General features: G+C 32.4%; 4 protein-coding genes, 1 long non-coding RNA gene, 1 other non-coding gene and 1 pseudogene across 8 annotated transcripts; 3 read left to right on the forward strand and 4 right to left on the reverse strand.

Annotated features, from left to right (window-relative positions):
• Positions 1–1,395: 1,395 nt before the first annotated feature.
• On the reverse strand, positions 1,396–2,198 carry LOC110705313. Of its 2 annotated transcripts, none has more exons than XR_002508063.1 (2): positions 1,722–2,198; positions 1,396–1,629 (listed from the first exon to the last, which is right to left on the reverse strand). It is a non-coding gene; the product is annotated as an uncharacterized LOC110705313 (long non-coding RNA). The 2 variants fall into 2 exon arrangements; XR_002508064.1 differs by having other exon boundaries at positions 1,717–2,198.
• Positions 2,199–9,423: 7,225 nt separating this feature from the next.
• On the forward strand, positions 9,424–15,570 carry LOC110705555 (probably inactive leucine-rich repeat receptor-like protein kinase At2g25790). The gene is made up of 3 exons (XM_021883444.1): positions 9,424–9,951; positions 10,925–13,523; positions 14,933–15,570. The coding sequence occupies exons 2-3, from the start codon at positions 11,036–11,038 to the stop codon at positions 15,286–15,288; spliced, it is 2,844 nt and encodes a 947-aa protein (XP_021739136.1). The 5' UTR covers positions 9,424–9,951; positions 10,925–11,035; the 3' UTR covers positions 15,289–15,570.
• Positions 15,571–24,365: 8,795 nt separating this feature from the next.
• LOC110705556 (homeobox-leucine zipper protein ATHB-8-like) lies at positions 24,366–31,452 on the reverse strand. 2 transcript variants are annotated; one of them, XM_021883445.1, is made up of 18 exons: positions 31,013–31,452; positions 29,344–29,597; positions 29,078–29,237; positions 28,392–28,495; positions 28,211–28,301; positions 27,801–28,010; positions 27,623–27,706; positions 27,381–27,536; positions 27,217–27,291; positions 27,006–27,112; positions 26,727–26,919; positions 26,301–26,486; positions 26,129–26,209; positions 25,895–26,029; positions 25,456–25,778; positions 25,249–25,354; positions 24,878–25,027; positions 24,366–24,739 (listed from the first exon to the last, which is right to left on the reverse strand). In XM_021883445.1, exons 2-18 carry the CDS (start codon positions 29,559–29,561, stop codon positions 24,593–24,595), a joined length of 2,526 nt encoding a protein of 841 aa, XP_021739137.1. In that variant the 5' UTR covers positions 29,562–29,597; positions 31,013–31,452; the 3' UTR covers positions 24,366–24,592. The 2 variants fall into 2 exon arrangements, with proteins under 2 accessions (XP_021739137.1, XP_021739138.1); XM_021883446.1 differs by lacking the exon at positions 31,013–31,452 and adding an exon at positions 30,662–30,679.
• Positions 31,453–47,983: 16,531 nt separating this feature from the next.
• Positions 47,984–48,057, reverse strand: TRNAR-UCG. The gene has a single exon. It is a non-coding gene; the product is annotated as a tRNA-Arg (tRNA).
• Positions 48,058–54,406: 6,349 nt separating this feature from the next.
• On the forward strand, positions 54,407–55,213 carry LOC110705848. The gene has a single exon (XM_021883780.1). The coding sequence runs from the start codon at positions 54,407–54,409 to the stop codon at positions 55,211–55,213; it is 807 nt and encodes a 268-aa protein (XP_021739472.1).
• Positions 55,214–55,339: 126 nt separating this feature from the next.
• On the forward strand, positions 55,340–59,950 carry LOC110705557 (annotated as a pseudogene).
• Positions 59,951–60,025: 75 nt separating this feature from the next.
• On the reverse strand, positions 60,026–68,494 carry LOC110705558 (thioredoxin-related transmembrane protein 2 homolog). The gene is made up of 10 exons (XM_021883448.1): positions 68,185–68,494; positions 68,035–68,079; positions 67,865–67,921; positions 65,999–66,068; positions 64,268–64,309; positions 64,076–64,149; positions 62,282–62,352; positions 62,013–62,098; positions 61,777–61,883; positions 60,026–60,472 (listed from the first exon to the last, which is right to left on the reverse strand). The coding sequence occupies exons 1-10, from the start codon at positions 68,332–68,334 to the stop codon at positions 60,410–60,412; spliced, it is 765 nt and encodes a 254-aa protein (XP_021739140.1). The 5' UTR covers positions 68,335–68,494; the 3' UTR covers positions 60,026–60,409.
• Between the last annotated feature and the right edge of the window lie 3,595 nt (positions 68,495–72,089).

Consider the following 72,089-nt stretch of genomic DNA (forward strand, 5'->3'; position numbering starts at 1 on the left):
TCTAGTTACGGAGTATACACACAATTGAGGAAAATAATTCTCACAACAAAAAAAACGGGTATTTTTTGTTCGTCGTTGAAAATAGATATTTTAATATTGCTATTGTATAAAACATATTCCTGAGCCTCAACCATTAACTTAAGTTTTTGGTTAACTTGGTCCTTTAACATGGTATCAGAGCCAACGTGACAAAAAGGTTATTGGTTCGAATCTCATCCGCCCCTTCTTCAAAATGGAATTAATTTTGTAAGGGGGGGTGATAGAGTATAAAACTTATTCCTAGGCCTTAACTATCAGTTTAAGCTTTTGGCTGAGTTGGTCAGTTGGTCCACTACCAGTTTTAATGCATTCATACACTCATAGTAAGGCCTTGTTTAGTTCACCTTATTTTTACTTATTTCAGAAAAAATAAGTTCAGATCAGATCAGATCAGAAAAAATAAGTTCAGATCAGGAAAAATAAGTTCAGATCAGAAAAAATAAGTTCAGATCATATCATATCAGAAAAAATAAGTTCAGATCAGATCAGATCAGATAATTTCAAATTAAATACAAATTATTATTATTATTATTATTATTATTATTATTATTATTATTATTATTATTATTATTATTATTTGTTATAAAATAGGGAGAAATATAAGAGAGATTGATAGAGAATATATCAGTGTATTTTTATTCCATATAATGGGTATATATATACAATATAATTAGGGTTTTCTTAAATAAATATATAAATCCTAGTTCTATCTAGAATATTCTGGAATGATACAAGGAGTATAATGGGCATCCACACAATATTTCATAACATTATTATTATTATTATTATTATTATTATTATTATTATTATTATTATTATTATTATTATTATTATTATTATTATTACTGTTCAAACAATAAACGATAATAATTAAATTTTCATTATAAGCTTCAAATCATAAATGTTTACAAATATAATTTCCATCATAAGAAGTTCCAAATTTCCACTACTACAAAAAAGGCCAAAGAGACCCGTTAGAAATAGCATAAGAGACCTGTTTAGAGGAGGTCTCTAGCTCACAGGTCTCTTTGCTAAAGAAACCTGTTCAACTGAACAGGTCTCTTTGTTATCAATAAGAGACCTGTTATGTAAGGTAACAGGTCTCTTCGCATGTATATACATCATATATTTACGAAGGGGAAGAGACCTGTTATTTCATACAACAGGTCTCTTTGATAGCCATAAAGAGACCTGTTTTGTCAGGTAACGGGTCTCTTTATAATTTTTCTTTTTTAAAAAAAAATTATAAATTGACGATATATATTTATTATTTTGTAATTATTCTACTAAAATTGAAAATTACAAAACCAAAAAATTAGATAAATTTACATAAACTTATATAATTATGGAATTTACTAGTAGTAACATTTACAAGTATATACGAACAATAATTTACATGTATAAGAGAATTTATGGAACAAGTAAATAATAACTAATGGAAATAATAATTTACAATAAGTTATCAAAACTAACAACATTCCCACCAATTTTATACGGCAAGTGAATCCAACCATCTCTTTGGTAATTTCTTTAGCCCTCCATATATCAGCTAAGCAAGTTTCTTGAATTGGTCATCTGGCCTCTAAAAACCTGTATACCATTAAGAGAATCAATAAAAAAAAGCTTCAAGGGTTATAATTCAGGTTAAAAACTAGACATCAACAACATAAACACAACCTTACACGATTTAAACATCAATAACAAAATTAAGGGGATAAAATCATATATTATCCCATATGCAATCTTCACCATATAAATCAACTCTTGGGCACCTAAATCATCTGTTATACAAAATAAACCCAGAAAAATCATCAATATTAAAGTAATCAATTGACCTAAACTGCAAACTGCAAAGGAAATAATATACTTAATTTAACATTAAAAAAAAAACCCAAGAAAATACCATCAATAACAAACCCCTATAAACCAACCCTAAGCCTTAACCTCTAACAAACCGCCCACACCCCCGTGAAAACCACCCCAACCCCCGTATAAACTACACTCACCCCCGTGAAAACCATCCCGGCCTCGTAATAAACCGACCCAACCTCGTCATAAACCGACCCAACCCCGTGAAAAACCAACCCCTTGTGAAAAAACCCCAATCCCGTAAGACACTAGCCACCAACGAAAAAACCAAAAACTACCCAATCTAAACTATAGCAACCTATTTTTTTAAAAAAGAAACAAACAAACCATAAACCATTGCCATAGAAACACCTTGTCAACAACCCAAAAACTTTTCAAAATTAAATTGATATGGAAACATACCTTTTTAAGACTAATTCAATTGTAGAATTATTTAGGCAAATTTGACCAAGACTCTAGATCTGGAGTATTTATGGTCATAATAGACGTTGAAAGCCTCAAACTTTGAGTTAAAAGAAGAAGGCAACGCCGGTGTTGAAGGAAGATGCAGCGTCGTTAATGAGGAGGAGTTAATTGCTTCGTGAGAAATAAAAATGAGAAATGAGATGAGACAAGTGATGAGGTGAAAGAGAAAGAGACGTATAAAGGGGAACAAGAAAAGAGATTCATATGAACATGACTAATAATGAGCTGTATAAATGAATAAGAATTAAAAAGGGAATTTTTTTTTCTTAAAAAAAAAACAAAGAAAAGGCGAGAGTACGCTAGTTGTGGTGGGTCCTTAATCCTTATGCGCATATATAAGAGACCCGTTCAGCAAACCAATAGGTCTCTTATTTTCGTCCCAAAATCTCATGTGGGTCCTTTGACATTTTAGAGACCTGTTATCTCTAATATTAGGTCTCTTATATCAAAGAGACCTGCTGTATTAACCAACAGGTCTCTTATTATAGGTCTCTTTTGCCATTTTTGTAGTAGTGTTCCTTCTCTATATTAAGTTTTACTTCGTTCATTACAGCCTTACGATTCTCGTTAAACAAATCACAATCTGCTCTTGGTTCGATATCTATACCACTATCAATGGGTTCCAACTCATGTAATCGAATAAAATTGTGAAGTGTGAATGCAACAACCATAATCGCCAATTGATGTTTAGTGCCCATATTTGGCATCATTGTGAGTATTTTCCATTGAGATTTGAATTGTCCAAAACATCTCAAATCATTCCAATGATTTGTTACTAGTTTGATATTGAATTGTTTTTCAATTTTACGATCAAAGTACTAACTATTCTATCCCAATTCAGCTTTAAATATCCAAATTCTTTCATCTCCAAGCATATGTCCAACAATATCTCCGTACATTCTTCAGACCATGCTATCCTACCAGCCATTACACTATGATAAAGAGCACTTTGGAATCAATATTTCATGCATAAATTATAGACATTAATGTTGAATTGGCACCAGGATTATAATCAAAAGGATTCTTTTGAAATAAATGAACTGAAGATAAAATAATAATTGTGCTTTATATTTTCATCGATATTACTTGCATTAGGTTAAATGTAAAATTCATGAAATCAAATAAATGTATATTTTCCTACATTATCAAAAAAAAACAATGGACAAATGATAAAATTAATAACATAGAGTATTGAAGTATTTACCTATGATGGAGATAAAAGACAAATAACCTATTGAACAAATGAATAGAAAAATACTTTAGGAGATTGATTTAGAGTGTGAAAATTATGACACTAAGATATTGTTTTATATAGGAAAATAGAGGTGTTACCCATAGTTGTTCGGAATATTGAAATATGAAATGATAATTTTCAATTCAATTTAGTCAACCATTTTACATTACCAAAAAATTTGTAAAATTCCCTATAAAGCTATGACAAATTTAATCTGCAATTTAGGTTTTTTAGGATCCCATTTTAATACTTTCTTATAAACAAATTCATTTATGATGTTGGATATTGTAAATAATAAAATTATCAAATATTACAAGTATATTACCTTGTACTATCTGATAATATTAATACTTTTAGGTTTCTTTTAAAATATTTGTAAGGGATCTAAAATATTTTATAATAATAATAATAATTTTCCTAACAATAATAATAATAATAATAATAATAATAATAATAAAACATTAATATGTTTTAAAAAAAACATTAATATTGATTAAAATAAAAGTAGAATATTGAAATAATTAAAATAAGTTCAGATTAGAAAAAATAAGTTCAGATCAGCTCAGATCAGAAAAGATAAGTTCAGATCAGATCAGATCAGATCAGAAAAAATAAGTTCAGTTCATATCAGATCAGAAAAAATAAGTTCAAATCAGATCAGATCAGAAAATATAAGTTCAGATCAGATAAGATAAGATAAGATAAGATAAGATAAGATAAGATAAGATCAGACCAGACCAGATCAGCTAAAATCAGGTGAACTAAACAGAGCCTAAGTCAACATGTTAATTTTGTAATAGTAGGAGAGTTGTAATAGATAAAACAAACAAGAGCACAAATTCTAAGAGCGTCTACCTAGTATAATAGTTAATCCAGACCAAATCTATTTTAATTCATACATTAGGCCAATTTAGGGCAGTTGTATCTTTTCTTCATACAAAAATCTGGGGTTACTTTGGGTTTGGGTGCTTAATTTGTGCAATTGGGCTTTTCTGGGCCTTGTGTCTTCACACTGTTGGCTGATTGGTTTCACGTAATTATGCTTTTGATCGAGGTAACAACGATCTATAAGTGCAATAGGACACTAACAAATAGCGATACCTCCCACTTGATAAATGAGTCCATGTTTCAGTATAATAACTTTTTTTTTTTGGGTCAAACTATTAGGGCTCCATTACAAGGGCCAGACAATAAAATCCATTCAATTGACCCGATTTGTGATCCGCCCAATTTAGAATGAGAAAACATACTTCGTATAACCGATCAGGTTTATGATTTTATGTAGGAGGTCCAGATTTTTCAAATCGTATTCCTATCATCTTATATAATTTTGGATACCTTCGAGTTTTTAATTGTAAAGTAAATAATTTTTATTTTAGTAAAACCTCATTCAAATTTTTGAATACTAACTTTAAATACTTCATACATTATATTTAGAGTTTTTCGTAAAGAAATCCGTGTTTTCTAGATTGAAATAATATTTTTATCTTATCTTAACAATTTTCAAATATTTGAACTTTCTAATCAAACCGAATCTCCGGCTTGACCAACCCGGTCATTTGTATTACCTATTTACCTCTATTGAAAAACAACTTATTTTTAATTTTTTGTTATTGAGTAGAATGCAATGGAATGAAAAGCTAATTACATTTAAGTAATGTTCAGTTGATTATTATTTGCTATAATAAATATTTTAAGTCTCACAAATAATACATCTTTGTTGTAAGAAATATGAAACGATACATTTATTATCCTATTAGCATGAACTAATAGTTATGTAATATGCGTTAATAGACCTTAATTATTAGCACTTGTTAACTTATCTTATATTATCATAATTGATCAACTTTTATATATCTTTGATTCTTTTCTAAACTTCCCTATATTTATATACCTGAAATATTTGAATATAAGGTGAGGAGAACAAAGTCTTACTCCCTAATGTTTAGTTTTGCTTATTACACGTCAAATTGACAATCTTTTGATTAAAAAATTATTCAATCTTAATTCTATAAAAAAAAAAAAAAAAAAAATGAGTAGGCATTCAAATAATTAGGACTACCGAGTATAAAACCTCTAAATACCAAGCTAATTACTTTAGCTAATCAGTGTTACATTGATATTCCTTGTCACAAGCTAAGATCTATCTAAGTGCATGATGACACAAGCTAAGCTATAATGAATGCATAATCCATCTTAGTTAAACAATACTACTTAGACCTAAAAAAAAGTACACTTTGTCTTTGTTATGCTAATAATCATAATTATTAATTAGTTAAAGTATTAAACATAAAGTTTAGTGGTCTTAAATTCCAAAAGGAAGGCCTTATATTGGAGATCACTAAAGAAGATAATGGTGGAGATCCAAGATATGGTGTTAAACCCTAGACAATGGCAAAGCATGCTGTGGTGTTTGACAAAGACACTTCACTGTATATTCCTTCGAGAAAAAAGAATATGGTAGGCTCTTTTTTTACCAACGCACGAGCATTTTTCTATTACTACATTAATCAAAAGCCAAATAATGTGGGAAATCTGTAATAATTTCTTGTTCTTTTATTAGTTTACCTTTTACATTATTCACATTATTTATTACTATCATTATCGTTGATTTATCTCGATACAACTTTCAAAAATTCCAACAATTTATATATGTGAGAATTCATACTTATATGAGAATTAATTTAAAATTTAGAACATGTGAGTTAAATTTTAGAACATGCGAGCTAAAATTTAGAACATGTGACTTAAATTAAAATTTTGAACATATGAGTAATAATTTAGAACATTTATGTGAGTAATATGTTTAAGAATTAACAAGTGATTAAAAATTTATAAAATTTGCTTTATGAAATTTTAAACATATGAGTAAAACTTAGACATCTGATTTGAGATTATGAACATCTGAATAAAAATTTAGAACAAACTGATATAGAATATAGAAAGTGTGAGTAAAGAATTTAGAACATACGAGTAAAAAAATAGAACATACGCTTTAAAATCTGGAAGATATAATTGAAAATCTTAAAACACACGTTTTAAAATTTTGAACATATAAGTTAAAATTTTGGAACAAGTTATTTAAAATTTATGACATCAAACTTAACTAATTTATGATTAGAACATGTGTGTATTAAATTAGAATATTTGATTTAATTTAGAACACTTAAGGAAAAGTTTAGAACATCAGATATAAAATTTAGAACATACGAGTAAAAATTTAGAATATAAAGAGTTTAAGAAAATTTAGAACTAAATTATAATAGATTATAGATGATTTACCTAGTTGGATTAAACATGTCAAATCAAAATGAAACAATAAATAAAACAAGTAGAGAGTATAAACAAAGAAGTATACACAAAAGGAGTAAAAGACATTTTACTTTCCCTTTTTATTCCTTTGCTTTTTCTTACTTTGCTATCAACTTTATCTAGTGTACACAAACAATTACATGACATCTACATCCTCTTTTGCCTCTCCATCTATCTCAGTAGACACCTTTTTGTATGATTGTATTTGTACACTCTGCAAATTCTCGTCTTTTTTCAGAGTTATGTATGGTGGAAGAATTGTACTGAAAGGAACCATTTTTGACAGATTTTCTACAGTTATGCATGAAGTTTGCTGTATAGTGTATACGTACGAAGTGTTTTTTGGATTTTTCTTACATTACTTGGCCCTACAAATTCATTATAAAAATTGCATTTGTACCTTGGAGTTCAAAAAAAAAAAAAAAAAAACAAAAAAAAAAAAAAAACATAAATTTTTTTTAAAAAAAATAAATAAATAGGTCGGGTCATAAAGTCAATGTGTCTTTAAATTCATAATAATCAACTAATGATTTTATTTTCTACGATAAATTTAGATGAGTTAATTGTGTTATTGAAGGTTAAGTTGTCTAGCTCAATCACTACATACAATTGCATAGGATAAAATATTCCATTACTTATTTTTAAGATTTTAAAAGTTAAAGGTGTGCATAAGATGTTGATATGTAGTAGTACTATATAAAACGCAAATGTGACTAATTTTAAGGGAGGAAATACTACGCATACGAAAGTAATAAGAATACAAATTCATAGGGGCATTTATTATGCTTTCCATCATTTCGATCAGCTAGGTAGTGAGCTTCATAAGTTGAACAACCATACAGTATTTATCTAGATTTAATACTGCTACTAATTAAGTTTAAGTCGTTAATGATGACGGACGGCTAATTAAAGAAAACTGATACAGTATTATCAATGATAATGCATCTGACTAACTGACTTTAGTCTATCTTAATATTGTAATGTTTTAATTAATTAATCAAATACGTAATTTTAGTGGCGACCCAGATAGAGTTGCATGTTTCAATTAGGTGATTTGACCAAAAGAAAGATTATAAAGTTAATATTGGTGAAACTCTTGGGACAAAGTGTCTTAGTTTGGAATTTAGGGCATGTTCTCATTATTGAATGAACTCAGCTGAATTGCGCTGAACTGAACTGAATTGAACTCAGCTGAACTGAACTGAACCAAAATAAATATTTTATAAGAGAAGGAAATTAGGAGCTGAACTGAACTGAACTGAACTGAAAATAAACGTATGAGAATAGGCCCTTACTCTGATCCTTGGATGTTTCTACTATAGTCATCCTTAAAATGACTACCATTATAGTTAATTTTCATTGGATGATTTTGATTATTTTTTTTGTTGGTAAATCTTATTTAAAATGATTTTATTTTTTTAAAAGATCAATTTTTCAGAATTTAATCAAAAAAGATTCTTGAAAATTTAGAAAAATAAAAATAAGAAAATTCATTTTTTATAAGTTTGCCCATCAAATGACAAATCAAAATTTCAATGAAAATCAAATATTGGCATTTAAAAGATGACTACGATAGAATTTTCACGTTCTTACTATTCTTAATGTTGTGAATAGGTGGCTAAAGATCCTAATCCGTTATTAGTCTTAAAAAGAGAAAACTGCTCATTGATTTGAAAAATACAAGATGTGAAAATTTTGAATTATAATTTAAACACAAACCTCAAGAAAATTGATTACAAAGAAAGAGCAATAAGTTTTGATAAGGACAATATGTTTCATGTAAAAATTTCATAAAAGTCTAGCTAGAGTCTTGCAACTTTTATGTTGTGACATACATACCCTCATTGCAAGACAAGGATAGACTCACATGTGAAGGCCGCAAGTTTAATAAATAAACTCACAAATGAGTTCATTGGCATAAATATATTCTAGGAGTATTATGGAGTACACAATAGAGAATCTATCGATTAACTCATATAACGTACTACATAGCACATCGGTGTTTGTATTGTCTTCGATTCATCTACCAAAGTGTAGCCTAATTTATTTAGTGGCTTTGTGTAGGTCTAATAAGTAGTATTAGAGCCTATATTTCATTCTGAATAAATGCAAAAGTACCGAGCTCCATAGAGTGAGTTGGCCTAATGCTATAGCACATGGATTTTGACCATATACATAAGCATGCTCCATTTGCAAGCAAGGAGACTCAAGAACATATTCATGTTGGTTCCAAGCACACACGAATCGAAGGCGAGGGCAAAGGCATATTACATTCAATGTGGTTAAGTATGCATGCTTATAATCTTAAAGAAGAGTGTGATTTATAGACATTAATACACAATTACTATAATCAAAGTCTCAATAACAAATATATTTCTTGTAATTAAGTTATTTTTATTAGAACTCATGATTTGTGTTGATTATAGAAGGATGATTTAAAGGAAGTGTAGGGAAAAGGTTACAGTCTTGCACACATGCATGCATGATGCTTTTAATTGCTACTTTTACGATTACATAATGTCAAGTACAAGATGGAAGCTAACCAAGTATACTCATCATTACTTCCCAAAACTTTGAATTCCTTTTCAACGGTTAAAAGCATTCCCTAAATTTAAATAAAAAAACCAAAATAAATATCATTTTATAAAGTTGTTAATCAATTATCATCACCATTTTGATCAAAAGTGAGTCAAAGGGAGGATTTTGATCAAATCTCAGTCCGACAAATTCAATTGAGGGCTTTTCCAAACATCTGTCCCCTTTCAACCGTTGTATATTTTGCATTCAAACTACACACACAAAAAAAAAGAAATTAAAAAATAAAAGATAAGGCCAAATTTTTATAATTATCTTTCAATTTATTGCCCTATTTGTTGATCTATATTCTTTCTATTTAAAGTTCTTAATCACTCACTCTTTGCTTCACTCTTTCCTCTCAACAAGTGTTATCATACATACAAAGTCGTACCTCTCTCTCTTAAATTATGCAAAAGTTTCTCTCAAGTTCTTTGGTGCTAATACTAGCTTACAAGGTAATTGAATATCATAAGCAAGTAGACTAAGCTTCCAATTTTACACTATTTGCTATAGTATCTTAGATGTGATGCATGTTTTGTGTTGTTAGTTTAAGGTTATTAGGTTTGTCTATTTCATTGTTTATATATTGCACAATAATGCATATGAAGCCTCGGTAAGAAATTGTCTTCAATTAAAATGAGTTGTCACATCTATAGTGTATTTTTAACTAATAAATTGTATGTAACAACTATCTCTTTAGAGAATAGTATTTTGCGTATATAGTCGGTAGATAGAAAATTGCTTGTGCATGTTTTCTGATGCTCAAATTTTGTTGTATGTGTCGTGTCTTTTTGTGATCTGCATAAAAGTCTATTGATGTTCTTAAATTTTATAGATTTACACGTCGCACTATACATTATAATTACCTTCTATGGTCAATTTGCAAGTTAATTACATATACATTTAATTCTGATTAGAAATCACTTAAGTATACTCATTTCTAGCATTAAATTTTAGTATCAATAATATAAGTAACCGCGTTTTACTTATAAATAAAGTGAAAAACTGCAACATTATTGTATGTTTAAAATGAAATATATGTGACTATATAAGAGAAATTATACGTTCTAAAAATTAGTAGTTCATATGTGTTATTTCAATTAAACACACCCTATATTTTCTCATGAAAAGATTACAATAATACTACCACCCCTTTTTTCTTGATAATTCAATCTAGTCAAATTTGGCTCATTCATTCCCGCCATTACCTTGGGATGAGAAAAGGCCCATAAATCCCACTATCAAAAGAACAATAACAAAACAAAACAAAAATAAAGACATACCCCTTTAACTCAAAACTAGTGCATGTATAGCTAATGTATGAAGAACTTAAACATTAGTATAAACTCATTATTTCATAACCTTTTACTTTTGTGTTTTATACCAAACTTTATGTCTGATTTTATAATTTTATGTGCTTTTGATCAGATCCAAGGCATAAAAAGGATGATCACACTAATCACTTCACTCAACTAAATCATCTCCTCTGTTTCCTCTGACTCTAAATCCTCACTTATTCTCTCCAAAAAGTCCAAAAAGATGAGAAAATCATCAGAAATCACCAAAATTCTCTTCTTCTTTATGTTCATTGCATTTGATTTCTCCAAAGGCAATGAAATGGACCATCTTTTATCCTTCAAAGCTTCAATAAAAGACCCAACTCGATCGCTTTCGAGTTGGGATCATTCATCCTCACCCTGCAATTGGAGTGGCATTACATGTTCACCCAACAACGCCCATGTCATTACCATAAACTTGTCTAGCAAGAACATCTCCGGCGAGCTTTCGCCTTCGTTGTTTCGCCTTCCCTTTGTTGTTACCATTGATCTTTCAGTAAACCAACTTCATGGGAATATCCCTGAAGGTGTGTTTTCATGCTTATCACTCATTAGCCTGAACATGAGCAACAACAATCTCACGGGCCGTGTGCCTAGTCCCCTGCAACAAGTGACACGATTCGAGACCTTGGACTTCTCCAACAATATGATCTCAGGCAAAATACCGGAAAACATTGGTTTGTTGAGTAATATGAGGTACCTTGATCTTGGAGGGAATGCACTTGTAGGAGAAATCCCGAAATCGATTTCGAATATGACCAAGATTGAGTACATAACGTTGGCTTCTAACCAACTTTCAGGTGAAATTCCAAACGACTTTGGGAATTTGAAGAATTTAAAATGGATTTACTTGGGTTACAACAATTTATCAGGAAATATCCCAAGTAATTTGGGTATGTTAACCTCTTTATATCATCTTGATCTTGTTTATAACAAGCTTAGTGGATCAATACCCTTTTCATTTGGCAACCTTACAAATCTTCAACACCTTTTTTTGTATCAAAACAAATTAAGTGGTGAAATTCCTCCTTCAATTTTCACTATAAAAAGTCTTGTTTCACTAGACTTGAGTGATAATTTTCTCTCAGGAGAAATTCCTGATGAACTTGTCCATTTACAAAATCTTCAAGTTCTTCATCTCTTCACCAATAATTTGACAGGAAAAATCCCGAATTCGATTTCGTTATTGCCAAATCTTCAAGTTCTTCAACTATGGTGTAACAAGTTTCATGGTGACATACCACAAGACCTAGGAAAAATGAACAATCTCACAATTCTAGACCTTTCTACAAATTTTCTTGCAGGAAAAATTCCTGATTCCCTTTGTAAATCCGGAAATCTTTATAAACTTATCCTCTTTTCCAATTCCCTTTCCGGAGGGATCCCTTCAAGCTTAGGATCGTGTCGTTCGCTTAAGCGAATTCGCCTTCAAAACAACTCCCTTTCCGGGGGGTTGCCTAGGGGGTTTACAAGGCTTGAAAATGTTTATTTCTTGGATATTTCGAGTAATGATCTTTCGGGGAATATTGATCAACATAAATGGGATATGCCAATGCTTCAAATGTTGAATTTGGCTAATAATAGGTTTGTTGGAGAGTTGCCTGATATGTCAAGTAGTGTTAAGCTTGAGAATTTGGATTTGTCGGAGAATGTTTTTTCGAGTAGTATACCTCCAAGCTATGGCAAGCTTGCCGAGTTGATGTTGTTGAGGCTAGCTAGGAACCGGATTAGTGGCGAAATCCCGGAGGAGTTAGCATCATGCAAGAAGATGGTGACACTTGACCTTAGCCATAATAGGCTAACTGGCTCAATCCCTCTAGGGTTGGGCCAGATGCCGGTGTTAGGGCAGTTGGACTTATCGGAGAACCAACTCTCTGGTGAGATACCGAGGAATTTAGGGGTTGTGGACTCGTTGGTTGAGGTTAATGTATCTTATAACCACCTTCGCGGTGTGCTGCCCTCCACCGGAGCATTCCTGGCCATTAACTCGAGTGCAGTGGCCGGGAATTACCTATGTGGTGGGCTACACTCTACAAGTGGTTTGCCACTTTGCGGAGGGGATCAGAAAGGCCCCACCACGACTGTATGGTGGGGCCTGGCTATATCCCTTGGTGTGATCATATTTGTTGTGATTATTATTTTGTGTGTGTTCATTATAATCAAGAAAAGGAGGGAAAGATTGTTGCAAGTCCAAAGGGTGGAAATGAAAGATGGAATTTGGGAGATACAATTCTTTGATCCTAAGGCATCTAAGCTTATATCAATCCAAGATATAATTACCAAGAAAAATGATAAGAAAATGCAATTTGTGGTGGAAGAATGGAGTGTTAATAGTTTGTGGGAGGATATTTCACAATTTGGGAAAATTAGGCATCCAAATATTGTGAAGCTACTTGGGGTTTGCAAGTCCGAAAAAATAGGGTTTTTGATTTATGAGAAGGTGGAAGGGAAGTGTTTGAGTGAAGTTATACATGGTTTGAGTTGGGAACGTCGAAGAAGGATTGCTCTCGGGGTTGCTAGGGCTCTTAAGTACCTTCACTATCATTGCTCGCCGAGTGTTTTGGTTGGTGAAATGTCGCCGGAGAGAATCATTGTCGACGGAAAGGATGAGGCTCGCCTGAGATTAAGTGTTGGTGGGTTGTTTTGCTTAGGGCCTAAAAGCTTCATGTCTTCTGCCTATGTTGCACCAGGTAATTAATCAGTATATTACATTTTTTCAATACATGGTTTTGATTGCATGATTATATTTCTACTATATATTCTTAAAGACGTTACTCCCTGTATCTCAAAATAATTGCAACATAATCTACATCTAATACACATAAGGGTAAAAAAATAAAAATATTATATGTGTTAGCTTAAATGTGTTTTAGAACATTAACTTGTTATAAGTTTATCAATACACATGATTTTAAAATATTAAAAACTAGTTATTGGTCCAATATGTATCATGGAGACATGGTTGCAGTTATATTATCCTTGTTAAACAGCATTTAATTACTTATCGATGTTGAAATCAGCTATCCATGAAATAATTAATTAGATAATATAATAAACTTGGATTAAAGTATTGGAATAATTAAGTCACAGAACATTTACTGGAATATGTCAGTAATGTCTCTTATTTATAAAACATACTGTAACCTAAGTATATTCAATTATTAAGTACAATTGTTATTGTAGTTAATTTTGTTTAAGCTAAAACAGGAACATAGACTGGTTATAATATAATTTTTCAGTGCTGTGAGCCTGTGAGAGTACTTTTATATTATGGGACTGTTAATATATATATACCTGATAATGATCATATATAGACAATATTATAGACTTAATAATGCATAATCATCATTTTTGAAACCTTTCACTCCTTTAATGATATCCCAACACCTAATTTTGTACCATCTTCAAGATGATTTATTTCTCTAGTAGAACATTAAAATGTCTTATTCGATATAATGTTAACTCAGATCATACTCATCTCATTTTTTTTTACGCGGTTTCTTTATAGGTTTTTTTTTAATTTCATAAATAACAGATAGGAATCGATGAAATTTATATTGTCGTAATTAGTATTAACTTAAGGAAATAATAATCACGAGTCCAAGGGATGATTAGTTCATGTGACCTACACCAAAAAAATGTTTCAGAAAGAACACACAACAAAGTAAAATGAGGATCATATAATTGAAACTTTTATGAATGCAAACAATTCTGCATGAATATGCAACATGTTTACACGATTTAAGGGTGTAACACAGTTTCCCAAAATTAATATGACCCCATCTCTAAAGTTAAAGATAAATTATAACAGCTCACAACATCATTTCATGGTACTTTCATATTTAACTTTGATGTCATTTTACAATTATTCACCGATCCACCAATTACATGTAATATGGACTACTTAATTAACATGGCATATTCTTGCATTTTGAACATTCCTTTATTCTTTATAATATCTAAATTAATGGCATTATAATTAGTCTGGTAAAGTAACAACATAATTACATGGTTATGTATTCTTTTTTTTGTGTATTAAGCTTAATTAACTTAGAGGGTTGATAAATAATTATGTGTGAATATATATACTATATGGCAGAAACAAAAGAGGCTAAGGAGATCACAGACAAGAATGACATGTATGGATTTGGTCTAATTCTTGTTGAGCTACTAACTGGAAAGGGGCCCACGGACGCGGAGTTGGGGGCCCACGATGGTATCATCGGGTGGGCCCGGTATTGCTATTCGGATTGTCATCTTGACACGTGGATCGATCCTGAGATTCGAGATCAAAGGTTGAATAATCCAAATGAGATTGTGGAGACTATGAACTTGGCACTCCAATGCACTGCTAGTGACCCAACTGCAAGGCCTTGTTCAAGTGATGTGGTTAAAGCATTAGAGTCAATTATGAAGTCTAGAAGGTGTGTTTTAGGGTTTGAGATGTCTAGGTAATTAGTTTTGGGATTTGTATTTTATGTTAAATTTTTGGCCCATAAAAAATCATGGCTTTTGTTGAGGTTTTATTTCATCTCCTAAGCTTGTTTTGCCTAAGTAAGGGCTTAGTATAGGGTTGCTATATATATTTTGGGTGATGTAATTTGTGATGACTAATTACTAAGTGTAGAATATAGGTAGATAATTGATTGAATTGTATTTTACAAACATAGTTGATTAATGTATTAAGAATCTCAATTTCTATATTATGGAGCAGTGCAACTAATACAATTATTGTAATAGCTTAAATTATCTTGGTATTTACTTCAAACTATGTGCAATCCACAATTCTTACACGTATTGATATAAAATAAAAGTGTATCAACAATGCACCACAAAACATCTAGTGCTCTAAAATAGAAAATATAATGTATGTGGACGCATCAACGGAAGCACCATTCTTGATACTTTCGAGTGCATGAAATAACACAAAGTGTAATTTGGAATAAAAATACTATTTTTGAGCAGACGGGGAATCTTATGACTTCTAATCACAATATATGATAGTAAAACACATTTTCATTCTAATTGGTCAAGAAGGTATATATATATATATATATATATATCTTTTATGCATGTATAGCTATATGAAACTAATGAAAATGTCGCTGACCTCTTTCATCATGAGTGGATACATTGACAATTAAACGACAAACTCAACCACTTAAGTTTAGCTTTTGTTGATTTTACAAAAAGCCTTGATTGATTAAGCACCTTAATTTACCTTTCCCAATTACCATGAGATAAAAACAAGTGGAAAAAACAAATTTAGTGTATAAATTTCAACTCATATTATCATAGCTTACAAGGGTGAAAAATGTTTATGCTTGTTATTTACTCAAATAGACAAGCTACAACATAATTGAAATATAAATATGTAGTCCAAAGCGACAATTGACTTATAGGGCAGGGGATATATGAAAATTACAGTTTACCCAGCCCTTTAATTGATAGTGAATTCCCTCTATTATTTTAGGGTAAAAGGATTTGTTTCCAAATTGTTGCATAATGTTCAGTGATATATGGTCTTAGTTCAAAATTATTCCTTTGCAAAAAAAAAAAAAAAATGAATAAAATGGTCTTAATTATTCACAATAACTCAATAATTTAAAGTAGAATAATAAAACTAAGAAAAAAAGAAAAGCTAGCACGGGTCACAAACATTAAAATAAGTCAGTATGATAAGAAACCCCCTTAAAACCTAGCTAAAAAGTAAAAATATTGGTCATGGGTCTACTTTTGATGTAGTACGTGAATGATAGAGAACGTAAGAGCAAATGTAATATATTTGCTATAAATCATTTAATCTCATCATAAATTACCTAAATGCTTCTACGTGTATATAATACTCAATTATATTGCTTCAACATGGTCCCTAGTCTTTAAATTTGTGAAATAATCTACTTCCGTTAACAGCGTTACGTATCATGTGACACTATGATAATCACAACCTTTAAAATCGAGAAAATTGTCAACACGAAATATACAAAGCATGAATAAAGCCCATAAGCACAAAGAGAAAGAATTGATCGAATGGTACTCAGGGTTTGTTTTGATTTACTGAATTGAGCTGAACTGAACTGAAGTGATTGAAGTTGAACTGAACTTAACTAAACTGGGAGAAGAAAATTAGGAACTAAACTGAACTAAAATTAAGCTGAAAAGAACCTATATACCCTTACTCAACAAATTAAATCTACCAAGTGAACTATAAAAATTTCGAAATGCACTCAAAATAGAGTTCCAAACTCATGCAAGTTACGTTAGTTTTTAGTCACGAATCCACTAAAAGACCGAATTGAAGTTGCATACAGTGAATTAATGGTAATGGTGGGTACTACGTGTGACAATAATATTAGCTTTTATCATAAAATATAGTTTGATAAAATTATTCTTTCCGTTTTCTCCCAATCATGTACTGTAAAGTGGGCAAGTCAAAAATTGCAAACTCGTGTTCCTCTTTCAACTCTTAAACAACAATAGCTTTTTGCAAATATGAAAATTATAAAGGGTTTATTCATTATGAATGTGCCTCACTTTTATCTACCCTTTTTGGATCTATGACTATATTCCCTCTACTCTTTGTTATTAGTAACTACTTCTAAATTCCCTTTTTATTTTTGGGTGATTTTCCCGCTTTCAATTCTTCTCACCAGCCTACTTTCAATTAATTTGTTAATTATGACACTCATAAATTATAGTCAATTTTTCAATTAATTTGTTAATTATATATGACACTTATAATTTAGGGTTATCGCTGCTCCTAGCAGCCCTTGGGCACCCAATACCCATTAGGCCACGATGAGCCTCGCTGCCTAGTGAGTAGTGACCCATGCATTGCATCCGACGGTATGGGAGATGACCCGCGACAGTTAGCTCAAGTCTTGTACTTCTAGAAATTAATATCATTTTAATCAATGTGTAACTGTGAAATGAATTGTCAAGATCCATAGGAAATTTAATTTGACGTAGGTGTCAAGTACATATTTGATGCTATGCCCTTATAACTCCAAGAAATTTACACGTAATTGCACTATTAGTCAAGGCCCAAGGGGGGCATACATAAGCATATATACTCATGTGACCCAAATTCTCGTTCTTATTCTAGCAAAAATCTCAAATTATTAAAACTTATTATTTCGGTACCAACTAATCTAATTGATATCCTATCCTCGTCAACTTTTATCCTCTTCCACTAGTAACCGTTCAAGTAAAGACATTCAAAAGGAGATTGGTCCATCCTCATTAGATAATAAAGTTGGTAAGGGTCAAACAGTAAAATTCCAAATTATAGTTCTTTACATATTTTGGGGACCATGCATCATGTTAGTGATTTGGACATCCAAAGCTCCCTGACGAAGATAGATCGTTGATACAATGATACAAATTTTGTTTCTATTGTCCAAATAAACAGTTCTGCAAAATGAATAAAAGACGAGAATATATACAACACACTATGTATAATTTTACAGGCCCTTAAAAGCTGCAATTAATGAAATTATGAGAATGATTTTTGCTGGTCCATAAGAATGGTTTAGGACTTTACTGTAAAATGTTTCTGCCTTTATGTATGCCTTTTGCTCCTACAATATGGACAATGATCAGTAATTGGCTAATTGCAGAGTTCTAGCCTTCTAGGACATATGCAATTATATAACTTATATTCCACTACTTTTTTAAGATATTATTTGAATGATGATAGCCAAGATTTAAATGAAATTAATTGATTAATGTTAATAATAATTATTTAAAGATAGTTTAGGCATAACATGAAAAATCAGATTAATTAGAACATACCATATGAAATTGGAACAAAGATTAGATAAAACTAAATTGTACCCAACCAATACTGTATTTAATTTATAAGAGTTCGAGTGTAAGAATAAACTTAAGGAGTGAGGATGTCCGCAAACTTCATGACTTGCATTGTTGCATACTTGCACGTTGCAAGGTTGCCCTAAACTAGGTACACAAGGTGCCTTGAGGTTCATGGAATGATACTTCATAATATGGAGCAATTGCCAACAAAAATTGCAATAAATAAAATAAAATAAAATATCAGAATAATATAATATTTACAAAATGAACTAGATGTTACATAAATGGGATTCAAAAAATGCTAGAATGATTTTTTGTCCTTTAATTCTTTTTAATTAAGCAACATAATTATAGAATTTTTAAACAAGGTAAAACCTTTAATTATGCCATTATTTTGGAAAAAACAAATATATTTAAAATCATAATAAATGTATTCGTTGCATGCAATCTGTCTTATGATTTGTGCGTGTCGATCTAAGTCCCAAAATGTTCAAGCCTGTTCATCATGTCGTTCAATTTCATCATCACAAAACCTCTTAGAAACTTGAATTGTACCAAAAGGAAAAAATAAATAAATAATCTCTAATCAACACCATAGTAAGCCGAAAAAAGTTTTTATCACATGATAAGAATGTGTTGTTCCCTCATCACCAACTTAGAATGTACTGTATAACAAATACTCGTAAAGGTAAGTGCTTCATATCTATTGGTGCTCACTCTTGACCTTAATTTCAATTTCACCAACCTCGTTTCAATGTAACATGCTAACAATCTTTAATATATATATATATATTTATTTTTTTTTTGACAATTTTGACTAAGATTGACACATTAAATTTACCAACTTAGTAAGACATATATATTATAAGATTACTACAAGACAAGAATCTAATTTGTAGAAGAATGTAAATGTAATGCATGTCGAAGTCTAGTCAAAATGTAATTACTTTTTGAACCATGCATGCTAAGTCCACACAAACTTTTTTTTTTTCTCAACCCAATTCAACTTCTTCAAACAACCTAATGATGATGCATATGTTATTGCTTCTCTTTTTTCGAGGATTATCGTGGATCATATAGCCCCATCTTTTATGAATTTTAATTTATTTTTAAAAAAAAAAAAATCTATTATAAGTCCTGTTAATTTCAAAACATAATTTTTACATACGTAGATTAAAAGAAAAGAAATAAATATACTATTACATAAATATATAGGATCACCCAATGTTATTAATTAAAATTCAACTTACTTTTGTATAGGTAAATAAAAAAGTTATAATGAACGTTAAAATAAATTTAATCGCCTTTATTATTATATCTAAGACGGATTGATCATCATTTCTCCGATTGTTTTCTCCTATACATCTTTTGGCTCATTCTAGTTGCTTCTATGCAATATTAAGCAATGATGGGGAAGGACTTAAACTCGTGGGGTGGATTGGCTTACGTTCATATTTAGAAGATTCCACATTTCCACACCACCAAACGTTGCATTAGTCTCTTCATCAGACAAATCAAAGAAAATATCCAATAATCAACTGACATTAATTATAGCAACATTAAGGCCAACAACAGCTCTATTTTGCTGGCAAAAAGATTGATACTATTTCACAAAGTAAGTGAAATTGGATTTTCTTCTCAAAAGCCTCAATACAATAGCTAGATTTCAATTAAATTTCTTGAAGACCATGCAAAAGGGTTCAAAAGCACCTTTTTTGCATTTTGATTTTTAAAAGGTAGTTCTTTTGCTACCAAAACTTTCAACATGCAAATCATATCTAAAAACTTGTTTTTATATATCTTATATATCATCACCTTATCAAGAAAATCTTAAATTGCATCCTAACCACATACTTTTGCACAATCTTTATTGCAAAGGCACAAACAATAGTAATAGCCTGACCTATACCCATTGTAACTCATTTATGAGTGTCCCACATTGGAGAAAGAGGAGAGATGGTTTCACTTTATAAGGTAGAGGAGTACCTCCTACTATTGCCAATTGGTTTTAGTATGGAAGCTCCAAACCCTTGTTTGTGGACCAAACTCTCCTCCGCCTTGTTCGGGTTGCCCAGGCCCATTTCATATTGTTTCAAAATTTAACAAAGAAAATGATATCATTAAATTTATTCCCATAAGACGTTCTTGTTCTTTTTAATTTGTTGAGTGTTCAACTCTCTCAACTTTTCTCGATGTGGACATTTACATGTGTTGTTTGGAAAGCCTGCTTCAACAATTCCACTCTTACATCAAACGCCAGGAATCTCACCAAGTCATCCAATGTCTTAAGGAATTCAAATTTCACTTGTGCAAGTTTTGTCACATGACCATCTCCCTCAATCATCCTTAATTATTCAGTTGTAGGCCGTTAAATAATGTTTTCAAAACACCTATACAATTCTATGAAACAAACATTAAATGAGAAACGAATTTGTATCGAAACCAAATTGATCAAGTTTACACCAAAAGTGCGTAGAATATAGACGGTCCTCAATTTCATTCAAAATTCTCAACTAGGGAAAAACATATATGAGATTAAAATCACATAATCCATGCATACAATAATGGACTCCAAAGGTTAAATTAAAAAGTTTGATTATTCTTTATTTCTTTGACCCTAGCTTGAGCATATTGAAAATAAATAAATAAATAAAAATTATTAAAAAAAGAAAAGAAAAAAAAAGGCTATCGGGCCACATAAATACTCATAACACCTTAGTTATGTATATAGGCTGGTCCAGTCCTAGAAAATGATGATAATTTATTTGAGTACAATATAGAGGTTCAAGTAGTAGGGTTTTGATTATGTGCAGGAGACTGTATTATTAGATAAGATAGAATTAGGAGTGATTTGATTTCATCTTAATATAAATGGGATATGATATGATCAATTATGGGCTCTAATTGCAACATGCATGGTGGTGGACCCTTGAATTAGTATTGGCTCACAGTCACGTACAACTTCCAGGCTGTTTCAATTCAGAAAACATGGGTACATAATACGTGATTTCATGGGGAGCCAACTTAATTTTAAGAGTAAGATTGAAGGATTAATGATGGGTTAGTTGAAGAAATAATTGGTATGCAACTTTTTTGAACGGCTAACTCTTACTAATCAAGTAAGCAGCATTTTGTGGATGCAAATTAACTTAATTGGTGAAAGTTTTAGGGCCTCATAGTGGATTAAATCTCGTCTACATCATTACCCTTTGTAGCTCTCATAGTATGTTGTATCTTGTATGTAAACTCTATTTGGTATCTATGTTTTCGATTTTGACACTGTTTTTGTTTACGAAATTTCAAATACTACCTCCGTTAACGGTTATTTGCAACATATACTATAAATGAATGCTAACTATTATGTGCAACAAATGTTTTTTTTTTCCTTTTTAGGTAATCATTTCTCTCTATCTCTCTCCTCATCACATGCACCCAACTTTTTCTCTCCATTTTACTCTCAGAAACAAATTTTGCCTAGGAGTCCGCAAACACCCCCTTAGTTGCAAATAATAGTTAACGTAGGAAGTATTATGAAGCTCGAAAATAACGTTTTCTCACTAGAGTTTTTCAACATTGAATGAATCCTCTATCTTGTTCTCGATCTCTATCTCTCTTTGTCAAAAACCAAGTGCGGCATCCATAGCTTGCATTTCAAGACTCCTCACTTTCGCGTTTATATCCCACTTTACATTTTCGTACAACCTAGAGTTGATGCGGAAGATTCAAGTAGAATTGAGTTCAATTTGGGTAACTCGGGTTATATCTTGCTTATGCTTGATTATATATATTTAACCAATATATTATATCTATCAGTCTATATGCTTGCTCCATCTTTCAGTCAAGTATCCCACAACATGGATGCATAATATGTGATGTTGTGGTGGAGCCCACACAAGCATAATTCAATCAAACAACCAATTCTGATAAACATTATATTGAGCATAAATCCAACAATCCATACATCTATTTGTATTACACATATAATTTACCTTTCATTTTGACATGCATTATGAATTGTTCCTCCTCATAAGGAAAAAGCAAAAGCTTTTAGTACTATTAATTTAGCCAAAATAAAGGTACAGTGGTCCAATTATATAATTACGGGCTACAATTACAATAACTGAAAAAAAAAAATAGTGAGCATTTTTAAAGTGCTAGTATAAGACTTTAGCAATCAGATTGTCTTGTCAAACTGACATAATATGCTCTTTGTACTACCTTCCTTATAAATCATTTAATTTACGTACAATAAGTGTTTCACCTGGATGGCCCAATAAGTACTTGAGCAATCATCCAAACTAGATCCCAGCCAACTATAGGTATCAGCTGACAATTAATTCCGGACAGAGAGAGTATGTTATAGGCCAGTGGCCAAATGGTTATGTAATGCATAAAACACTAGATCAACCAAATAAACCAAAGCCCGAGGTAGAGGTAGAGCTAGAGCTAGAGTATAGCCACCTTTACGAAGGTTTGGTTTGATACAAGAAGCAAAGAAGGCATATCAAGTCAAACAGGCTGAAAATTTGTAGGCATGCATCTGATTCATTTGTACATCTAGTCCTAACAGTATGAAACTTAACAAAATTGATTCGGCAAAATAAGCTTGAACTAGTATCACTCTTTGCTTTCCTCTAAATTTAGCTCTTGCAGTACTTACTCATCAACTCGCTGCACACGAAAAAGTACTCAATTGATGCTCAGACATCTCAGTATTTTCCTCCAAGCCCAGCAGCAAGCATGCCAATACTTGAATAAAGCACAATTTCTTTATCATATTGCTACTTTTACACATAGGATTGACATCCATCTTAACCTGCAGATCAGTGAGATCACATTTTCGCGCAGCCTTCACGTAGTGTAAGCCACATATGGTCGACCTACATACATCCATGTAGCGCAGAAGTAATAAGACAGCAGGTATATATACAAAGGAGCCTCTTAATTGAATCATTAGGAACACAATTCAAACACCAATATATAGATGAACAAATTCCATTTACTCTTTTAGCATTAAATATTTCTTACTAAAACTCATTATTTCTGTTAGAAAGACTCAAAAAGACTTCACCTTCCTTTGTTCTAGTCACAAACATGTTGGTATCTATAGGTAAAAAGCTGGATATTCACGCGCATGAACTCATAGTTGAGTCCTATTAGGAGTATAAGCATGGCAAGCTGTAGGACCTAACCAACTAACAGTAACTGTGGAATACAAACACCGGAAAGGCTGTGCTATCATCCAAAATCCCATATGATTTCTTGAGTTATCTCTCCATTACTAGTTATGTAGTACAGGAAAAACTAGTGAGGCTGTGAACCTGCTAATGAGGCTGTGAAACTGCTATCTATTCCCCAATCTCTGAGGATGCTCGGGTATGTTGTAGTGCAGTAGTTCAGTTTGAATCGCCTTCACCCCCTCTACATGTGCATAGACAATGTCACATATAGCCGAAACTCCATATACAATAGGAAGCAACTTTAGCTATTCAGAAACTTTGATGTGCAAGTTTTGTGCAACTGAATTTTTTACAATGTTGAACTAGTAATTCACGGTATCCAGTAACTCCTCTTATATCCAAGAGCACAAGAAGATATTGTCAAAATACAAATCGAGTGACCTGCTAAGTAATTGAATGTGGTAAATTATGCAGGAAAAGTACGAGAGAAGAAAGAAAAAGACATACGCTGAATGAAATAATTGTAGACATAAGATGTATTTAACATAAACATGATATATCATAAATTAGGTGGTCAAAGTGTGGAAGTATCACAAAAATAGAAAAGATCTACATGATTTAGGGCACAGCTCAAAATCAGCCATTCCAAAGGCAGAGAACCCTCTTCATTGCTTCCCTAAGACATTCCTAAGTAAATAAAAAGAAGAAAAATTCTAACTTTTCTAAACTGTTGATTTATCCCTGAAACTACATGACCATCATTTTCATACAAAAGACCAGTTGATAAACATAAAGCACATGCACTGTGCATCCTCGGCATCATTGAACACCTTCCAAGCAACTGCTCGTTCATATGAAATCGGTCTTCCCATGCTTGACATGCAGATACCTCCTTGTAGACAAATGAAACCCTGAAAATAGCACAAGAAAACAAATGATAAGTACATATTTAAGGATCAAGCTGAAACTTAAAAACATGAACAAAGATTAAGCGAGACAGGGGAGAGGGGGTTAAAATGATTTTATACGAAGTATTTCCATACACTGACCTGCTGCATTATTTGAGGCAGCTCTGTGAAGAGGGTTTTCCGGCCCTGCTCATCGAAAATCTTTTCCAATGTAATATCTTGCAGTGCAACTAAGGTAGTCTCTAGCATGTCAAGTCCTGCTTGATTTGCAAATGTGAAAACTGGCAACGCCTGTATAAGTTTCAAAGGAGACAACAACTTAACAAAGGTTGTAGATTGTTTAAAGGGCTGATTCCACAAGTGTTAATAACAGCACAATGTCACTCAAATTGACAGCAACAGTTGCATCATTTTGATATGTCGAGTATCACTTTGAACAATCACACTTACAGGAATAGTTAATAAGGATATGAAAAATGAACGTGAATGTTTGTTGATATGTAAAATGATACCTTCAAAGAGCAGCACAAAATGGCATCAGAATGGCTCCAAAGAGATTTGAGAATGGATTCTCCTCCCTCATTACCGGGTTTAAGCAACTCAACACCTAGATAGAATCTGTCAAAGTAGATGAACTATTATCAGTAACATGTTGAAGACTAGCATATCACAAGCTATGTTACTCAGATTCGGGTAGTTTGGTAAAAGATGATAAAAACCTGTAGCTTTGACAAATCCAACGAGCTAGCGTCTGTGCTTCAGGAGTTCCAGGAGATAAAGGTGAACCATTAAGAGAGCCAAAACGAGAAGGGGAGAGCGCAGATGCTACCCTCTGAACAGAGGATATTATACTCCTAACATATTGTCGTGCCATAGTTGCAACACTTTCCTGAAGATGAATCTCGAAAGCAAACTGAAACGCTATAGTCATCACAGATTTCCCATTACCAGACCCGCTATTATCAGCAAGTGATTTATTTCCTGCTGCGCCAACCTCAAGGGCGGATGTAAGGTCAAGAGTGCATTTCGGGCTTGAAACATCCTGTCATATTACCACCAATTTAAGTTAAGGTCTTGAGGGTATAGTATATAACAAGGTAGCAAAAACAAAACAAAATTCGTTGCAAATGAGTAGTTTAAGTTCAAGAAAATAATCACCTTGGAAGAGTCAATTGGAATGATTCGGAAACCAGATGGAAGGAGCGGAGCATCATCAGAGAAAGATGCATCTATTGGAGCGAATACGAGTTCTGCGCATGCCCCAACAGCATTTTCATCTACTCCACTACATAACTGTGAAATCAAACAAATTCAGAAATTAAGATGGTTTGTTCTTAAGCATAATCCATATTCATCGATTGTAATTAAAAACAGGATCAAAAGTATGCTTACTTGGAGCATAAATATGTCTCCTGGCATAAACATGTCTTCACGATAATGACCTAGATTTTCAAGCCGAACAACCTCCATGAACTGTTGCAAACAAACAATTATACTGTCAATATCAGCTGTAAAATATCAATGAAATTAATCAAAAGAAAAATGATGAAAGATGATTTCTTGCCTCTTCATTTTCAATTGTGTGTGCAAGAGGAAGAATGACTTGACCCCCAACACATCCTGTACGAGCAACTGGTATGGTACAAGGAGCAGCTTTGACAGCAGCTGCTGCATAAGCATCAATGCCACTATCAGCCCATTCAGATCGATGTTCTCGCAAGAATCTAAGGAGTACTGCAGGAGGCACATTCTGCAATTATACAGTAATAAGAAAATGAGTTTAAAGTAATGGGGCAAGATTTATCATTTATGCCTAAAAGAGAATCAAGCAGCTAGTTATGATGAAATTGAATTTTATTGATATATTTTACAACTTCACAAAATCAAAATCACGTACTTGAGCTTGTAATCAGTGAATAGGTCGTCATACTTTTATTAGTTTTCTATGTATATTGCTATTACTAGTGTTAAACAATATCTGATCACCTACCTGTAAGAGCATGGAGGCTCTAGCACATAGCACTGCAGTGCCCACAGATGGAAATCCGTTACTGTAGAATTGATTTTCACCCATCATTTTGCTAGGAGAAGAATTAACTAGAAGAGTTACATCATCTATTCCGTCACTGTCCATCATAGACCATCCTTCATCCATAAATCCGTTGACAGCTTCATTAAAACCCCTGTGAAACATTGTAGAAATAAACTTATAAGCAAACAACCAATCAAAGCATATAGTAATACAGTCTTAAGATAGTCAAGAACTTACTTGCTCAGCCTCTGGCTGAGAGCACGTAAGGCTGCTGGACGTCTTCCAAAGCCAGTGACGTTTGGTTGAGAAATCTCTTGAGAGATCTGCCTCAACTGCCTTAAAGCCTGAAAGGTTGTCACGCGAAAGGATTAGATGACAACATCACAGAAACTCATGGAATTATAACAAGACATTTCAAGCTGCAAATGAGCTTAGATATAAAACGTACTGCCATAGTTGTTCTTTGAGCAAGCAGAGTAGATGACTCGTACAGTGGGCGTAGTACTTCAGGTACCCTCCATGGCTATTTCATCAAAAATCAAGAAGTAAGATAAACGCTACATCTAATAAGTTTGACACAGAATCCGCAAACACTTGATAGAATTTGCATACCTCTAGGTCCATATGATCAACAACGTGAATGATAGACCCACCCCCTTCACAGGGCCTAATTAGATAACCACTAGGCATAATTTCCGCTCTCACGAAGTGCTGTACTGATGGCATACTAGGACCATTCTGAGTGTTGTTTAGTGATCTCTCGCAGATCTAAAGCACAAACAAATCATTAGAGATGAATTCAAAAGATATAAGGAAATGTTGATGCTTTTCCATTATGTTTGAGAAAGTCTTACCACAACACTGCCATCTTCTAGGAGAGATGTGTAGCGCATCAACCAGAAATCGCGTGCTGGAGCCAACGTAGTAAGTGCATAGAGCTTCAGGGATAAAATGAAACATTAGTTTTTTGGTCATCTTTACAAATTGAGCCCACAATGAAATGCCTGAAATAATAGGATTGTTGGGTTTTACCTGCATATATAGCAGTTCAATTGTTCCCCCATTTCCTGTAGACATCACATTCATCACATCAACAGCTCGGCAATCACGGTACCATGAAAGCCGATCTTTGAGGATTTCAGCAACTCTTGTTGGTTCTAAACTCACAAGACCGCATGCACGAGCCGCAACTCCAGTGCATCCATGAGAAATAGCAATGATTCCAATGGAATCCGGACCAGGCTGTTTAAGAAATCAAAAGGGAACAACAATCAATTCCTTAACAAAACTGATTTATTGGATCTGATTTCAGATCACTTATATGTCTACTAGTCTATGTCTAGCAAAATCAAGAGAAAATTGACATAATCTAGACAAACATTACTTCTTATTTGTTGATTTTTCTACACTAAACAATAGAAAGGAATTATAGAAGTGTTTACCTTCATTCCAGGCATTTGGATCCACTCAACGGCGGTTCCAGTAGCCTTTGAAAGAAACTCTGTTAAAGTCTCTTCTGCAATAGACACAAGTCTGAAACCAAAAATAAGAGATAGTAGTCAATACGAAAGTAATGAACTCATACTTGACCAAAAGATGGAACAAATTAGCAATGCTAGTTACCCTGCAGGGCTAGCATCCTTTGGAGGACGCTGTGAGGTTGCTTGTTGTTGGCCACTTGTCACCACTGACTCGCAACTGGTATCTGTGGTGGCTAGTGTTGCCGCCTGTACAAGAATCGTGGCAAAGCTTAATACTTCATATATAGGCGGATTTGTAAAACCAAAAGACTGCCACTAATCACAAGGCATAATCTGTACTAGTAATATCATAATATTCCTATCAAGAAAGATAACAAGAAAACAGCTTAGATGAACGAAAGCTCTCATGAAAGTCGTGTTTTTCATTTCTGATAAGGGAAATACAGGGGAGACATTTCCTTTAGATGGCCAGTAAGTTTCCCTCAAAGATCTTCAAATTCCGAATAACAACCTTTTCAAACTAATCTAACTTTTAATACCCTTTTTATTTATATCTTATGCAATAATCAAAGAAATTAATTCACTCTACAAAGAAAATCGTATGATATAGTGCCCTAGGATGTGTGTTACCATGAATACTAATGTATCAAAATTGTGCTACTACACTTCCTTGCTTTGATGTTTCAGTTTTCCATTTTCGTGCAACTTAGTATCAAACCTCACCAATAGTTGTGCAAAAAAATGATTACTACAAGTACAAGCCATACAATTTCAAGAAAGGATAATGACTAGACGAACAAATTGAGTCTTCAAGAAAAAAGTTCTTACATTCTGGGTATGTTGGCGAAAATAACTATTCTCATAAACCAACTGTCCCACTTGCTTTTGCAACCTATCATTTTCCTCCATTAACAGCTTGTTCATTGCTGTCAACTTTCTATTCACCGCCTGTAATCTAGACGACTCTTTCCTCTGCTTCTCCCTACATCTGGAATTCCAAGCAGCAACATATATTAGTTAAAGATGTAATATACTAGTAAGAAGTTTCAAAAGCATTAAGGCAAACTATTAAAGCAAATGAACAATCAATATACCTTCGATTCTGAAACCAAACTTTAATCTGTTTGGGCTCAATGTTGGAGAGAATAGGGCATTCCCTAATAAGCTGTTGGCGACGAAGGGAGCTAGGTTTGGGGCACTCATGATAGAGCCTCTCAAGGGCTTCCACCTGCTCAGGAGTATACCGGACATATTTTCCAGCATCTGCCGCCATTTTGTTTGCATCCCGACAAGCTGAGCTCACAGCCATCATCGCTTTAGATTTTTACTTACTTCAATCTTGAAAACCCTACAGATAAAGAAACATATCCAATTATAAAATAGTAACTTAAATGCTTCAATAGTTACCAACATAAAACAAAAGACCTAAGATAAATTACAGGAGAAAAAACCTTAAGAGTTAAGACTATATCTGTAAAAAGGTAAATCAGATTATAATAAGTTCACAACAGACATCCCTTAAGATTTATATATTTATCACATTATAAATACCCTAATATAAAATATATGTTGCAATCAAAAGAATAGTCACCTATAATGCTTCAAGCTCTAGCAATATACAATATACACAAGTGAAGTCTTAGAAATAGGACTAGAAAATTTCAACTATTATGTCAGAATATAAGAATCAGAATCAAACACCCAAAGTATTCAATGCTGAACACCAGTCAAACAGCAAAACCTAGGAAAGTAAAAGATAAAAGAACATCTAAATTCTTAATATTGATTCCATTTTTGAACAACCCAGAAAAAGGATTAAGTTTTAAGACTATATGAAGCATCTAGAAGTTTTCCCTTATACTTTTCCTTTATCCAACTAGCATATTCAAAAATCTTCTAAGAAATTACTCACAAAGCTTGAGTTATACACCTTCTTAAATTCCTAAAATCTTAGAGAACAAATAAATCCATATACTAGCTTCTTGGGCCTTTATCATAAACTTTTACAAACTAGAGTTGATATCAAACACCAAAAAAAAAATATGAAATGGAATCAAACAAAGTACAAACTACCTTCATTTATTAATAGAACATAAAGATGTTCAGAAATAAATCTCAAAACACAGAGAAGAACAAATAAGCTAGATTTTACTCTTATTTGTAGATTTTACTTCATTATGGACCATGCTATAGGGAAACAAAATAGCAACAAAATGAATATTTCTAAGGTAAGACTGAAACTTTTTGCATCAAAAAAACAGAAACAGGTAAATTAAGCTCTTTCCCACACCACCTAACAGCATATTACGAAAATTAAAGCAAAACCCATAAATTGTTTGTGATAAAGCTCCAGACTTTAACCCCTAACCTAAGTCATTTCTACAAACCCAGATCAAATTTCATGGTTTTTACCTCAAACAAAGTTAAAACAAGTAAACTAAGCTCATTCCACTTCAAATAAGAACAAATTGTGAAATCATAAGCAGACCCCCATCATCAATTATTCATCAAAAAAGATCCAAACTTTTTCACAAACAAAGGTTAGTGTCAATTGACTTAATACTAGAAACCCATACTAAATGTCATGATTATTACCTCATAAACTGAAACTAGAAACAAACAGATTAAGAAATTTCCCACATAAAGTTAAGAACATTAAAGCTAAACCCATCAATTATTTCTAATAAAGATCCAAACTTTTACCCTAAAATATAAAATTTCAACAGTCAGAAGAATTTTGATGGTTTTTTGTTTTATTTTTACCTCAAAGGACTTCAATGCCTTGAACATTGCTGTGCAACAACAAAGTGGGGGGTAAAAAGAGGAGATTTTAGAAGATATGCAGAAAATGAAATGAGTAGTGAGTAGGGTGAAGTAATGGGGTTGGTTGTTTTATATGGAAATTTCTTTCAATTTTCTGTCATTTTGAGCAAAAAAATAGTGAAATGTAAAACCCCTCAAATACCGGACAAAATGGCAACTTTCTCTCTCCTCATTTTTTTAATTTTATTTTTAATTTTTTAAATTTTTAATTTTTGTTGGGTGTGGTGGGGTTGTATGTTTGCTTTTTCTGAATTTGGTCTTGGCACTTCCGACAGTTTGGACTGGAGTGCCCTGTTATTTTGCGAAATTTGAGGTTTTTTCTTTTAAAGATTTGGTATTTTAAGCTCACTCTCTTTTGTAGCGCGTAGATTATACTTGAACTTGTAGTTTACTACTCCTAACTAAGGATGATGTCATTAGTACTTAAGTTGATATCATAAATTTTGGTTTGTTGTTTTATTGGTTCATAGACCACATGGAATATGTCATATTCAATATGCAATTAATCAATAACAAGACATGTTTAATGTGAAAATTAGAGCTAGACAAGTTTTGGAGATAGTATGAATTACGTATTTGTTAAACTAAGGGTATGTTCATATTTAATGAACTGAACTGATTGAAACTGAACTGAATTAAATTGGATTGAAATGAATATTTTATGAGAGAAGGAAATTAGGAGTTGAACTGAACTGATTGGAGCTGAACTGAACTGAAATTAAGTAAATGTATGTGAACATGCCCTAAGAGTTTGTTCTGACTTTCTGAGCTGAACTAAATTGTTTATGAGAGATGAAAATTAGAAGCTGAACTAAAATTAAGCTGAAGAGAACATGTCTAAAGTTGTACGGAGTAATATGTTAAGACATTCAATATACTTCGCATCTTCAAAGAAATTACTACTCCATATACAATACAATTTGAATTATAATTAAGATTGATACATGACGTTTTTTTTAGAATATTTAAGATCCAACCTAAGCTTTTATGCATAAGAATTTATTACAATTGAATGCAATATCAAATCATAATGTTTTGCACAATTGGAAAATTATGTCGATGCATGCCCAACAAATACTTGTATTTAATTAAGCATCCTTATAGTTTAAGTGTAACTATATTTAAACAGATATTCTGTATTCCTCTGTCTTTCGATTAATGCATCATTTAAAATTTGTTACACTATTTATATAGTGGTACTATTTATTTAGTGAGCATATTGATGGATACTCTGTAGCTTAGTAAATCCATAATGGCACTCATGCAAGGGTTAAACTTAAGCTAGCTTGTAAAAACAACTTCAATCTAAGGTGGGACAAAACTAATAACTATGTAGATAAGAACTAACAAGGTCACATACGTACATCTTTACTTAATTTACAATGTTAGTTCTTTACTTATCCTATATACATATCTTAATCTAATGACTAGTCCTAGTTCATGTTCATCCAAATAAAGTCAATAAAAACAAAAATTCTCTTCAACTAATAAAATCTGCCGACTACTAGTCTACTTACTCTACTATGATATTTTTTTTTTGAGGGGAAGTCTACTATGATATTTGATCAACCCTTGTATTGAATACTTAAATAACATACCCTTCCATGCATAAGTTTAGACATTAATTAATACAAAAAAAAAAAAAAAAAAAAAAAAAAAAAAAAAAAAAAAACAAACAAACAAACAAACAAACTTAAAAGATCAAATATATGAGCAAATTTAATTTTCCTTACATATAATTTACAAAAGATAATTAAATTACTACATATAAGAGAATGTAAATAGTTAAGGTACATACTAGCTCTATTACATATTACATGTGTAACTTCTGAATTTCGTATGTCTCACAAATAATAACTAAAAATTGTGCATAATATCTAACAGATGTAGTACGTATATAGTGAACAACTGAGCACTAAGCAAACTAAACTCAAAATGTATACCCGTGATTTTAGATAGATATTACATATTTAAAAAAAATATATTAGTTATAGTAAGTAACCAGAAGGGAAAAAAAAGAAAAGAAAAAAAAAAAAACCTAGCCTTCTCTCTTTTCTTTCTCCTAAACTCCAGCCTCCATTGTTAATTTTGAAGGGCTTTCATCGAAATTCACTAGCAGAAAGCCCCAATCTTCATTTCTTTTACATTTTCTTTGTTTTTTAGATTATAATAATGTCTCCTTTGACAGAAAGGGTTTATTTCCTTAGAATGATAAGGATTTTCCGATCTCCTTCGAAAAACAAGGTTTGTAGAACCCCTTCAATTCGAAAGACAAGGTTTTATTTGCGCTTAATAGGGACTCTAGTTGTGTAGGGCTACGATTGATTATGGCTCATATTCGGGTTACAAAATCAGTACAAGAATTTTCTTTCCCATAAAATTATGAAGGAGCTCGACGAATCCACTCAAAAAGTCGTATGAGACAACAAATCGAGAATGTGTCGAAGTGTTATATCTATGTATTCAAATTATTTGCCTTCCTCGATTAATTCTTGTTTCATTTTGTTGAATTTGATTTTATTATCGTTAATTGTCAATTGTAGATGTCGTATGACTAGCTTTATTTAATAAATTTTAACGTTCTTTAAGACTTCTTTATTTAAAAAAAAAATTAGTTGATTTAATTTATACAATTACGAACTTGTAAAAAGTAGTCATATTAAAGATAAATTATACTCGTAGTACATATATATAGTTCACGTCATACCCAAATCAGTAAGTGTTCTATGTGGTTAGTCAGGACAGTCAAACGATGTGACCAAATTTGTTATAATAGTGCATAACTTTGAATCATATTATTCATATGATTATTGAATTGATTAATAACCCCATTTATTCATATAATGACCTTATTTCAAATCCATGTGAATAACTTTAATTCATTATGTGAGTAGCATTAGTTCATTTTTTTAAAAAATAACAAAAAAAAATAAACCTTATTTGTTCATTCAAAAGAGCTCTAACTTATACACTTTTGTTTATTACTCGTAAAATAACAACTCCATAGTAATTAGTTCAAAAAAGAAATAACAACTCCGATCCATGTGTTTATGAATTTAACCTCAGTTTTCCATCATCAGAGTTACCCTCATCAATCAAGATAATCTCGGCCCATTTAAACTCATTATTCATTAATGTCTTATAAATAAACTGATTACCCTTCTAGCTTATGTCTCAAAATTAGTATCATCAAAAGATACATGAGTAACCCTAATTAATTTTATTTTTTATTTTAGGAAGTATGTCATACTATTCACAATCAAGAACCTACCCCATATTTAATCAATAAGATCCTCCTTTTGTATTAATCAAATAATATCATAAAACTTGGCAATAATTCGTAGAAGTTACGAGTATATCTTTTTGCCAACATGCATGCATGTCAATTCCTATCTCGTAGTACTTTCTAATCGTCCAAAATAAGCAATGAAGTTATGTCTCACCAATCCTAGGGCAAACACTTGTCATTCAATTGCGGTAAGACGTGATTTTGAACCTTGCCTTGTTGCCCAATTGCCATGCCTATTTTTGCTTTGTATTCCTCAATTTGTAAGCCAAGTAATTGTACTCATGAACTGAAAAGAAGAGCTTCATATGCAACTTAACATTGCTTATGTCACTCTTTATATTACCTCCCCATTATTAAGTGTTTTTTTACCTTTGTGATTTAATTTGAACTTTGGTAATTTACCTAATCTCTCTCAAAGGTTTGTAGAATTGTAGTACACTTTTTGTCTTTAAATTTAAGAGAAAATTAATACGAAGAATTTGTACATTGTACACTTTATTCATCAATAGATATTATTGTCATATCATATATGATGTGCGTGAAAAGTTTTAGTTTAAAATTTTGTTTTAATTTTTAAACAGGTTTTATCAATTTTCGACTTTCTCTAACTAGATAGATTATGAAGCTAAAGTACATTATCTATTCAAATCACTCAATTTTGTCATAGTCTCAACATGTTAATATCAAGGATTTATGTCTATATTTATCAATCCTCTATATAATATGTATGCATGGATGGAGTATAATTTGGATTATTAATCTAACCTCTATTAAAAATTAAACTAATATTGAAGATTTAATTCTTGGTTGACAAGATTGGATATTGAAGAGTATTTTCTTGTACTACTTTAAGACAAAATATATACGAAGTACATTTCTTACGAATTTATGAGTACATACGTAGATGAGTCTTAAGTAGCTATCAATAGAAACCTAATCTTAAGTAGCTAGCGATAGAAACCTAATCAATCCTAAGCTTCTTAGAAAGTGCTTGATGATGTTTCTTCTGTGATGTTAACAAGCTCTAGATCAAATTAATTACTACATTATGTTTTGTGATGATCTATCAGGGATTAATCTTCCATATGGTTGACGAGTGACTTATTATGCTCAAATTATTTAGCAACAACTTATTGATGACTGAATTATTGTACTCATCACTTAATTCTATTTTATGTGAAAAACATTTAATTCAATTTTGTTTTTACTCGTACAATCTTTTAGTTAACCTTTTTTTTTTTTTTTTTTTTGGCAGATATCTTATCTTTCATCTTACCCCATAATTTATCTAATAGTGTTCATGTTCTCTAATAAAACCAATATTTTTCTTATTCTCACCCACCTATATATCAATACACACATCGACACATTTTCATTTCAGCTTAATTTCAGTTTAGTTCAACTCCAACCAGTTAAGTTCAACTCCTAATTTTCTTCTCTCATAAAATATTCATTTTAACTCTATTTAGTTTAATTCAGTTCGGCTCAACTCAATTTAGTATATGTGAATAGGTCTAAGTAGAGCAAACAAAATAAACAAAGGTAATACGAAGATGATTGTAGTTATATATCGTACACAAGAAGAATAATCTTATATGACTAATATGAGCCTCAAGTTCCATCCATTCTCCACGTATATATGCACCAATGTCTTACATACACATGCATGACCCCAATTTGATTGTCCACATTAGAATTCTTTGTAAGAGTATGAAATAAGTAATTTTAATAGACAAAAATAACTTACTTTAGTTGACTTAGTACAATGAAAAAAACGAAATTATTGCAAGATTATTTGATCATGAGGATTAAGGGCCACTCCACCATAAAACGCTAAAGACAAACAGAAAAAAGCTTGTCACGCGTAATGGGAAAAAGCTAATCCTTTGTTTTTTGTAATTTTTTTTTTTCCTTCTTATTTTTATTTATTTTTATTATATTATATTTATTTTTTTTATTTTTTTTTAAGAAGGAATCTCAAACAAGAAAAAAGGCAAAAACTGCGTAGTTAGGAGAGAGAAATTAAAGGAAGATTAAAGAACAGAATAATGCGGCCTCCTGCATGCGCCATGCCATGGTGTTTATTTACCATTTCTTATGTTTATTATATGATCATTTCGTATCTTATTATCTTATGCTTAATTTGTACTACTTCATTTTCAAATCTATTCATTACTAAATCATCCTTTATGTCACCAAATATTATTTTTAATCTTCTTATATCATTAATTGTATTATGGAATGGTAGATCACGTAATTTAGGTTGCTAAGTTTTAAAGTTTATACGTAGACCATATACGACTGAGAGACTGTTAAATAAGTTTCTAAATTCATTCTACAGAATCCAATTTGCATTCAACATTCTCAATCAAACATGTCACTGTTTATTGTTGATTTAGGATTTGTTCTCCTAAGCTTAATTTCAGTTCAGTTCAGTTCAGTTCCTAATTTCCTTTTCTCATAAACAATTCATCTCAACTCTATTCAGTTCATTTCAGTTCAGTTCAGTAAATCAGAACATGCCCTTAATATATAATTGTATATGTGATCTTGAAAGATGTGTATATACTTACCTTACTCGTGTAACCAGATAAGATGAAAATGATGTGTGAATGTGATAACTATAATTCTATAGTAAATGGATCAATATGAATATGGAATAATGTGCTTGGTAATGTATTCGGCTAATAGTAAATGACTCATACGGAGTACTTTTTACTCGACAGTACACAAAATAATTAACTTTGAGCGATGATAGTTGAGATCATCAAATGTTTATGAATGTCATCAATGGAGGACCATTTCAAACTTCTAACGTATGATATCTATTTATCTTCATCTGATATGTATTCAAAGTTTCCAAAAAAAAACTACAATAAGTAATGCATACAATAATTCCTTTTGGATATATATAATGGTGGCAAACTTTTAAGCAGTAGCATTAGATGTATTGACTAAAAAAATATTCCATAGATTGTAATAAGTTGTAACTATCAATCTATCATACTGAAATCATGCATGCATATTCAATAACTTATTGAAAATGTATGAAATTTGAATAGTTATATATGAAGAAGTGAAAATGCAATTATTGATGAAGGAATAATAAAAAATGATTTAGTAATTATTACAGAATTATTTACTTTAAGTTGATTATTACTCGTTTGAAGAACAAGAAGAGAGTCATTTTCATCAAAGAAGGATTTATATATGGTGCATGCAGTGGTTAATTGAAATCAAAAAGTGAGGTGACACCACGGCGTTTATTAACTTAATTAATTATTCTCAACTTTAATTTGAGAAACTATTAGTACAACTATTGTTTGATTTTCAAAATAATTACGTAGTAATAACATATAAAACTGTAAGTTTGAGCTTAATAGATACGTTCTTTTACAACATGTCAAAGTTGAATAATTTCCTACATGATTCAAGATTTAAGGGTCAATAGTAACATGGAGGTTAATTAACTTATTCGACTTGTTTTGCCTAAATTTATAAACACACAAAGTAAAATAATTACTATCTCTGTTATTTATTATTTGCAATAAAAAGATCGGATATTATTTGTAAGATATAGAAAATTCATTTATTGCAAATAATAAGAAATCGAGTTACATAGTATATATATTGATCAATATTTTGTTGTGCTTTGTTTGGTACGGTGAAACTCCAACCTATGATTCTCATTCATTGATGTCTCCATAAATTTTGAAGATGGAGAAAAATGCATGGTAATTCCTTATGTTTAGGCATGCGAATAAATGGTAATTCCTTATGTTTAGGCATGCGAATAAGAGAGTAACATTATCCTTTAAAATCAAATTATAAGTGAGGGAGACAACTCAATTTGTATGGTAAAAAGCAAGGAGTATTTGTTAAGAAACATCACAAAACTTTTTGGTGGTTGATAGCATGTGATATGAGCAAAGGTAAATAGTATAAACCATCATCATGCCAAAAACATAAAATTCCTTTTCTTTTGAAATATAACATCGTATGATTTGTCAAATACGGTCAACTAAGAGAATATTTCACAACTTTAATTTGCTTCTAAATTTTCAACCCCATTAAAAAGTCTATGTCGTTTTATGAAGAATCAATTATACATGAGTCAATACTTCGTCATCATCCAAGCAATCAGAAAATTCAATGATTTTGCCACAATCTAGTAAAAGTACATTATTTATGTGTGGAAATGGATATTTATTTTCGTCCAAATGAGTCACTAATGGACATTACAAACTATATAAAGAAGAGTGATTTGAACATGTGACCTATCATCACAGACACGTATTAGCTCAAACTTTGATATTAGGTCTAGACCTCATTAGTTAAAAGCCTACTCTGTAATATACATAGTGTTTCTATATAATATTACGAGAGATAAATTTATAATAATTTATAGCAATACTAAATTTTATGAGAATAAAATGACTATAATAATTTTGGAGAAACACTTTTATTAACCTATCATAAATATTTTGATTAATATTAATAATAAGTCCGACTTATATAACACTTATTTTCATTCATTATTATACTGGCTGCATTCAAGAGTACATATTTTATTAGGGTTCCTTCAAAGGTATGAAAATGAGTAGCGGCAGCCACTGATTGGTCAATTGAGGTTGCATAATATTGGCAGACAAATGCTAGTGGTTTTTGATTCTTTGCATTTCAAAGATAAACTTATATAACAAACCACGTTTCTACTTTTTACACTATAATTGAAATTTTAACTTTCTTTTAAAATAAATCAATATATTTTCTGCATAGATTAAAGTTTCTGCTTGTTAGATAAGATTAGATATCTTAAATTATAATATTGTGAAATGTGAATTAAAGAAAAGTAACAGCAGTAAGCTTTAAGTTTCAGCTGGTCTCTTAACTTTCACTTTGGTTAAAAAAATAAAAATTAAATAACTAAAAACCTACTTCGTATCTATTGACTTTTTATTTGATCATGACTTTATTACCCATCTTTTTATCCCTTGTAAATTCAGCACAAATTATTTAATTTGGGATGATGTTAAAATAATATAACTCTGAAAAGTGCACTTTAAGGAGAAGATCCATGACATCAAATGCCTAATATACTAGGTCAAAATGACAACAAATGAATACTAAATATAAACATTAAACTTTACTTGTAGTTAATTTAAAAATCATCTCTTAATTTCGTTGCCAACTTGATAGATCTTATCTATAATAATAATTCCAATTAGAGGACCACTCATAAATTAAAGTTAGCTTATTGCATAATGCATATACTTAATACTTTTAAATGAGGAGTATTATTGTTCAAAAGAAATATCGAGGAGTAATAAATTAGCTTTTTCAATTAAAAGTCATCAAATTAATTATATATTGAAAGTATATAAAAGTAACGAAAAATAATACAAAGTACAATTAAATTTTTTTCTTCAACAAAATAATGATGACTTATTTCAACACAATCTTCAATTTGACAAAGAATAAATAATATAAGTGTGAGTTAAATCTTTTAGTTTCTTAATGTAAGGTGACATTTCATGTAATCATCAACATCTAGTTCAAAGATAACTTATCGTGTGTCTCACTGACAAATCAAGGTTTACCTAGTCAAAAAATTATTTCTTAGCTTACTTCGAGTTTTGTTTAAGAAAATGCACGATACATTAATCCATCAAATAATCCCTCCATTAGAGGTAGATTAATTAAATTAGTAAAAGTACATCATTATGTTAGAAATATTAGATAAGATCAATATCGGAAAATATATGTGTTAGTGTCATATACTTATATTTCTAACACATTTAATACGCGCGTGTATAATATATTTATGTGTATGTCTAGTGGGTTAATTACCGCAGTCGGAGGTCCACTCCGCTGGTGGAGGGGCCTTGCGTGCGGTTAACGAGAGCAGAAAGACTCGAGAAGAGGAGTAAGGAGGATAGCTTTAGCTTAATTGGCCCCGCACGCGTGAGAGTGAGACCATCTCATTTCACTTAAAATATCACTTTCACATGGGTCGACTCTTTGTTTAGGGCTGCTTCTTTCCTTTTCTTTCTTCTTTTTCAGCCACCACCCACCTATTCTTTTCTTTTTCTATTTCTCCTGCCCTTTTCCACGACTACTATTCCTTTTTCTTATTTTACCACTTTTTTTTTTTTTTTTTTCTATTTCTTAAATTGAAATTATAGTGAACGTTACCTATTTTAATATTATTTAGAAATTTACAACAACAACATAATTAATTAAGAAAGTCAGGATTAATTACCAAGTGATCCTTTCTAACTCTCTTATTTTGTCACGACTCAATCATTAAACTCTGCAGAATCCTACTTTGAGTGAATAATTCTTTCTGAACCCTTAGCTAGGGCAAAGCAACTAATGTTACAAGTAAAGGCTGTAAAAATTACTTGTTCGAATAGGTTGTTGAAATTGTGTTGTACGAGAGACATTTGGCTAATCATATGAACTCAAGTTTACAAATGAATGAAGGGGTAATATTTATTTAGATGTTTTGTTACATATGCAACCATCCTAGAAGTAGAAAACTTATCCAAGTTTGCAATAAGTTTTGATAATTTAATCATGTTATTAAGGTACAAGAAGTATTGGTTTCCAAAAAAAAAAAAGTACAAGTAATATATATACTTCAAATTAGTATATGGCAATGACGTTAGAATATAGAAAAAATTATGTAGTTTATAAGCGCGCGAGGACTGAATGAAGATCATATGTGTTTTTTTTTTTTTTTTTTGACACGATATCATATGGTTATTAATTTGTTCTCTTCACTATAAAAAAATGGTACAATTTATAATTATACTCCATTTATTTTATTGGAGGAGAAAAAAAAAACAGAAAAGAAGGAAAGAATGCGTGTCACTTTCGGCGTGGGAGGGGAAAGGTAAGAAGACATTCTCCTAGGGAGGGACGAGAGTGAGGTATCGTCAGTGTAACGGACTTTAGTGATTGGTTTGCCTTTGTCAAGACATTCACCTCCTTCCCATTTCAATATCCCATGCATGCCCTCTTTCTTGCTTCTTCCTTCATGCGCTCACTCCCACTCCCACTCCCACTCCCTTCTCCATCACTTACACATTTTTGTGCGTGCGTCGTTTTTCCTAATTTAAGGATGTAGGATCCAGTGCACTACGTGCGTGCGAATATGTCCGTTCTTATACGGAATAAACTCTATTTAAAATTAATCTATAATCATGTTGACGGAATAATCATGTTAATATGTAAAATTAAGTGAAGGAACATGATTTAGACGGTTAATATAACTTGAATGAATCGAATCCTGATAGGAACGTACGTAGATTTTATCATTAAATTTGTAATAATATTTTCATATTTTAATGTGGTAACTAATAAGCTTAGGGGTAATTACAAATTATTTCATACCCCTGAAAGCACAACTGACATCATATAGTGCTCGACCACCCCTGCGGCCCTACTACAACATCACACATACACACGCCAAGATTAATATGTTTATCACCAGCCACTTGGTCTGGGGGTAACATGTATAGTTACTATAGTACATACAACTGTATATTTGTTCAAGTTTGGGACTTTTTAAGCATGATTTGCTCATGACAAAGGTAGGGTTTCTCACAGACTATTTGATTACCCGCTGAGAAACAAATCCAATGATTTTCAAAGACAAAATCTTACACGTATAAATTTCATACTTGTACAAAAGTTAGCAAAAAATGTTGTCACATATGTAAACATTAACCAGTAGCTAGCAAACTTTTGGTTGTATAAAGTGTTACAATAACATTGGAATTGTTAATATTGTAACAGAATTTTATTGCTAATTAACCTATGAAATTAACATAAGACCTGCAATTATACATGATGATATCCCTTTGCCCCTATGATATAGATAGAGTTTACATGATGGGTTATATATGGTGCGTCGTTTTTCTACATAATTAAGTTGGTAGCTCAAACTCCTAGATAAAGAGTGTGAATTTTGCAGAAGAGTTTTAAGTTTAACAATTAAGCTTTTTTATATGCCAAAATACAATTATTTTAGTTGATTATATAAGCGCCAAAACACAATTATAATACTCTATTTTATTTAAGTATAGTTGCGCTATATATATATATATATATATATATATATATATATATATATATATATATATATATATATATATATATATATATATATATATTTTTTTTTTTTTTTTTTTTTTTTTTTTTTTTTTGAGGAAACTACGTATATTTTATTAGGATATATAAACTAGTGAAAAGTTGAAAATTGTGATGAGCTAAATTCAATTTGGAATTTTGTCAAATTTATCTTGTTTAATACGAGTAATATAATACAGAGTATTAATTTCACTATAATTGTCTCTTTAAGTTTTTCATATATGGAGTATTTGCTTAGCTTTTTGCAAATTGCACATTTTTAATACTACACGTCTACACCCATTGTATTTGATCATCAGATCATCAAATATATTTAATATTGCACGTCCAAAAAATAAAATGTTTTTATCAAAAGCAATTGTACATAAATAAAAACAACGTATTGTTTAACTTATTATTTAACCTCATCTAGAAGAATAATGAGTTAAATTAAGTTCTGCCTCAAAAAAAAGTTAAATTAAGTTCTATATTTACAATAACATGGACAATAATTATTTATTATTTTTTTTTTTTTTTTTGAAACACATGTTCAATAAGTTTAAGTTAGTTGGATTCACTTGAATGGATATGTTAAGCCTTATTATTGTATTTAGCATTTGGGCCTATGTTTAGCCCTAATATGTTTTAGGTTGTATATAAACCTTTTCATACAGAATTAAAAACTAATTCCGATCCAAAAATAACTTTAATACAGAATATACTCTAAAAATTATAATTAATGGTATAAACTAAAACTCTTTTTAATGTAATTTTCTTTTTGTAAATAAATGAATAGTATTATTGTATCCTTATTTTAAGGGTTAATAACAATTAACAAATGCAAAAAAATAAGCTTATTTGAGTTCTTAAGGTCTAAACATTGGACAAAACTTATATACTTATAATATGTCACACACACATGATTTAGTGGATGACAAAACCTTAAACTAACTTAACCTTAAACTTTTGACAAACAAATATAAAAAGCTCATCATTGGTTAATGTTGTAGTACAATCTTATGATAGTATTTTTTAGTACTAAATCAAAACTATGTTTGCAATCTGATCATACTAAACTTGGATATGATTCATTTTTCAATCCAGGTTAAAACTGTGGATTCAATCCTTTAGCAATAAGTACATTATTTATCCTCATTTTCTATAAACGCTAATAATAGTAGGTAAGAGATTCATAATTACATGCATGTTCTATCAATTCAGGGCTATTAATAAGCAAGTAGAAATTAAAGGTTAGAGAGGGAACATGTTCTCTATAGGTACATTGTACTTTTAAAAATTAGTTATATTCTCACATAAAAACAGTACTAAACATTTATTTCTGCTGTTGTAAAAAAAATAAAAAAAATAAATAACATGCTCATTGATTTATTAGTCTTTCTCGTTAACAAGAGGCACCATAACAACATAACATGGGCACAAATTACATGCATGACAAACATCTTATATGGCCAATGAGTATACAATGTATTAGGGTCTGTTCTGATTCACTAAATTGAATTGAATTGAATTGTTTATAAGAGAAGAAAATTAGGAACTGAACTGAATTGAAATTAAGCTAAAGAGAACATATCCTTAGTCAACATATAAGAAAAACACTCAATTACATATTATCAGACGAGATGCTAATTAAGGGCTTGTTCTCTTCCGTTGAAATTCAGTTCAGTTCAGTTCAGTTCAGCTCAGTTCAGTTCAGTTCAGTTCATTTCAGTTCAATTCAGCTCTTAATTTACGTCTAATGATATTGCTAATGATATAAAGCCAAATTTCATTCTTTTAAGCTCTTATTACAACGACGACGACGACAACAACAACAACAACAACAACAACAACAACAACAACAACAACAACAACAACAACAACAACAGTAATAATAATAATAATAATAATCAATAAGTAATAAATAATAATAATAATAATAATCAATAATAATCAATAAATAATAATAATAATACTAATAATAATACTAATAATAATAATCAATAAATAATAATAATAATCATCAATAAATAATAATAATAATAATAATAATAATAATAATAACAATAACAATAATAATAATAATAATAATAATAATAATCAATAAATAATAATAATAATCAAGAATTAATAATAGTAATAAAATAATAATAATCAATAAATAATAATAATAATCAATAAATAATAATAATAATAATAATAATAATCAATAATTATTATTAATAATAATAAAATAATAATAATAATATGTACATTTGTATATACACATATGTATGGTAATAAATAATCAAAGATCACTAATCCGTAGTTAAAAATCACTAATTAATAACTTCAGTTCAATTCAGTTCAGCTCAGTTCAGTTCAGTTCAGCTGAGTTCAGTCAATCGGAACAGGCCCTAATTGTGCTACATATGTTTCGACATGATGAATGGACTTGGCCTAGAACAAAAAATCTTGGTTGAGTTGTGCTTAATTAAAGTCCACAACATGTGACCAATTCACCTAGCATAGCCTAATTATATTTTCATCCTTATTAACGAAACATATTACGGAGTAAAAAATAAACCAAAGCAAAGTGCATTTGTAGAAAAATAAAGGATTGAACAAATTATTTTTTCTCGTGATCATTCCTTGTCAAAATCATGTTTGTGTTAATCTCTACTCTTTAAATTATTTCAACCAAATATAGGGGTATTATTTGAGCTATCATACTGTTAATCATATATAATATGAGACGATGTTGTAATAAAAGAGTTTTCACACTACTTCCTTTTATTATTATTATTACTATTATTTTCATCGATCAGATCAGATAGGGACACGGGATTAAACTTGTACTAAACATATTTTATGACAAAATAGAACTCATCAAATTCAACAAGATTTACCTTATTATGTATGCGAGGCACAACTTCAATTCAAATTTTGACAAGAAAAGAATTCCTAGGAGAGAATTGATGTGCATGGCAAATATACACAATACACTATATTTAGGTTAATCGTTGCACAAAAGAATACGCCTACTAAATGCATGACTAGTACAGTAGCTAGCTAGTTAGTCAAATCAAATCACATAAATTCTGGACTGCAAAAATAAATCTGATAATCGTATATACCATAATATGCTATACACAGCACCTGGATGGTCTACTGCTTTCTAGCTCACACTGGAGACGGCCGGAAAGTATGATTTGATAGCCTAATATTAATTAATGGCCGGAAAGTAACACATTTATATAAAGGACATATCACTTCATATGATATACAGTACAATTTTTATTGTTGATTTGATAGCCTAAGCTTCTTGTGTTTTGTATTTTTTTTTTTTTTATTATTCAATTCAATATGCTATATATTTGTTAAATTATTATTTTATTTTTTTTTTTATAACATATTGTATGATTTTTATTAATGAATGAATTGATGTTACTATTAAAATTGAAAAAATAAATGAAACCCCACCACAAAATTATCACCACCCACACCAACCATCGTATCTTGAATTTTAATCTAGAACCCCACTGCCAACTATGATACACTATTAACACTATTGGTTTGAAGATGATAATCAAATCTGTTTGTTGCTTTGGTGGGTCCATTGTATTCTTATGCTTTTATTTGTGAGTTGATGTTGTTAAATCCTCCATAATATAGACGACTTTAATCTAATTAAATGCAATGCAACTATGCAAGTTTGGAAGTTGGATTAAAATTAGACTATGCAAGCTTGGAAGTGGAAGTTGTAAACCACAAACATTTTGTTGTTGTTATTATTATTATTATTATTATATATTAAGCTATTAATACTTAAAACAAGCCAATTAAACAAAGCTTATTGATTGAAAATCGTACTCCATTCTAGTTTTGGACTAGCAATATACGAACCACACCGGCCATGTTTATAATTAAATTCTAACCCACATGGACCGACACACTAAGAAGGCTAGCGCTATATATTAATATATGTATGTAATACGTTTATGTTAAGATCGACTTTTCAACATAGCCCGCTTAGTTAGAAACCCAGCCTAAATCGCACAACATCTATGTATTGACTTGTATTAAGTTAGGCAAGGAATACATAGAATTCTCTTTCAATTTGTTGACATGATAAATTTCTTGGATGGAAAAAAGAGCTCTACCTTTTTAGATGGCTTAATCAAGAAAATCCAATCATTTGGAAAACATAATCATATAAGTTACAAAAGTTAATAAAGAGATGTTTTCTTATATTTTGTCAACATTAACCAACAACTAGTAACTTTTTGACAACTTAAAGCATTACAACACCATTGGATTTGTTAAAAACGTGATAACAATCTTAGTTAACAGGTCTTAAATATAGAGTTGTAGTGTACATAAATCTAGTAAAGCATAAAGATATTTACTTAAAATTACATCTCTTGGTTTGAAATACTTGATTGATCCTAGCCCGTTAGATTATACAGCACGAGGAGATTGATTAATCTATAATAATTAAGAATGCTTATATTAGTTATATATCATAATTCAACTATACATCATAATATCATATACATGTTCAAAGTATAAGGTTGACATACTACGTGATGAAGCATTGAAGCTGATGTTGAAATGTTTGGAAATGGTTTAGTAGACCACTTTGCTGGTCCATAGATTTAAGATGGGTATTTAAGCATTAATTCAAGCTTCTACTTAAATTTTACCAAAATGGGCTTTTTAGCTCACTTGTAACTTGTTAGGAAGACTATGGGCCAGGTTCGATCCATTTTAAAACCTGTCATTTTCTTCATTCGTTTTTTAATTGTATCATATTGACTTTAGGCACCATTTACATCATTTTATTGATCTTCTTTACTAAATTATAAATACGAAAAAAGGGTACAGTATAGGTTTTTTTTTTTAAAAAAAAAAAAAATTGTCAAAAAATGTAGGTGAGATGAACTTCCCTATCAAACTGGAATCGTTCACTAGTCAACCCAGTCGAGTTTATGGGATAGTTTAGACACTACGCTTTAGTGGGGGAGAAGGGTAAGAAAAATTCCTACCCTCAAAGTGTCTTTAGACCAAACTCTGTTTGGTACTCCCTCCGTTTTTAAATACTTGCTCCATTTCTATTTTTTGCACTATTCATTTGTCATACTTTGACTAATGTTTGTGATTTATATATAAGAAAAAATATAGTCTTGTGGGTACTTATCGAAATCATCTCAATGAATAGATCATTAATTTTCAATTGTTAAAATTTATTCTTATTGATAATTAAAGATATTAGTGATCAAAGATTAGCATCGTCATGCGTGTCCAAGAGAATGGAGCAAGTATTTAAAAACGGAGGGAGTATAAAGGAGTATAGTATATGATGTCTTGTTAAACTTATTTCGTATTTTCATTATATCACATTTATATACTCACAATTTTTACTTAAAAGATCTATACAAAATGATACATTAACTAACAAACGTTATACGTCAATAATGGTATTGCATTTGAATAAGGGATAAAAAAAATGACCACAGTGGAAGTCGAACCCACGACCTTCTGATCCGAAGTCAGACGCGCTAATCCACTGCGCTATGCGGTCTTTTATGTTGAATATTCCTTATTTAACTATACTATTCACGTATTTTTCTTTTGTATAGTTGGCAGATTAGGAAAGAGAAATGGTGATGGTGATTGGTTTCTGATCGGCGACAAAAAAAACGGATGAGTGATATGATGTTTGTGGCGGCGTAGCTCTACTTGAGCCAGTTGTGATGAATTTGTCAATAAAAACACCCTTTTCTTTTCTTTCTTATTAGGCCCACATCCAACCAAAAACTTGACCGGTTGACCCGCGTTGTTAATAGGCTTGTATTAGTCCGAGCTAATTCGGTCCGATCTCACTTGACCCAAAATTAATATGTTAGAACTAATTTAATAAGGCAAAAGCTAATGAGCGTCCTCGGAGCGTTAGATAAGAGAATTAAAAGTGGGAATATTAAAGTAAAATTAACATTAATTACACCGAACGACGCGTGATTTTGTCATGCATTCCTAACTTAATACCATTTCAACCAATATAATTATTCCTTATCTAACGCCCCGAGGCGTTCGTTAGCAAGATCTTAAATAGGAATTTAGAAATATTAAGGGTCTGTTCTCTTACGTTGAAATTCAGAAATTTAGAAATATTAAGGGTCTGTTCTCTTACGTTGAAATTCAGTTCAATTTAGCTCAGTTCAGCTCAGTTCAATTCAGTTCAGTTCAGTTCAGTTCAGCTCAGCTCATAATTTCCTTCCCTTATAAAATATTCATTTCAGTCCAGTTCAGTTTAGTTCAGCTCAATTCAATTCAATTCAATTCAGTTCAGTTCAGTTCAGCTCAATTCAATTCAATTCAGTTCATTTCAGCCAATGAGAACAGACCCTAATATTGCAGAATTCTAAATATATGTAGAGTGCTAATATATGAAAGAAATGCCTATATATATATATATATTCTAATAATTCAAATGAGCTATAAATATAAATTATAAATGGGAGCGAGAGCTTTAAACTTGAAGCTGTGACATAACACATTTTATCTAACTACTACTGGGTGAAAAATACTTTGTCGGCAAGTAGTGAGGCAATGCTAATGAAAATGTTTTTTTTTTTAAGTGTAAAAATAGCCGATAAATCTCCATATAAGTACAATCATCCATCACCACAAGATACTAAATGCAAATGAAAATTTATGAAGAAAAATAGATGATTTAAGAGTGATTTTTGAATTATTTATTATTATTTTTTTAAAAAAGCACTATTATAATCAAGCAATATCCAAATTCGCCAAAATTATATGCTATAAAAAGGAACTCAAAACGTACATATTATGAGCTATTCTCAGTATTCCACCTTGCCAAGAGGTGAGTTATGGTGTTACATGCTCTTATAATATCTGAAAAATAACAAACATCGAACTAATCACTATCAACCACAATATCATCATAGATAGCGAATGATAATAGTGTTATACCTTAACTAATAAAACGAGCATGGCGGAAATACAACCTTAGCCGGTGATCTGTTCTCTAAAATTCATGTAAAAAAATCATTCCCATTAAACCATTACTATTGTTTATAACGGATTACCAAATGAACCGTCCGTACTTCGAGATAATTTTCTAAGTAAGATTCTAAAAACTTCTAAAAAAAACAAATGAAATGATACTTTAAGGAATATCTAAAACAACCTTAGTTCCCACTAGGTTTTCCTTGGGAGGGTTTCGTTCTAGTTTCTACTAGGGTTTCCTTTTCTTGAGGATTTTTCTCGAATTTTCGAGTTTTAATCTCAGGTTTTTGTGCCTTTCGTTGTGCTAATCATTGATTATGGAAAATCAAGAAATAAACCTTTCGTTAATTGGTTCGAATAATGATGATGAAGCTATTGCTGCTTTATCGAAGGAGGGAGATACTGAAGAGGCAATTGAGTGGGATGATAATGGAGAAGAGGATGAGGATGCCCGGATTGAACTTGCGTTGGTAGGGAAAATCTGGACAAACCGCAACGTTAATGTTAACGCATTCATAACAACAATGAAAGATGTTTGGCAACCTAAGCATGGAGTCGAGATATCGAACATTGGCAAAAACATGTTCATGTTCCAATTTCACCATTGGAGGGATAAGTATAAGGTGTTGGAAGATCAACCTTGGCACTTTGATAGACATGCCCTGGTTTTTGGCGAGACAAATGATTCGACTAAGCCCTCTGATATACCCTTGCACGCTCTTCCTATGTGGGTAAGGGTTTATAACCTCCCATTAAAAGGGAGGTTAAACCTAAGCAATGTGGAGAAGATCGGAAATAAATTGGGAACCTTTGTGAAGATGGACAATGCTGCTCAAGTGGGAATTGATAAGTCAATTCGAATTCGTGTCCTTATTGATGTTCGCAAGCCCTTAGTCAAGTCTGTCAGATTGAAGATGCGAGGAGGTCTTGAGGAAAGCTTCGATGTGAGGTATGAAAAACCCCCTATTTTCTGCTTTTATTGTGGTAGAATGGGTCATGGTGTGAAGGACTGTGAGGAGTGTAGGGAGATAGATGAACCTGAGGTCTCTTATGGGTCTTGGTTGAAAGCCTCCCCATGGAAGTATAATGATGCTTATAAGAAGAGTGATGGTGGGCAGGAGGGTGTTAGTTGTGCTAGACCATTGTTCATTACCAAACCTAAGCAACCTGTCGATAAAAATACTACACGCACTCATGTTCATGAAGTTGTTAGCAGGCTTGAAGGTGTTGGCTTAAACAGTGGAAAACATGATAATAAAATTGTGCAACAAAAATCTGATGAATTTTTCACATTTACTAGTGGTAAAAAGGATGAAATTCTGTTGTCAACTATCACAGCTAAGGGCTCGAATAATAGTACAAAGAAATCTCAAGGGAAGGGATGGAAACGAAACCCAAGAGATGGTGATCATAGTATGTCTACTGACTTGAAAATTGCAGGAGAAAAAAGAAGGGAGAGGAGTGAGGAATTGAGCACGGATGACTTGATGGATGCTGACATTAATGATAGAAGCAAAAAGAGAACCCACGTCTCCAATTCTGACCATGTGGCGAGCCCCACACAATGGGCTCCCGGTGACAAATGAGTTACATTTTATCATGGAACTGTAGGGGCCTGGGGAGCACCTCTACAGTCAATGCCTTGAAACGAGTTGTGTTTCTTGAGAGCCCCCAACTGCTTTTTCTTTCGGAGACTAGATTGAAGAAGCATGAAGTAGAAAAAGTAAAGAACAAGCTGAAATTTAATGCTGCTCTTACCGTGGAGTGTGTTGGTGAAGGGAGGAAAAGAAGTGGAGGCCTTGCTCTTTTGTGGAAAAATACTTTAGATGTTGCCATCCTTTCCTTCTCACAAAACCACATTGATGCTTGGGTTAACTCTCACACTTATGAAGGATGGAGATTCACAGGTATTTATGGTCACCCCGAGGACGAAAATAAATATAAGACGGGTATGCTGCTGAAGAACTTGATGGACTTCACTGATGATCCGTGGTGTTGCGGTGGGGACTTCAATCTCATGTTACTTTCAAGTGAGAAGCAAGGTGGTCGTGCCTTTAATAATGATGAAGCTGAAATTTTGAGAGATGCTATTCAGTTCTGCCAGTTGGAGGATATGGGGTACATGGGACATGATTTTACATGGACCAACAATAGAGGAGGCAGTGAGAATGTACAAGAGAGATTGGACCGGTTTTTTGCTAACCAAGCTTGGAAGAATAATTTCCCGGGCTCTTTTGTTACTCATCTTTCCAAGAGGCGCTCTGACCATCTTCCCATTTTACTTTGTGTGAAGGAAGCCCTTAGTACTCCAAAGAAGAAGAAGAAGAAGAAGGTTCAGCTTTACCGGTTTGAGGAGATGTGGCTTCGGGATGAGAATTGTGCCGAGATTGTTAGTCATGCGTGGGAAAGGGGTGGTGATATATGCTCAAAAATTGCTTTTACCTCGGAAAATTTGAGTGCTTGGAGTAGGGAGAAATTTGGGGATTTTGTGAAGGAATTAAAAGACTGTCAAGCAAGGATGGAGAATCTTATGAGTGAGGTTCAATCTGATGAGGTTATAGCCCAAATGAGAGCGTTGGATGATCGTATGGATGAATTGGAACGCCGTGAGGAGTTGTATTGGAAGCAGAGGAGCCGTCAAGAGTGGTTAAAAAATGGGGACAAAAACACAACTTTTTTCCACACTAAGGCTAAGCAAAGAGCGGAGAGAAATAATATAAATGCAATTTCCGATGAGGCCGGTAATGTTTATAAAGATGAAGAGCAAATTTCGGCTGTTTTTGTGGATTACTTCACTGATCTTTTTGCCTCGAATAGCCACATTGAAGTAGAACCGGTCATTGCCAAAGTAGAGGAAAAGGTGACAGATAGACATCGTACTACTCTTGCTGCCCCGTTCACCGCCGATGAGGTCCGTGTTGCTCTCTTCCAGATGCACCCCACCAAAGCGCCTGGTCCCGATGGTATGTCAGCTATCTTTTTCCAGAAATTTTGGGAGATAGTTGGTGTTGATGTTGTTGGGAAAGTACTTGATATTCTTAATAATGGTGGTACCATAGGTTCGATTAATCAGACTCACATTGTGCTTATCCCGAAAAAGAAATTATGTGTGTCTCCTGTTGATTATAGGCCTATCAGTTTGTGTAATGTATTATACAAAGTTGTCACTAAGGTGCTTGCAAATAGGTTGAAATTGGTTCTCCCCTCAATTATTCATGAGTCACAGAGTGGATTTGTTCCGGGTCGATTAATCACAGATAATGTGTTGGTTGCTTATGAGTTTTTTCATTACCTCCGGAAGAAGAAAAAAGGGAAAAAAGGGTACTTGGGCTTGAAACTTGATATGAGCAAAGCCTACGATCGGGTGGAATGGAGTTTTTTTGGAGAAAATAATGCTGAAATTGGGCTTACCGATTAACTATGTGGTCTTGGTTATGAATTGTGTTACGACTGCTTCTTTTGATGTCCTTGTGAACGGTCAACCTTCGAAATCCTTTAAGCCTAGCCGGGGGCTACGGCAAGGTGATCCACTATCACCTTTCCTTTTTATTATGTGTGCGGAAGGTTTATCTGCTCTGATTAGGGATGCTGAAAATAGGAGACTTATCCATGGGGTTAAAATTGGTCGGAATGTCAATCCGATTTCTCATTTATTTTTTGCAGATGATAGTCTTTTGTTTGTGCGGGCAAATGAAGAAGAGGTGGAAAATGTGCTTGGAATTCTTTCAACCTACGAAGTTGCTTCTGGTCAGAAACTGAATATGGATAAATCTGAGGTGTCCTTTAGCCGAAACATTGAGCAAGAACGGAAAAATATTCTTCAGATGAAGTTATCTTTTAAGGCAGTCGAGGGTCATGATAAATATTTAGGGCTCCCAACATATATTGGTAGCTCTAAAAAACAGGTTTTTCAAAACATTCAGGATCGTATCTGGAAAAAATTGAAGGGTTGGAAAGAATTTTTTTTATCTCAAGCCGGGAGGGAAGTTTTAATTAAGTCAATAGCTCAAGCGATCCCTACTTATTCTATGCAATGTTTCACCATCCCGGTGAGCATACTCAATGAAGTTGAAAGATTGTGCCGGAATTTCTTTTGGGGTCAAAAAGGGGAAGAACGGAAGATGAGCTGGGTGGCTTGGGATAAGTTGTATGTTCCAAAAAGTCACGGTGGCCTTGGGTTCCGCAATATGAGAGCTTTTAATAGAGCCCTTCTCGCAAAGCAGGCTTGGCGAATTCTTACCAAGGAGGACTCGTTAATGTCAAAGGTCCTCAAAGGCAAGTACTTTCCTAACTCTTCCTTTATGGATGCGAAAATTGCATCACATTCGAGCTATACATGGAGATCGATTATGAGTGCAAGGGATGTGCTTTTAAAAGGTATTAGGAAGAATGTGGGAAATGGTGCTACTATTGATGTTTGGAAGGATCCTTGGGTGCCTAGTCTTCCGAATTTTCGTGTGGTGAGCAGAAGGAACTCAAATGATGATAATCCATCCACTGTCCGTGACCTGATGGTTGACAGAAGCTGGAATGTGGCTGTTCTGAACTCTAACTTTTCAGCTCTTGAAGTGAAGGAAATTGTCAACATCCCAATTCCCTTATTTGATAGCTCAGATTCGTGGTCTTGGCATTGGTCAAAAAATGGATGCTTTTCTGTGAAGTCTGCTTACAACTTGTTGAGTACGGAGCATGCTCAATCGAAAGCCTCCAATTCCAATCCCCCAATTGCTTTTGACTGGAAGTGCATCTGCAATTCAGACCTCCCCCCAAAGATTAAAAATTTCTGCTGGCGCGCTATCAGGGGAGCCCTTGCTGCTCGTGTTTCTCTGCTACATAGAGGTATGAGTGTTGATTCTGTTTGTCCTATGTGTGGGGATGCTCAAGAGACTATCTAGCATATGTTGGTGTTTTGTGAGGAGGCAAAGCTTTTGTGGTACCTATCTCCTTTGCGTCTGGAAGTTGGGAAGTATAATGGCAGCACTTTTGCGGAGTGGTGTGGTGGGGTGCGCTTGATTTTCAAGGATCACTCGTGGTGGAATGTCTTCTGGAGCACTTTGTGGGGTGTGTGGCTGCGTAGAACTGACTGGATTTTCGCAGGGAAGAAGAGAGAGATAACTGAAGTTCTACACAAAGCAATTAGCATTGTTGGTGAGTTTGATTCTGCAAATGATCATGGTTGCAGCCACTCTGTTTCTGAACCCCTGGAGTGCAAATGGAAATCTCCTCCTGAGGGAGTTATAAAAGTGAATTCTGATGCGGCTATCTTTAAGTCGAGAATGGTGGGGCTTGGAGGGGTTATGCGTGATAGTGTGGGGGATGTTGTTGCTGCTACGTGTTTGCAGGTTGCAGGAAGCTTCGATGTGGATGTGGTGGAGGCAATGGCAATGCGGCATGCTTTAGTAATTGCAATGGAGTCTGGCTTTTTGAGAGTGTGCCTCGAGACGGACAATATCAAGCTCCATTATGGCTTGAGTAAGCAGAAGGAAGATCTTACTGCCTTTGGTTTAATTACCAAGGATATTCTTAAGCTTGCTAATTCTTGCCATGAATGCTCATTTGCTTTTGTGAAGAGAACAGGAAATCAGGTTGCTCATAGTCTTGCTAAGCTTAGTAGTAAGTTTGTTTCTCTTAGAGTTTGGTTGGAAGAGTATCCCATTGAGATACATGAGGTTGTAATGGCCGATTTAGGCCTTTCTTCTACTTAATTGTTTCTGTGCTTGGGTTGGGCAAAAAAAAAAAAAAAAAAAAACCAGAATATTTTGTTTGGTCCCATTGAGCCCGAAAACATGACCCGCTTTGCCCATAAATCTTTGTGAGCTGCTTATTTGGAACTCCTCTTAAACCCTAAAAACCCCTCTAATTTTAGAATTCAGACGACTATTTTCTGGGAAAGAGAGAACCAAGTTGATAAGAACGATGGCTCAATTGCATGCCTTCTCTGCTACTGCTGCTGCTCCTTCTAATTCAATTTTCAGTTCTCCTAAATCTTCTGGTACCCATTTCTATCTTCTTCACTCTTTAGCTGTTCTGGGTTTTTTTTATTTTTTTTTTATTTTTAAATGAATTAAAATGATGGGATTTTTATATTTTTGGTGAATTAAAATGATGGGATTTTTATCTATTTTTTAGTGAATTAAAATGATGGGTATTTGTTATTTGATGAATACTATTCATAGAAATTGAAATGGAAATGGTAATGGAGGATGGAAATTATTGAAATTTGAAGATGAAATGACAATGGGTTTGCGTTTAATTACATCAAAATTGTTGCCTTTAATGGATTTGTTGTATATTTGCAATAGTTAGCTATACTTGGATTACTTAATTATAAGGGGGGGTAGATAGGAGATGTTTGCTTTGATGTAAATACTAGACTCTATGTTGAATTTGCCATTTCTCAAATATAGCTCGCACAAAATGTATTGTTGTAGTTATCCTGTTTTTGTGTGGATGCCGATTAGCTTAGTTGGTTAAAGTCTTTCGAATGTTGGTGCTATAAATCTCGGCTACATCATTGTCCCTTTATAGTTACAAATTACATTATTTATTGTGATTTTCTTATCGATTATCACTTACTATGATCAATAATCTGTTTTGTAGGTTTCTTCCAGGCTCAAGATAAACTATGCTGCTCAAGAAGATTGTCAATATTTAACAAGGTACATGGATTGCCTTAATTGCTTGAAATTTAACTATTTATATGCCGTGTTCTTAAGCAAAGCATAGTGTTTCTGCATCATCTTTTCCTTTCCTTTTTTCTGTTCTTTCATTGGGACCATGTTTGAATTTGATATTCTTGGTTATCTTTTGTCAGTTTGGTGCAAATGTGAGCGAGTTCTGTGGCAATGCAGTTATCCAAAATAGCAGGTGCACAAGTGAAGTTCAGAAGAAACAGGGTGAGAATATAAATTTGTAGATATTGTTCTGTATAGGTTTTCTCTTAAAAAGAATGGGTATTATTGCACTTGTATCTTGTGTGACCCTGCTCCCGAGCAACCTAGAAAAGTTGCTTGTTTATGAACTTGTCTTTTATTGAATGGTTTGCGTTAATTAGATTTGATTCTATGCTATAACTTTTACCTTGTTATCCCCATGACCTAATTTGTCTGTTGCAGCTATCAAAGCAATTTTATCAAGTGAAAAAGAGGTAGAAACAAATGGTAGAGGTCTGCGTGGAAAATTGAATAAAGTTGTTTTAGCTTATAGTGGAGGCTTGGACACATCAGTTATTGTTCCTTGGCTGAGGTATTTTGTAACTCTTTTGTCTATAGATGTATTTTTTAGGCTTTGAGTTTCACTATTATGACTTTTAGGCTGAGAGAGAGGAGGAAACTATAGAATTATTTATTTCAACTGAGCTCACTGTAAATAAAAAATCCATATACATTTTGCTTTCGAATTTATCCATCTAATGATAACAAACTCTAACTAACAGGAGTTAATAGAATGCTGAACGTCACTCACTAAACAAGCTAAGCTACTTGTTGCTCCTAGGGAGAGTATTTTAGTGCCAAAAATTCAATGCAAATTGTCCTAGTTGTGGAAGGCAATGGAGATTGACTTGCAGATTATTAGCTGGCTAAATCACTTAACTTTACCAAACCCTAAGCATTGCTAATGGACATTGTATACTTAAGTTGTTTTCATGCCTCCATTTTTGTAGATTATGGGTTACTATGCTTTCCTTTCCTTTGTCTTATAAAATTTGAAGGGCTAGTGGAAAAAATTGCCAGTAGATCTGTGTACTTTTGGGCCTTTCGTTCAAATGGCTCCAATCTCACCATAAGGTTCTGAAAATGAAAATAATGTCGTACCAAATCATTATTTTATTATTATGTTTATAGAGATGAACTGATTTATTATATATTGGAGCCTATGGGTCATGATCATGTCCCATTTTTATTTGGAGAGCTGAGGGGATAACAGCTAATAATCAAGAAACATAATCCTCTCTGTTCTTTTATCTCACCCTATAGCTGCTCTGTTTTCAATTTGAAATTTTGGGTTTAAGTATGCGCATACTGAGAATACTTGCTCTCTGATCCAGGGAAAATTATGGCTGCGAAGTCGTTTGTTTTACTGCTGATGTCGGCCAGGTTCAATCTTTGACTAACACTGGCTATCATTTTTCGATGCGGTTATGGCTTTTTTTTTCACCTGAATATCCCTTTTCTGAACCGTTACTTTTCATTTTATTCTTCTATTTGCTGAAATGGGTATTTTCTTTTATGGTTTGAATGCCATTATAATTTTTTTCTTAACAAGTTTACTTGATGCAATTAATCAAAAAGATTTCTAATTTTATTACAAATGACAATGTGCTTGAATGATATAAGTGAAATTGGACATTTACATGATATATAATTAAATTTTTTGCAGGGGCTGCAAGAATTAGATGGCTTGGAACAGAAGGCTAAGGCGAGTGGTGCATGTCAATTAGTGGTGAAGGATTTGAAAGAGGAGTTTGTCAAAGACTACATATATCCTTGCTTGCGTGCAGGTGCTGTCTATGAGAGGAAGTATTTGCTTGGGACGTCAATGGCGCGCCCTGTCATAGCAAAGGTGCGCATATTAGTTAGTCTGGTTACCCCCCCCCCCCTCTCTAGAGAGAGAGAGAGAGAGAGAGAGAGAGAGTCAATACTACCATCTAAAATACTACCATCTATTTTGTCAATCATGTACGTGAAGGATTCAACAGATTAGTAAAGACTCAATGCGCTTCCTGCTTATTATGTAGGCTATGGTGGATATTGCTAAAGAAGTTGGAGCTGATGCTGTTTGTCATGGGTGCACTGGAAAAGGAAATGATCAGGCATGTTATACCCTCTCCAAACAGTGTAGAGTGAGAACTGTGTTTCATTCTCTCTCTCTCTCTCTGACAAACCATTATTTCTGTTCAATTATAGGTTCGTTTTGAGCTTACGTTCTTCGCTCTTAATCCTGCTCTCAATGTTGTTGCACCATGGAGGGAGTGGGACATCACAGGAAGAGAAGATGCTATTGAATATGCTAAAAAACACAACGTACCTGTTCCTGTAACAAAAAAAATCTATTTATAGCAGAGACAGGAATTTGTGGCACCTTAGCCATGAGGTAATTTCTCATATTACTTCCTTTCAGTCTCAAAAGCTCCTAGATGTGTGTTGTGCTGGGAAATTTTGCTGGGAGAGTTGATGCTTGCATTAGGTTTTAGGTTAGTTACAGAATCTTATGCTAGATTCTTGGTGGAGAATTATATTGCTGACTCCAATTTTATTATTCAGTCATTAATTATTTTGATCAAAGTAGTAATTCATAATTGTATGATTTTTATGAAATACTTGCCATAGAAAATAGAGAATCCAACGCTGAACAAATCTGTTTGATGATTGTCTCTTGCATTGCTATTTTTGTTGATGGAAATTTGAATTCAAGAAATGATCTGACTTTTCCTTATGATGTTGAAGGGTGATATCCTGGAAGATCCAGCGAATGAGCCGAAGAAGGATATGTACATGATGAGTGTTGATCCAGAAGATGCGCCAAACACACCCGAGTACGCATTTTGTTAATATATCTTTTTGATTTAGTCATTAAGAATTCCTTTTCTACAACTTTGTCCTCATTGCTATTAAATGAATGTGCAGATACATAGAAATTGGCATTGTCTCTGGTTCCCCCATATCACTTAATGGAAAGGAACTCTCCCCAGCAACCCTATTATCTGAGCTCAATGAGATTGGAGGAAGACATGGAATTGGACGTATTGACATGGTTGAAAACAGATTGGTGGGTATGAAGAGTCGTGGGGTGTATGAAACTCCTGGTGGAACCATCCTTTTTAATGCTGTTAGGGAACTTGAGGCTTTGACCCTTGATCGGGAAACAATACAAGTAAAAGACTCTCTTGCCCTTAAGTATGCAGAGCTTGTTTATGCAGGTCGATGGTTTGACCCTCTTCGTGAGTCCATGGATGCTTTCATGGAGCAAATTACACGAACAACTACTGGCTCAGTAACGCTCAAGCTGTACAAGGGGTCTGTCACGGTAACCAGTAGAAAAAGTCCGTATAGCTTGTACAGAGAAGATATCTCATCATTTGAGAACGGGCAGATTTATGATCAGGCCGATGCTGGTGGTTTTATCAGACTCTATGGTTTACCCATAAGAGTGAGGGCGATGCTTGAAAAAGGCATGTAAGAAATTTTAAAATTTGTGTTGTAACTTCTGATACAAGTTGATTTGTTCTGGTCAGTTAAGCTAAGTTGAGTTAGAATTGTATCATCATGACCTAATTGGGTTTTACAGCAGTTTATTCAAATTTTCAAGTGAGGACAATTAGGTACTTAATTTTAATAAATTTTGTTTTATCAATAAAACTTGTACGACAAAGATTCATTATCAGTATGATTGGCATGGCGAACAAGTGCTGTCTTGCGCGGTTGTGCCAATTTTTTCTTTCACGAGCCAATGTAAGCACTGTTTTAGTAATTCTGGTTGCATGGCACAAGTTAAACTTTCACTTAATTCTTAGCCTAACATTCATATTTGACTTCACAAACAAAGAGCTCTGTTTAAGGAGTTCCGTTGTTCTCAGATCAAATCTAATCTACCGGGGGATAAAACAGAATACATTGATCTATAGTCGTTCTCATTTTCTGACCCTAACTAATTAGTAATAACTCGATACAAAAGCTTTGGATTTTATACATATATACGTATATGATTGCAACAAAGACAAAATTTTGGGTAGAAAACTTCCAGCAATGAATCAAACAAATGAAGCTTAAGCTACAAATACATCTTGCCCTCAAAAAAAAAAAAAAAAAAAAAAAAAAAAAAGGCCTACAAATACATCTCGTGTGCTGGAGAACTATAAGAATTACAACATGAGATACAACTCTTGAGTCTTGACCATATGCCTATTTGCTATGTACATATTCAAGTAGAAGCCGATCAAGCTCAAAATGCCGAGACAAATATTCCTGCAAAAACTCAATATCGACAAACAAGTGTGAAAATCTCTAAATACCAGACATATATTCCAGCAAAAATTCAATATTGACAAATAAATGTAAAAGTGACTATGAGCAATCTTCAGATCACATTGAAACAAGACCAAAAGATTAACTACTGGTGAAACAAAGGTACTGCACCCAGTAAATCCTTCATGCCCCCAAACAACAGAATAAGTGAATATCCACTGCCTTTAGGCACAGGCAAAAAATGTCGGAATTTAAAACTCGCATATTATTCAGTTTATCACGGAATAAATGGAGCATCTTATTCATGTACTAGCTAGCAAGTATGTCTGTCCCAGTTTTATTGTATATTTCCATTTTTGGTCCATCCCAATCAAATATTTTGGAACCACTTTCGCTTATGACCTTTCCTCTCTCCAGAAATTATTTTTACTGAACTGAAATTAATTTTACTGAACTGAACTTATTTTTACTGAACTGAAATTATTTTTACTTAATATTATTTTTTTAAGGTGAAGAAAACAGGGCCTAACACTATTTTCTTAACCATTCCTACAATCACTATATTCATTAGCTTCATCCACTTTCAGAAATTTTGGTCACATCTAACATTCAACCATTTCCTACTACATTTCTTAGTATGTGTGATGAAGCCAAATTGGAAAAACTAATTGGGATGGGTCCTCAACATAATATATGCCCCAACAGTCATTTCGACTATAGCATTGAATTGAATCTGATACACTAGATTGAACAGTAGAAAATTTCCTCATCCTAGTCATTATCTTTTGTTTGCATGCCTTATGCCCTTATGAAGAGAGAAGTCTGTGCAAACCAACCCAAACTAGAAGAGTAAAGATCACTCGTTGATGCGGCTGTATTCGCCTTCAGATTGAAATAACATTGACAGATAGACATAGGGATATGGGATGTTATATTTAGACCAATTCTTTAGAGTTTAAACTTGATAAAGCTCATACATATGCCACAAGAAGTCCTTAATATGTCATCCTAAAATTATGAATGAGGTGATGAATTGATGATAATCCACGGGCAAAGTACCAGATCAACTAGGCATAAAGAGAGCAGATCCAATAAGCCAGAATATGCAGACACAAGGAATGTCAAAATCATACATTCAATCATGTACAGAAAACTGAAGAGGGGGAAAGTTTGGGAATCAGTACTAGCATGTATTAACAAGTAAAAAAGGTCTTCCTCATTATTAATTTAACACATCTTCAACCATCAATTAACATACTAAATTAAAGCAGTAAATGCAGTTATCAGGCATATAGTGTGTGTACCTTGGTTACAGAAGGATGAAAAACTTTTGCATCGAAATCCACTTTTGGGTAGCGAGTTACCTCGGTAGCGTTCTCAAATAATATGTATGCTGGAAGTCCCACATTTCCTGTAGATACATGTTTTAAAAATAGCATTCCTAGTATCATTAATTCCAATTACTGACTAATACCAACCATAAGCAATGAAATCTACAGAAAAAGACACGCAAATAATCCTATCCGTGGCAAAAATTTACCTTTTAGGGAAATTCCAAATTTGTCAGCAACGTTAGGGAAAAGCCCAAGATCAACTACACCAAAGGACAAATTATCATTTACATATCTGCATTGAATATTCAAAATTAAAGAATGATTGTCAGTACTCAGTAGAACAGAGAGATAAGAAATAAGATTATTTCATCAGAATCTGACATCTCTAGGACAGAATGATTAGCATCAAGTTTAAAGATAATTTATTTATTAAAAAAAAATAATAAAAAAAAAAAAAACACACACACACACTTACGTAACAGAGAGTTCAGGAAAATTCCGACTATTCCGTACACACGTTGATGAACTTAAAGTACGAAATTCAACCTGAAACAGTGGAATTCAAAGAGTCATCAACTTGACAAGCCATTTGGTAGGACATAATAAACTAATGATTTGAGTGACAGTAATGAGTCCTCAACCATTAAAAGCCTCAACGACATGTTCGATAGGTGAAAAGGAATGACAGTAATGGTAATGAGTTTATATTTAAAAGTCCCTTGATAAATTCCTTTGTAATTCAACTCCACCTCCAAACATGTGTTTTTTTTTTTTTTTATTATTTCAATTTTCCATTATCATCCAATTATCAATTTAGAGATGGTATTGAAAATTCACAAAGAAAAGAGATGTTAAACCTAGACAAGCATTAACAAGTACATTGACAATTTGACATGGGACTTCCCTTACAAGATTACATATAAATTCACTACTATTGCCATCTTTTTTTTACCCCCCCCCCCCTACCAAACAGGCCATAAAGAGATGAGAAAAATGAGACTAAACATGAACAAGTATGCATGAATACAGAACTTTTAAGTCACCAAACTGACATGAAATTCAGTATTTATATAACATGATGATTGGCTCAAATGATTACAAGGATATTCAGTTAATGAGTGCACCAATACTAAAATCCAAATTAAGGAATTGTTGTATGTTACTACAAATTTGGTAATTGGTATATACTTATACGACTGCGTAAAAAATGCAGGTTCTGTGCAATAGACTCAAGTCGCCCAAGCCCACTCACACCAGCAATCCAAACTTACACAAGAAGGAACAAAAAAAGCAACTAAGCTACAGCAACCAAGGAGCTGACCAAGTGAACATGTGAAGCTTCTAATTGTAGTAACAAAGACAATCTCAAGTTAAATGTTTGAGCTTTTAGTAGTAAAGGACAAATAGCAATTAAAAGGAGATTCACTTTTATGGTCAACTCTCTTAGTAGTAATCTGTATAATATAGGAAGGGGGGAGAAACGGGGAAGGCATGCTTTTTATGAATTAGAATTGTTAGAGCTTGGTAACCTCAAGTTACTATTGGTCGAGGACTTATAGCCTCAAGCTATTACTTATCTTTGTATCCTTTGACTCAAATTCAATCAAGCTTCTAACCTTCCTTCAATATTATTATTCAATTATTTACAAATAAATAATCAGAAAATCAGTCCATAACATCCTCATAGAAATGTGATGAAGCAGATTGTTCATAAACAAAGCACCAAGTCCAAGGGATCATATAGTCATTGTCCTTAAATTAGCCAAGCTAATACTAGGTAGGATTAGAATCCAAAGGTAATCAAGATAATTGAAGGTACCTCATGTTAATACAAGAGAACCATCCCCAAAAACTAACTAAAAGGGAGAAGAGCCAATAGACCTATTTAAGCTCCACACCAGACCCTCCAAATAATCAATGTGGGACTTAAGTCCCATACCTTGAGACTTCCTCAAATTATGTTGCATTGTGTCCCCATAATAGACTTAATCCTTTAACTTAGTGGGATATTGATATTTTTCAGACCTAGTAAGCCAGCAAATGAATTTCATTCTGATTCAAAATGGTCAATATTTCCTGTTCCTAAAAACTGAACTTACAGCAACAATCCACAAATCCTAAGAAAGGAGCATGGGAGAGAGAGAGAAGGATAAAAGATAACAGGTTGCAGTTTACAAATGCTATCGTAACATCATTAAACAGAAAGTACAGTCTTCTACTTCAATATGAGAAGTGAAACATGAAAAGATCTAATGAAGAGTTCACCCACCAGCCAATATCTTGATGAAACCCCTTCAATCAATGTACTTTCCAATTGCAATGGCGTCATAGTCTTTGCCACACCTATGGAAAACCATGCAAAGATCAATGGCAGAGCTCAGGTACTTTTGATGGATATCTCATTTTAAAAAGAGAAGCTGGGGTGGGGGAGAGAGATGTATGGGTACATTTACGGGCTTACCCAGTTCAGGAAATGCAGGTTGCTGAGAGAGTATATATAGCACTGCAAGAAGAAAATACCAAAATTGAGTCAGTCACAGGTGACAACCAACTTCAGCACATAAACTGTATAACATAGTGATTCCAAAACTAAAGCAAGTCACCAAAAAATAAAAACACTCCACTCATTAGCTTGACTGGTGCAAAAATGGCTTCAAAGTCATTTATGTCACTTGGGGAGTAAGGGGCTAGACACTTGTGATGTTTTTACATGATACATGAATGAATAAGAGCTGGTTAAAAAGAAAACATACAAAAAAAATATGATAACCTCCAAATAAATAAATTAAAAACAAACCAAAACTTGAGAGCGCTTTCCCTAAATAATGCTATGAAGAGTTGCAATTCCAAGTATGCAACTACTTTTTTTAAAATTCCCAATATACCGTCCATATCAGCGATTTAATGCCAATTTGCCATCATACTTATCCAATATTCAGATCTTACACATTCTTCTCTCATTCTCTCTTCTAATTTCATTCTCCAATGTCCTTCATCCTCAAAGTTTTGGGTGGATTCAAATTGGGCATAGATAAATTAAGTTTGAGAAATAGTTTTTTTTTTTTTGTTTTTTTTTTTTTTTTTTTTTTTTAATTTCAGATTTTGGATGCTTTCATGGTTTTATCTTGCAAATCTCTTTATCAATCTTTATGTTTTATTCAAGGTTGATTTCGCCTCCACCTTTTCCACCTTCTCTACAGCCTTCTTGGTCATAGATTGTCGCAGCAAGGTTAATGTAATATATGCCCAAATGTAATTTTTTTGTAATTATTTAATCTAGACCTAACCAAATTTACTTGATTTTGTTCTTTCTCTGAGTACTATCAATCTTGAAACATTACCATTATGTGATTTTTTTTTTTATTTTTTTTTAATAATTTGTTTGTTGTTTTTTTTTTTTTATTGCCTTAATTTTGAGTTTAGATTATTTAAATTTAGATAAATTTTTGAGGTGGGATGGAAGTGAAATTCTGTGTAATTTTGGATGACTGGATAAGAACATCTTGTAGCTAGCTGAAGATTAAAAAAAAAAAAGTAGAAACCGCTACTTCGAGTTCATTTGGTATCACTTTGATATTTTGTTTTTGGTTTTTTGTTTTTCAAATCATATGAGGTATGTCATATAATGAATCAAAAATTTCTCAAAATTATTAAAATCACGATTATTATGAAAACTGATAACAGAAAAGTAAAAACACTTTTTTCTTGTTTCTTATTTTTGATTTTTTGTTTTCAAAAAAGAGAAAACAAAATAAAAAAAAATTCAAACAAGCCCTCAAGTAGCAGTTTTCTTATTAAAAAACCACTACATGAAGTAACGGTTTACAGTTAAAAACCCCTACTTTAAGAGTTCAAGTAACGATTTCACAATGAACCGATAAAAAAAGTTTTTTTTCTCCACTTGCTGACGTGGACAGTAGATTGGGAATTTCTAAAAAAATAGCTGTAAACTTGGAATTGCAACTCTTTGTAGCATTATTTAGAGAAAGCGCTCAAAACTTAAGTATTTGTGGGTATAAGACTATAGGTTTGCAAAGGAATTTGTTCCAATAAAACACACACACTCATTACTCATATGTTTGTGACCTTATAAAGTGTGTCTTTATCCGAAGTTGCTCTCGTTTTTTTTTTATGTCAATGTATCAGCCCACATGCAGACATGCTACTAAAAGCCAAAGATTACAAGACCTACCTAAAAATGCCACCATGTACCATAAAGCCAAATGGTAATCCACATATAGAGCAAGCAGAAGAAGAAATGCCTGGAGTCAGAACAAAAACTGGAATTAGAACAAGCAAAGATTTAAATAATTCAATCAGCAACATCTCTACCATAACTATGGAGTACTCTGCTTTTATTACAATAAAATTGGCGGGAAATTTTTTTTTGTTATGGGCATCCCTGTCAGTAACACTCTAAGATTTCTCTTAGTTTCAAGTCCATCATATTACATTATATGAATTGCAATAACAATAGAAGCTCCTTGATTAATTCAAGTATTATCACAATAAGCTGAACAATCATCCGTTGCAGATAAAACACAGAATGTGATATTCATGTTGAAGGACATAATGACAGAAGTTCATTGATAGGTTCAATTCAAATATTATCATAATAAACTAAGCAATCATCCATCACTAATATAACAGAAGGTGAAATTCACGCTAAAAAAACATAATAAACATTTTTTCTGAAAACTTAACCCCCAGTGAAACACAAAATCTATAAAATAAAGTTAACCATGAGAATAGAGAGTCAATGAAACAACTATCCGTCATTTATAATACTAACAGAATATAATTTTTTTGATAACAAGGTCATTTTGTAATAACACTTATGTGATAATGTTGTTTAGGTATAAGGTTGTATACATCTAAATCTCCCAGTAAGGCCAAAGTTCCCCTTTCCAAAACTTGGAAGCTCAAAACTCAAGGAAATTCAATGGGAAACCTATTATGTGACCTGCATTTACCCCTCTAGAATTTTTAGATGCATAATAAGACCTTTTCTTTAAAAGTCTCTTTTTAAAACCAAACTACCTTTAATGCCTTCTTTATTTGCACTTTTTGTTGATGTTAAAATTTCAGATTTCTAAATGAAATTATTGAATCATTGTCTTTATTCCACATTTCTACGGCTCCTACCTGTAAGGAAAAAAAAAAAGTGTTTCCCCAATTACCTAATTTGCATCAAACTTTACTGTTTCTCAGCAACTTAGGTGCATTACATGCATATAGTGAGATTCATACAAGGTTTGATGTTGTTGCTACCATTGTTTATGACATGTCAGTCACACAACCCTAATGTTTACCAACCTCACAAGGTTTAGTTTGTTAGTTATTTGGCATCTGCATCACACATTCAAATAACTTTATCATATTTTACAGTGAAAATCCTATTGATATATTGACATCAACCAAATTCTACAATATACAGCATAACCATAAGCAAGAAGTAAAAGATGGTAGCTAAACATGTTTTGTTGCTGTAGTTAAGTGATAAAATTGATCATTATAGCATCTGATCCCCATTCAAGAATTTCGATCGGCCATTGTATCTTCAAGGAGCCATGAAAACAAGGGCAGAAGTTAACCAGGTTTTCTCAAGGGATAACTAGATAACTACATGAAACCATCTGGCGGTTCTATAATCCATTGCCTTTTATCTTTAAAGCCGGATATGGCTATATGACTATCTTAGAGAGTCGATTGCTATAATTTTAGCTACCTGGCCTACCTCCAACTCTCCCATAGTTCCTTAATCTTCTATAGAAACGACAAAATGGGTATTTGCCTTGTGTAAGAACAAAGGCGCAAGGCACACTAAAGCGATAGGGCTCCTATAGCCTACCTGCAAGGTGCACTAAGACAATTGGGGCTCTAAGCACACACGATTTCGAGTAACTAATCTATGAAGGGTTTTACTTTATTACTCAAGTTAATCTAGTTCCTAATACCATCACTTTAATCATACTCATTGTCTCATACAATCTACATTCAACATAATAACATATAATAAAAATAATGAATTTCAGCAAAAATTGAATCAAGGTATCACCTTCCCAAATAGCAATGTATCAGCAATAACTCCCTCCCATGTTTCTTCCCTTACCATCTGGGTAAATTTCAACAAAAGATCAAAAATTCAAAATCAATCACCCATTTTATAATCAATATCACAGCTAAAAAAAATTGAAATTAAATATAAATAAATTTAACAAGAAATACCCTGACAACAGAAAAGATTGTAAATGCGAGAATTGCTTGAATCTCCTGCAAAAATCAACAAAAAAAATTCAGTAAATATAAAATAATAATAATAGTAATAATAATAAATAAATAAATAAATAAAGGAGGAGAGAGAAAAAGATTGATTACCCGGCGAAGAAGAAGGAGAGAAACATCATGAAGAAAAATGGAAGAAGCAGAAATACGAATTGGAAGGTAAGAGAAGAAAACCAGAAAATGGAAGAAATAATGTGGTTCTGTAACTACTGTATTCAGCCATTGAAATGGATTTCTTATCATTGTTTTCTATTTATTGTAATCGATCTATCAATCAAATTATCCTGCAAAAATCTACAATTTTTTGTTTTCAGATGCTGAATTTTCTTCCTTCAGTTCATAGTTTTCAACTTTTCACTGAAAACTGTAAAGTTGGAGGAAGAAGAAGGAGTGTTGAGTTTTTAGAATTGGGCTTTTTTCAAGAGAAACCAAGAAAACCAAAAGTTTGAGAAAAATTGGACTGATTGCTTTCAAAGTTTCAAGCCCATTGGGTCGATGGGTTGGTCTTTGGGAAATAGAAAATTTTGTTGATCTTAATTACTATGATCAACGAAAATTTAAGGACCTTGATCATACCTCAATTTTAACGATTTTTTAGCTTGTTTTACGTGTTAAATACTTAAATGTATGGAAGTGGGGTGAGGTGATCAACATTGGCTCAATCCGCTAATTTGGTCCGAAAACAGGCCGGGTTAGGACAAGTATAAAAGCGCATTTTTAATTAAAATTCCCGAACCTGACCCGAAAAGTTGCTTTGACCCGACAAGTCCGATATTTTTTTACGGGTTTGAACACGAGAAATTGTGTTAAGGCCCGGCTTGGCCCGATTTTTTTATCACATCTAGGTAAGGTGAAGGGTTCCCACCACCAACTACTTTTACTCGGTGAAAATTAAATCCTAAACCTTTAAAATCTTTAAACCACTAAATTAAATCTCTTATCAAGTGAGTCAAGTCTTGAATAGTGGCCAAAAAGAAACCATGATGAGTTGATAATTATACTAGTATATCTACTTCATTGGTTATCACACGTCCACACCTATATACTGACCACTATTTACTAGATATTGGATTGGATAGCAACTATATGATGCCTCTAATGATTTTTTGAACTTATATTTAATTTGATTAAAGTGATTATAATTAGTCCTGTATTTTGTTTAAAGTGATTGCTCGAAACTCAATTTCGAGCATTAAAGTAGTGAATTGAGCACAAGCTAAGCTTGAAAGTAGCACCTTTAATCATAGAATTTGTTATACACACCCGGGTGCAATACACCTAATTAATCCAAGGTTAGTTTTTGCTTTTCATTTGACGATTAAATGAAAAACAATCATCAAAATGAGTATAAACCCGGATATATATAACAATCTCTTGAAGGACGTGGTTGAGGAGTAATAATACGAGTAATAATAAGTAGGAAATAATACCTAACATATACAAGTATTAATTAATAAAATCCAACTGACTTGAGACCTTTTACATAATTACATCTACTTGGACAAGTTTTTGGTGAGGCTAGGCCAACTCACATTTACTTGTTCTCTCCAACTGTTGATTTTAAATCTAATTAATGACTAAAATAATACTTCATATTGATAATTTCATCATCAGTTTCAAATATATTATTATTATTATTATTATTATTATTATTATTATTGCTGGTATTAATCTTACTATATATATAGTGTGAATACTGTCATAATTATTAAATAAAATATTGCTGGTATTAATCTTACTATCTAGTGTGTTCAGAACTATATATGCATTAACAAGTGTTAAATTATTTTAAATCCAAGTACATAGTTATATGATTCAACAAAGTTGGACTCCAATACAAACTAATCCAAACCATTACTTATAGAAAATAAATTGCTTAATTTATATTTGCATGATTTTCACTTAACTAATTTTTTATGAAATTATTAATATATTTTCTATATTTATTTACATTTGGGTGCAAATTAACCCAGGTAGCTTAGGGCCTGTTCACTTCATCTTAATTTCAGTTCAGTTTTGTTCAGATAAGCTCTAATCAGTTCAGTCTAGTTTAGTTCAGCTCCAATCATTTCATTTCAGTTTAGTTTAGTTCAGCTCCAGTCAACTCAATTCATTTCAGCTCCAATCGATTCAGTTCAGGTCAGTTCACTTAAGCTCCAATCAGTTCAATTCAGCTCCAATCAGTTCAATTCAGATCTTAATTTCCTTCCCTCATATATTCATTTTAGCTCAATTCAGTTCAGTTCACCTCTAATCAGTTCAGTTCAGCTCCAATCATTTCAGTTCAGTCCAACTCAGTTCAGTTCAGTAAATATGAACAGACCCTTAATCCTTAATTTTTTACCAATATCTAAACTTTTGTTCATAAACACCATTAAAATTTTGGTGCAACATCTATATGTCATGACTCATGAGCTTTGAAGTAATGAGGTAAGTTTTACGTACATAGTAGGTCTATCTTTGGTAAATTGTGCATACATAGTATGATTTGATCATTTTTGAAGAACCTTATTATTATCTTTTTATCAGGGCTCTTAACTCTTTCGATTTCATTAGTCCTTTTATTATCAGCAAGTTAGGTATTTTGGAGTAGGGAAGAAGGCAATTAAGGTAAGCAATATCTAAACCCAAGCAATTTTCACTTAGATTGATAGGTTTCAAATCTCAAATATCAAATTCGAGGTAAAACTTTTATCAATTTAGCCAAATATTTCTTAATACCAGTATAATTTAATTTAACGAGCTAGTATATCATGTTTAATACGTAGTAATTGATACAAGTATAATATAGTAATATAAGCTTTTCCAAAAGGAGGGACACATATAGATATAGTATAAGAAGTGCACAAAACGTATGAAGGTCAAAAGAAATTAAAGGGAGACAAGAAGAGAATCGGAATAACATCTACGACTTCCACCGACATGCGGGTCACAAGATACGCAAGTACGAGTACATGAACATACCAATAAAATAAAATGAAAAAAAAAAAAAAAAGAAGAAGAAGAAGAAGAAAAACACACATCACGTGACAGCTTGGCACGTGGGCTCACGTTATATCGATCAAACCCTTCCAGATCAGACGGTGAAAGAAAACAGAAAAGAAAAAGGAAAAAAAGGACCCACCGATTCCTGCCACGTGGCATTGACCACCGTTAGATTTGGCTTTTTGACGGTATCTAAGACACTCCCTCACATGTGGGTGACCTTAACTGACAGTATTCTTAGCCTAATCACGTGCCGTTTGGTATTGGTACCCATCCTCCCGTCCTTTTTTAGTCCCTTCTTAAAATAAAAAGGGGAAAAAGTGCAATTTAATCAAAAATCATAAATCATCATTATTCCATAAACTTAAATTAATAAAGTGTATTATTAGTTGATCTTATGTTTTTTCTCAAAAATTAAACCCTCTTCTCTAAGAAACTATCAATGGGAACCCTACATTTGGTTCCTTTTAGTTTAAGCTAGGCCCATCATACTAAATTTATCAACTAGCTAGTCCCGTTTTTAAATATTTGCTCCACTTTTCATTTTAGTCCGTTTTTAAATTCTTGCTCCAATTAGTTATTTGAAAAGTTTTTATAATATTTAATTTATTTTTCTCAACTAATAAACCCAACATAAATCATATTTTATCAATTTCATATCCTGTCTTCTTCAATTTTCTCAACTATTTTTGCTTTTTACAATTTTTTATTCCTCCACAAACCCACTACCTCCATATTTTATTGCTTTCTCCAATTTCTTCTAAAACTCCGCAAATGGAGAAATGAAGCAAGTATTTAAAAATGATGGAAGTAATTTCTATGGAGATTGTGCTAATACTTAATTTATATTTATTGTCGGCTCATTTGTTACTAAAAGTTCTTTTTATTTTTTCACGGTCATATATACTATTGAAGGAATACATAATAAAAAATTAGAAAGAAATTTAAATTAGAAGAGATAAATAAAAAAAATATATAGAAATTGAAGGAATTTAGAAAGGAAAAAAAAATAT

The sequence above is a fragment of the Chenopodium quinoa genome, unplaced genomic scaffold (genome assembly GCF_001683475.1).
Source record: "Chenopodium quinoa cultivar QQ74 unplaced genomic scaffold, ASM168347v1, whole genome shotgun sequence".
NCBI lineage: Eukaryota > Viridiplantae > Streptophyta > Magnoliopsida > Caryophyllales > Amaranthaceae > Chenopodium > Chenopodium quinoa.

What these genes read in the sequence shown, in the direction of transcription:
- LOC110705555 (XM_021883444.1), top strand. Translation starts at nt 11,036, where the DNA reads ATGAGAAAATCATCAGAAATCACCAAAATTCTCTTCTTCTTTATGTTC. An exon ending in TTCTGCCTATGTTGCACCAG is followed by an intron (nt 13,524 to 14,932) that starts GTAATTAATCAG and finishes ACTATATGGCAG; the next exon opens with AAACAAAAGAGGCTAAGGAG.
- LOC110705556 (XM_021883445.1), bottom strand. Translation starts at nt 29,561, where the DNA reads ATGATGGCTGTGAGCTCAGCTTGTCGGGATGCAAACAAAATGGCGGCA. An exon ending in TTCGCCAACATACCCAGAAT is followed by an intron (nt 28,496 to 29,077) that starts GTAAGAACTTTT and finishes ATTCTTGTACAG; the next exon opens with GCGGCAACACTAGCCACCAC. An exon ending in TGGATTTGTCAAAGCTACAG is followed by an intron (nt 25,355 to 25,455) that starts GTTTTTATCATC and finishes CTACTTTGACAG; the next exon opens with ATTCTATCTAGGTGTTGAGT.
- LOC110705848 (XM_021883780.1), top strand. Translation starts at nt 54,407, where the DNA reads ATGTTGGTGTTTTGTGAGGAGGCAAAGCTTTTGTGGTACCTATCTCCT.
- LOC110705558 (XM_021883448.1), bottom strand. Translation starts at nt 68,334, where the DNA reads ATGATAAGAAATCCATTTCAATGGCTGAATACAGTAGTTACAGAACCA. An exon ending in CTCTCCTTCTTCTTCGCCGG is followed by an intron (nt 68,080 to 68,184) that starts GTAATCAATCTT and finishes TGATTTTTGCAG; the next exon opens with GAGATTCAAGCAATTCTCGC. An exon ending in TTCATCCTTCTGTAACCAAG is followed by an intron (nt 60,473 to 61,776) that starts GTACACACACTA and finishes GAGTTTTTGCAG; the next exon opens with GAATATTTGTCTCGGCATTT.